At 33.1% G+C, this 72,089-nt stretch overlaps 4 protein-coding genes across 5 annotated transcripts in view; 1 reads left to right on the top strand and 3 right to left on the bottom strand.

Moving 5' to 3' along the window:
- The window catches only part of LOC114192607 (uridine kinase-like protein 1, chloroplastic), a 6,852-nt gene extending 5,606 nt beyond the window's left edge, over positions 1-1,246 (bottom strand). The window contains exons 1-3 of the mRNA XM_028082389.1: positions 1,041-1,246; positions 863-954; positions 61-130 (exon numbers count right to left, since the gene is read on the bottom strand). Coding sequence (XP_027938190.1) covers positions 61-130; positions 863-954; positions 1,041-1,206 — 328 coding nt within the window. The 5' untranslated portion in view covers positions 1,207-1,246. The remainder of the gene's footprint in view (positions 1-60; positions 131-862; positions 955-1,040) is intronic.
- A 20,538-nt stretch (positions 1,247-21,784) lies between these two features.
- LOC114184609 (protein RRP6-like 2) lies at positions 21,785-47,409 on the bottom strand. Its single transcript, XM_028071930.1, has 14 exons — positions 46,724-47,409; positions 42,654-42,812; positions 36,471-36,629; positions 36,310-36,393; positions 34,809-34,888; positions 34,616-34,666; positions 31,404-31,512; positions 29,276-29,358; positions 29,084-29,129; positions 24,293-24,380; positions 24,020-24,192; positions 23,019-23,309; positions 22,800-22,895; positions 21,785-22,462 (listed from the first exon to the last, which is right to left on the bottom strand). Exons 1-14 carry the CDS (start codon positions 47,189-47,191, stop codon positions 22,205-22,207), a joined length of 2,145 nt encoding a protein of 714 aa, XP_027927731.1. The 5' UTR covers positions 47,192-47,409; the 3' UTR covers positions 21,785-22,204.
- A 7,715-nt stretch (positions 47,410-55,124) lies between these two features.
- LOC114193019 (U5 small nuclear ribonucleoprotein 40 kDa protein) lies at positions 55,125-58,418 on the bottom strand. 2 transcript variants are annotated; one of them, XM_028082712.1, is made up of 2 exons: positions 58,194-58,418; positions 55,125-56,425 (listed from the first exon to the last, which is right to left on the bottom strand). In XM_028082712.1, the coding sequence occupies exon 2, from the start codon at positions 56,377-56,379 to the stop codon at positions 55,342-55,344; it is 1,038 nt and encodes a 345-aa protein (XP_027938513.1). In that variant the 5' UTR covers positions 56,380-56,425; positions 58,194-58,418; the 3' UTR covers positions 55,125-55,341. The 2 variants fall into 2 exon arrangements, with proteins under 2 accessions (XP_027938513.1, XP_027938520.1); XM_028082719.1 differs by lacking the exon at positions 58,194-58,418 and adding an exon at positions 57,895-58,166.
- Positions 58,419-69,454: 11,036 nt separating this feature from the next.
- The window catches only part of LOC114176699, a 4,742-nt gene continuing 2,107 nt past the window's right edge, over positions 69,455-72,089 (top strand). Inside the window, exons 1-5 of the mRNA XM_028061821.1 lie at positions 69,455-69,591; positions 70,065-70,293; positions 70,772-70,897; positions 71,200-71,369; positions 71,866-71,999. Coding sequence (XP_027917622.1) covers positions 69,530-69,591; positions 70,065-70,293; positions 70,772-70,897; positions 71,200-71,369; positions 71,866-71,999 — 721 coding nt within the window. The 5' untranslated portion in view covers positions 69,455-69,529. The remainder of the gene's footprint in view (positions 69,592-70,064; positions 70,294-70,771; positions 70,898-71,199; positions 71,370-71,865; positions 72,000-72,089) is intronic.

The following is a 72,089-nucleotide window of genomic DNA, read 5'->3' as shown; positions in this document are numbered from 1 at the left end:
AGTGAACTAAACTAAACTCGCTCAAGTCAACCAGTGAGTTTAAACGAAAATGAAAATTACCAGGGTGATCGAAATTGTACTCATGAACACGTTCCAACTCTTCAGGTCTCAGCCCACGATAAAACGAGTCCTATACACACAAACAAAAATAAGTAAATTATTTTAGTGCCCAAAATTGGAAAGCGTCTTGTACTAGTCTCTGAAATTAAAAAAAATGTCAAATAAATTCCTGAAATTGAAAATGCAGTACTTACCACTAAAATATAATGACAGTTCAGGAACTACTCTCATTCTATTCCAAAACTATAGTTATTTTAACTTAGAATAATCAGGAAAACCTTAACTACTACATTTGTAGACTAAAATACCAACCCCTATTTAATGGTTTTAATAAGGGTATAACTGGAAAAACATTACAAATATTACCTTACATTTGCAAAACTATAGTTTATGAACAGAACTAAATTGCTGAAATAGCTATTGTACAACACTGTTTTGAAACGGAGGAAGTACAACGAAAGTAAGCTGTATATCTTGAAAACTAAAATGATAGTAATACTGAATGCAAGGATATTAGGACAGTCTCTCACAGTTTCAGAAAAAATAAAAATAACAGTCCCTCTATTTCTTTGTCTTCATTTTTACATCATTTAAAATTTCTTGATAGTAGTGAAGTTTCCCAGCATCATGACAAAAATCAAAAGAAAGGTTTGACACATCTCTTTATCATTTGGCAACAAATATCATTTGTTATTTAATTGATACTCTATTGTTTACTCTACGGTTCTGAACAAAAGCATCAATTAAATAATTATTATTATTAATTTAAATTAAAAAAAATGGAAAGAGAATGAAAGTGTGCCTGATTGACTAGGACGACGCGGTGATCGTGAAGCTGCTGAATGATCATGTCGCAGACAGTGGTTTTCCCAGAGGCAGTACCTCCAGAAACTCCTACACACACGTGAATCGCATTCGCTTAAATTTGGAATTGAAACATTGAAAGAAGGAAAAGTGCGGAGAGAATGAAGAATAATAACCAATAACGAAAGGGCGATTCGGGTGGGAATCCGGGGCTAGGGTTGAATCGGGGGTGGCGGCGGCGGTGGCGGAGGAAGGTAGGAGGCCGTCGAGTCTGAGGCCGGAGAAGTGGGCCCCAGATGCGGCCTCCATGACGTAGTCAATCGATGTCGTTTCTTCAGGCATGGTGGGTTTTTCAGTGTAAGGTCACAGCTTCTGTTTCCTTTTTATGTTGCAGCCTTTGCCTGAAAGAGACTTTTATTTTTTAGGGTTAAATATGCTTTTGGTCCCTTAATTTTCAATAAATTTTGGAATTAGTCCATTTTGAAACTTTGGACCAATTTAGTCCTTCATCTTTCGAAATACGTGAATTTAGTCCTTTTAATTAAATTTTTTTAGGTTTATTTGATATTTTATACACATTTCAGCATTGTATTTGAGTTGTTTATACTTTTTGACACATTTTTTGTTTTAATGTTAAGTCAAATACTATTATGAAACGTGCTTGAAATGTCAAATAAACTTAACAAAATTTGATTAAAAGGACTAAATTCACGTATTTCAAAAGATGAAGGACTAAATTGGTCCAAAGTTTCGAAATGGACTAATTCCAAAATTCACTGAAAGTTAAGAGACCAAAAACATATTTAACCCTATTTTTTATTGTTCCAATTATCATTTGTTGAAGTTTTTAGGGTACCTTTAATCACTTTTATCTTAACGAAAACTAATGTTAAAGTTTTTAATATACTCGTTTTAATATTAAATAGACTTAAATATATATTTAGTTTCTATCTATTATTTTTTATTTAGTTTAGTTTTTTATTTTTGTTGTGTTTAATTAAATTTTTATTTTTATAAATTTTGTTCAATTTAATATTTTATTAACGATGTTTTTTATTATACGTGTCAATTTTTGATTTTATTTTTTAGATTCAATTATTAAATAGAATATAATTATGTAAAATATTATTAAATTATAATTATTAAATATTTAAAAAATATATATATTAACATATGTAAAATTGACATTTAAATTTAAAATATTTAGTATTTTTATTGTATTTTAGATATTAATTTAAAATCTAAAATGTTTTATATTTAATGTTAATTTTATAAATATTACTTTACTTTCCTAAAGTATTTTTAATATTTAAAACATTTTTAAATATCAATTTTAAAAACATAAGATAAATATTAGAAAAAAACATTAATATTTATTTTCTTATAATATTTAAAATAATTGTATTTTATTTAACAATTAAATATAAAAATTTTATTCAATTTATAATTGAATTTCAAAAATAATTAAGAAAAATGTCAATTTTAAAAATAAATTAGTATATTTTTTATAAAAGATATTAAATTTGGTGTCAATTTGAAAGGGATAAAATTGATTCATTTTAAATAAAATTAGGACGAAAATAAACAAAAATAATGAATATATAGACTAAATTGAACAAAAATAACAAATATAGGAACTAAATTGAACGAAAAAAATTAACACAACCACACACGTGACACATGACACTGACATTGACACGTGACACAATTATGACTTGGCACATGGATAATTTTTTAAAATTAAAAAAATTAAAAAAAAAATTAAAAAATAATTCGGAGTTGACACGTGACATGTACTGTTAAAAAATATTAACTATATAAACATCATCAGTTAAGCCTATTAAAAACTATAAAGATAAATTACTATTTAACTAGTAGTTTAGAATTTCCCTATATAAAAAAATTAAATTTAAATTAAATTCCAAATGTTTAAAAAGTAAAGTGAATCGAATATATGAGATACGATTAAGGTAGAAAAATTAGTGAAATTTATCTCTCACATTTTTATCTGTTTTAAATAATTTTTTTTGTTATATATTCATTTACTTTAATTCTAGTATTTTTAATTTATTTCTCTGCTCTTATTTTTAAATGTTAAAACTTGGTGGATTCTGTTTAAAACTTTGCTAATTTACTACTTACAAAAACTTGTAAAAGTATAAAAAAAGAATATGAAAGGCATCTAAAATGTGTTGGTTTGAGCTTGGGTTATCTTTTGTGTACATTATTATAGCTTATGTTCGACGCAAAGATAATTATCTAATAGTTTTTAATTCCTAAAAGCTGAAAACTATTCATTTTCTTCGTTTAACCATCTTTCTTGTGTAACTTATTTATATATTTTTATGTATAAACACTTATGTTTAGATCTCAACGTAGTGAAAACTTCAAGAGTGGCCTATACTTTTGTTTAAACCATCTATATATGATAACTTTAGGCAAAAAAATTATTTAATAAGTATTCTAGACAAAAAAAAAAAAGAATGCATTAAATAGATGTGTAAACCTCACCTAAAAACTATATGTAAGTATGTAATATCTTGTACAAATTAATTAAATTTCTCTCTTTTCCTAATTAGATCTTGTAACCTTCGTATAGAGATTTTTTGCATTGTTTTATTTGACAGTTGTAACGTCCCATTTAAATAATAACATAATTAAATAAAACATCACACTTAATAATAAAAAGGCATTGTCATGGAGTGGAGATGTCACTTCTTACACTTATACAAAACACTTGGAACAATTATCCAAAACACTTGGAATAGAAAGCTGAGGCACACTACGATGCCATTAACAAGACAAAATAATAGTTCAACAATATTCAAAATAAATGCTCAAAGAGCAAGGTAATACATGGGCCACAACCCTAAAAGAGAACTCGGAAATAAGAGGATCCGACCCAAGACAAGCTAAGCAGCGGAATGTCCATCACCCTGATGACCATGAGGAGTTCTCGCATCTGCTCACATCAATAAATTGATGATCATCACAAAAGGAGAAAAACCACACACAAACACACAAGTAAACATAAAGGGTAAGCTAGAGTGAAAAATGTTTATCATACAATTGAGCATGCAACTTAAAAGTCAAAGACACATAAATCAACCAAGCATATGATGACCACAAAGACACTCAATTATCCGGATACATATAATCAGTTGGATTCAATGGATGTTTGCACTTGTGGTGGCCTCTATTGCTTTGCAGAACCAATTGCCAATGGGTTTCACCCTACCACACACAAAGTTAGCCTTCAAACATCTAAGGTCATTATCCTGTCAAATACTAGGGTCTCCTGCTACTCTCACCACTTGAGTCAGTACGCTTTTTGTGAGAGTAACTGACTCTTTAGAGTGTCAGGATCAGTGACGGAACTTGACCAAAAATCCTAAGGGGGCCAAATTATATTTGTTATATATAAATTATTTTTTTAATTAAAAAAATTAATTTCTTTACATCATTTTTTTATTCAAAATAAGCACTCATGACAATAGAATCAAAACAATATAACAATAATATATATGAAAGAGTAACATAAAGTTTATCATCAACAATAATATATAAAAAAACAAAGTTACCTTTATTCAGAGTGCTCCTTTACGCTCTTTCAATGACTTAAAATCTTTAATAATTGAATCAGAGCTGAAACTAGTTGCAATATCCCTTTCAATATAGATTATCATAGTGCTTGCTAAAAATTCAGCCTCCATCTTATTTCTCAACTTGTTCTTGATTATTTTCATTGTAGAAAAAGATCTTTCAGTTGTAGTTGTAGAAACTGGAAGAGTCATGATAAGACAAAGTAATCTATTTATCAAGTAGTAAACTTCAGAATTTTTTGTTGTTGCCAAACATGTACATAACTCTTGCATTGTTGATAAATTCTTCAATATTTGGATTCTCGTGAAGTTTCTCAATTTTAGATGACGTAGATGCATTTTTTTCATTTTCATCACAAGCCTTCCTCTTGAAAAAAGAATCAATTCTTTTACTCTTTATCATAATTTTTCTAATATAAATTTTTCACCTCTCACCTATTTACAAAAAGATAAAATTATGAATACTTCAAATTAAATCTTAAAAGCAAGACTCAATATTTTAAGAAAACTAATAACTTCTAAATGATTAACTTCCTTTAACTTAGAGTAATTCCTAATCTTGTTCTTCCCTTACACAATTTCAAAGCTTAAAATAGCTCTATCTACACAAAGAAGAGTTTGATCAACAATTAAAGCATGATTTTATGATTTCTAACACATACATGTCTAGAGCGTAGAAAAGCCACATACAAGAGAGAAACATATTGCTTAAAAAATAAAAAGGAAAAGATGAATGTACTCAAAAGAAGAAATTGTTCAATCCAAAATGTTTCTTAACTCTTCAATTTTGTGGTAGTGCAATTTGATTTTGAAAATAATAAGAAATTGATGGTAAAAATTGAGATGAAAATAAAACGGGAGAAAGAGATGAAGGCACAGAAGAGAGAAACCAAATAAAAAAGTATAAGAAATTATAATAAAGAAAAAAAAGTGATTTTTAAATTTTAAAAAAGATTTTTCAAACTAAATTAATTTAAATAAGATAATAATATATAAATAAAGTAATAATATATAAATATATTTTTAAAAATATATAGAAAATAAAATAAAATAAAATTAATTAATATAAATAAAGTAATAATTTATAAATATTATTTTTTAAATATATAGTAAATAAAATTAAAAAAAAATGGTTGAGGGAGTCGTGGCTCCCCCTTGTCCCTTCATACTTCCGCCATTGATCAGGATGCAATCCTTACTTGAATCGTTACTAAATTATATAATGAGGCACCACCAGGAAACCTTCGTGAAATTACGTCCTAACCATGAAGCACCACCATGAGCTCCCACTAACAAGGGTCATGGAATTACGTCCTGACCATGAGGCACCACTACGAAACCATCATGGAATTACGTCTTGACCAATCAGGGACCATCATGTGATCTCACCTAGAAATTCATGGAATTACGTCCTAAACCGCACCAAAATCATGTATCACCAACCAGCATAAAATCATCATACATACCAATCTCATACCAATATATATAGCCAACCATCCCACAAAATTCATATAGACTTTCCATTTCATGTTCAACATAGCAACATCTCATCCCCATTTAATCTCATACAATCTACATGGCACCATACATCAAATATTATATGCATACTCACATACTTCATACTTTAAATAAGGCACTCCAACCAACCATGCAACCAACAACCAAAAACATGGAAAAGAACACAAATTTTAGCACCAGTCTCGCTCAAGCAACAAGTCCTCGCTTAGGCGAGACTGCCAACGGAACGCATAACAAGGTTTGCGAGTTCTTGCTTGGGCGAGATCTCCTTGCCTGAGCGACACTGCTCTTCACCCAAAGGTGAGGTCTCTCGCCTGAGCTACAACCAAGCGAACCACAACAGGACACCATGAGTTCTCACTTGAGCGAGATGCTTCCTCGCTCAAAACGAAAGCTTCCTGCCTGAGTGAGAGCTCGAGCAGCAACCTGGGTCAGTTTCTGCTATTCTCGCCTAGACGAGACAAGCTCGCTTGGACGAGAACATCAGATCTCGCTTTAGTTCAAGCACGCATCAACAGACCACTCAAACCAAATAGCATATAAATGCATTCCATACATTCACAATAGCACACAAGCCATACAAATATGAAACAGAGTTGAAAATAGACATATTTACGAAAAATATGATAGACCCTAGCTTCCTTTACCTGGACAGAGGCTAGTGAACAATGGTAAACACCCAACAATGAGCACCAAAGCTCCTGGAACAGCTTAATGAGCTGGAAAAATAATGGAATAGAAAGGAAACAAGATTATCAAAAGGAACCTTAGTTGGAACCAATATAACAGAGCTAGAAAAGAGGGAGGTACTGGATGAGGAACAACTTATGTGGAAGAGAAATGGGTTTCGAAATCCTATGGGCCAGCCTTAGGCCCAACAGATTAGGGCAGTCCTTAAACATTAGGACTGAATTTAAGTGGGCCTTACAGCAGCTTAGCATTGCATCCAAGTACCAACCTAGCATAATTGATTAGGTATGTGGTTGTGATGAATGAATCCTAAAATTGTTCCAATATGAAATTTGTTCTATATTGTTGATTGGGATTTATGCTGCTGAACTTGAACTTTGATTCTCTATTGTCATAGATAAAATTTTGCTGCCAATTGGTTTTTAAAGTGCTCATTTTATTCCAAAAAAAAAATCTACTATGGTTTTAGTAAATTTACTGCATTTGTAAACTAATTTGCCTTGTGTTGTTGTTTCCAAATCCAAAATTTTGCACTCATTCTGCATAAAAAAGTTTCCTGATTTCTAAGGTGAAATTGGTTGAGTAGTTGTTGTTACGTGCTGGCTTAATATGGCCACCTGGGTTCATGCTCATTGAATTGATCTTGCTGTTATTATGTGCTACTTTAATGCTGTCACATATATGTTTTAAGCTGGTTTGTTGTTGTTCTATTCTAGTTTAGTGCTCACATAATTCACATAATCTCATCCAAGTCAACATCATTTTCTTATTGCCATTCATTTATCTATCTTAGTCATTATACATTATAACAGTTGGCCATTGCTTTTCCAAAAATTCATTTTCCATTCATCTATCTGAACAAATTTGCATTGCATTCAGGTGCACAATTTAAATCTGGTTTTAACATGCACTTCTGCAATTTAAGTTCTGTTGCCAATAGGGATTCACGCACATCATCTTGGTCTTGTGTCAAGCTCATTTTACATTGCTCATGGTCTAATACAACAAGTGGTATCTGACATCTACACTGCATGCCTCATCTTTTAGGTTCATCTTCATTCCATTTTAGATTCCATTATAGGTTCCTTGTATCTCATGCATTGCATTCACTCATATCTTAATTTAATTTCATCATGTATTTAGATAGTTTAGTTTTTAATTGAATAAAAATCCAAAACTTTCTTTTAATTACTTTTATTTATTTCAATTTCTTTCCCTGTTTTGTTTTATTCTATTTTCTTTTTGGCGAGATTAAATTACGCAAATTAAACTTAACACGTATAATTTTCTTGGATTTGATCTTAAGTCATTTTCCCAATACTTCATTAGGAGGATAATTTAGGTTTTGTTTAACTAAAAAATGACTATGAAAAATTTAGTTAACAAGGTTCAAAAATGCACTAGGCGCAAGTGAATGGCGTTGGGTGGTGTTGCAACTCTTAAACTTAAGTCTGATGCTTATACCATTTTTCAAGAATTTAAATTTATGGTTGAACTTTAGTTGTTACCAAAATAAAAAGCCTTCAATCTGATTGGGATGGTGAATTTAGGTCTTTTAAATCCTTTATTGCAACTATCTCACACACTACACAATTTGTTCTCACACTTATCGTCGAAATTGTGTGGTGGAATGAAAACACCAACATATTACCGAATTGGGTTGGCCTTATTACATCATTCTTCTCTTCCCTTAAAATTATGAGATTTTTCCTTCCAAACTATTGTTTACTTGATTAATAGGTTACCAACTGCCTTATTGCAGTTTTAGGTTCCCTACATTGTCTTGTATAACAATTCTCCTAACTATGGCTTTTTCGAAGGTATTTGGTTTTGCTTCTTTTCCTTTTCTTCGTCCATATAACAACCATGACCCGGAAGAATTAAGTAAATAAATAAATATTTATTTAATAAATGTGAGGGAAAGAATCTATAAAGTAACTAATGCAGAGAATTATGATAAAGGAGTAGTGGTAATTCAAGTGGTTAGACACACTTAGTGCATTTGAGGGGGACTTGGGTCTTTTGCATGTCATTAATGTGATGTTTTAATTATTTAATTTATTGTGGACACATATATGAACACATGTTATGAGTATGAGTATGAGTATATGTGTGCATATTAGGAGGGAGTTGTCATTTTCCGTTTTAATTATATTATATGCAATTGTTTACAACTTTTCCCCTATATACGACACACTTATGATTATTATTATTATTTTTTTATTTTTATTTTTATTATTCTTATTATTATTAATTTCATTTTATTTTATTTTATAATTATAATTATTTTTAATATTATAATTATTTTATCATATTTATTATTATTGTTTTGTTTTATTGATGATTTTATTATCATTGATTTATTATTAATGTTTTATTTTATCAATATTATTATTGTTTTTCTCAATAGTATTACTATTTAATTATTATTATTATTTCATTTTATTTTATTTTTATTTTTATTTTTAAAATTTTATTTTATTGTTATTGTTATTATTATAATAATAATTATTTATATTATTATTATTATTTTATTTATAATTTTATTATCTTGTTTTATTATTACTATCTTATCTTATTAGTATTATTATTTAATTATTACTGTTTCATTTCATTTTATTATTATTATTATTTTTAAAATTTCATTTTATTATAATAATAATAATAATTATTATTTATATTATTATTATTTTCATTTCATTTTATTTTATTATTAATTCTATTATTATTATTATTATTTTATTTTACTATTATTTTATTATTATTGTTATTATTATCGTTGTTTAATTTTATTTATGATTTTATTATCATTATTATTGTTTTTATTATTATTGCTTATTTTATTATTATTATTATTATTTTATCTTATTATTTTGTTTTATTAGTATTATTGTTTCATTTTATTTTATTATTATTTTCCTTCAAATAAAAACAAATAGAAAGACAAATTTCAACCTTAGCTAATGACTCGCTTAGGTCAAAATTTATTCGTCCCTTAATCATGGGAGTACCATTTTTATTTATAGAAGACAAATTGGTTACAAATATACATAATCAGTTAATGCATGATAATAGCATTAAAGATAATCCAAAATATCCTCCTAAACAACAACTAGAATATTCCCTCAAATAATACTTGATATTATACATCTCATAACCGCCTAATATAATCTAAAATTCTATCTTTACGTGCTTTTGTTCATCCAAATACAACTTAATATTGATAAGTCGATCCACAGACGACACACGACACGTCACCAACATTTATCATGTTGTAATAACCTCGGTTATACAGAGACAACAGCTACTTCCCACTTTCTTCCTTCCCACACATCGGAGGCATTAGGTCAACCTTACGAAGAACTAATACTTCTTCAACATCAGGTCGACTCCATGGCGACCCCAATCTTCCTCTATGCTAATCGATTTTAAGACGACGTCAATCCTTTTCCTGGTGCACTTTCAGCATCTAACCAACTTTGAGATGATCTTAATCTGCTTCCCTAGAAAGCTTCATCCTTTGGTCGGTTTTTAGTCGATGCTAACCATCATGCACCCCTCGTCCTTCCAACGTCAGAAATCTTCATTATTGTTTCATTTTATTTTATTATTATTTTTATATTTATTGTTTCATTTCATTATTATTATTATTATTATTATTATTATTATTATTGTTGTTGTTATTGTTGTTGTTATTGTTATTATTATTATTATTATTATTATTATTACTATTTTATTGCTCGTGCGATATTTTGGGGTAATGGTTATGTGTTCTTCCTGGCTTTTATATTGTTTGGTTGTCCAGGATTGTGTGTTGGGTATAACACTTTGTTTTGATGGTTTTATGTGAATTTATTGTGATTCTCCATGATGTATGAAAGCAATGATATGATTGTGTTTTATGTATGACCATGTGATATTGTGTACTTGAGTTCAACTTAAAGATATGAAAGTGTATTACTTGTCATGGATGCATGTTTTGCGTGAATTGAGTATCTTGTGTAAATAGGTTCATTGGAACCTATTCTAGAGTGTCAAAAACCAGTAAATTACCAGTTACTGGTGTGGCATCTAGCGAAACAGTGTAAACCGCCAGGAGATAGACCATAAAGTGAATTTTGGAGCAAAACCCGAGAGCTGGCGCTTGGCGACGTAAGTGGTCCCGCTAGGCGGTGTGTCGTAGAACTGGGCCTGGACCAAAATCCAGTGGGCTGGCGCCCGATGCCAAGTGTCCTGCCAGGTGATGTTGAACCAGTTTTCGCCAGGCGATGCGAACGAGGCGCCAGGCGGTTCTAGGTGCTAAATTGGATTGCGAGGAGGATTCTACACAACTTTGGATGGAGGTTTTGATGCGATGCTTTGCTGGGGTCATGTTAGGAGTTCAACTTGTATTGGGGTAACACGTGGCCACTCGAGGTTGTAGCCTGGTGGTTTTGGAAGTCTAGTGGAGTGTGCGAAATCGTGGCTCGTACAAATGAGTTCCGGAAGATTGCCTTCCTCGGTGTTATTTGACAAGTTTGGTAGTCTTGGGATAAATATAATCTGCAGTTCGTATTGGGGAACTCTACTTGATGTTATGAATTGTGGCCGTGACAAATTTATTCCTGTGTGTGGACTATTAGGTGGTGGCCTGTAGTTGGAGGGGCGAGTAGACAATCGTGACAACAAGGATCGATCAATGTAATCATCAAAGGGTGTAGAATCAAGAGGCGTCTAGAGGAAGATTTGGAGGTCAAGGATTAAAGGTTGTGGCTTGTGAGTCTTAGGAAAAGCAACGCTCTTACCGGGTTTTGGTGAATATGTAAGGGTTGTGCTCTTGCTGGGTTTTGGTGAGCAGGCAAGGATGGTTGCTTGTAAGTCCTAAGAAAAGTAATGCTTTTACCGAGTTTTGGTGAACAGGTAAGGATTGTTGCTTGTTCTTCCCAAGATGCGTTGGGGCGTGGTAAAGGAAACTAGTTGGTTATGAGAGAATAATGTACTATGTGATGAGACTTTAGAGAATTAAAAGTGTTGGAATTGGAATATTGTATGGTTATTTATTATTTTGTGTAGTGCACGTTTATTCTGTTGAGCTCACCCTATCTGCTTGTGTTTGGCGATGATCGTGTAATGTGTTATACGGGAGCAAATGATGTTATAGGTGTTGCTGGTGAAGCATAGTTTCAGAGAGCGGCTAGCTTGAGGAAAAGCTTTTATGATGTTTTCTTGTTTTATGGATTTTAAAAATTTTGTAAACATTTATCTTACCAGACTTGAAATTTGTAATCGACAATTATAGTTTGTGGATTTTGGTTTATTGTGATATAATAAATGTTTTAAATTTTCTCGCGTTTTGGGAAAATGAATTATCATAAATGCGATTTTATACTTATTTCCTATTTTAATTATTTAAATTAGTAATATCCGACCGGGATGTTACATTTCTCGGGTATTCCAATTCTCACAAATTATTTGTATTTGTCCAAATCTAGTCGCATGTATACTTCAAATATGTTCTTTTCAACCAAATCAAATTTCCTTATTATGAACTTTTTCCAACATCTACTGATCCTGCCACTGTCCTTCCTCTCTCCTTGATATTTTAGTCTTCTCCTCTTGTCTCTACTCAGCCTCATATCCTCCTATTGAGTCTCCTCCTTCCAACAACAATCCTCCACTTCCTTCTCTTGTATCTCATCCTATGCAATCTTGTTCAAAAGTTACTGCCACTCACCGCAACGTTCATCCTTGACTATTACCAACCAATGTTGAACCTTATAGCTTTTCATAGACTCTTAAAAATCTTGATTGGGGTACAGCTATGTGTTCAAAATATGAAGCTCTTATTCAACAACATACCTAGGATTTGGTCTCTCTACCTTCTGGTTGAAAAGTAGTGGGTTGGAAATGGGTATTTCGTATTAAAGAGAATCTCGATGGTAGTGTTAACAAGTACAAAACTCGCTTGGTTGCTAAAGGATACAATCAAGTATGGGGATTTGATTTTAAAGAAACCTTTTCTCCAATTATTATCTTATGGATGGTTTTGAAACTGTTGACAAATCTTTAGTTTGCAAACTTAATAAAGCTCTCTATGGTCTCAAAGAGACTCCTAGACAATGGTTTGACAAGCTAAAATCTACTCTTTCTTGTCTTGGTTTCCAATCTACCAAATTTGATCCCTTAAACACAGTGGCAAAACTTAGTGTTCTTGTAGGGGGGCCATGCCCCCTCCTAGATTTTTTTTAAATATATATATATATATATAAATTAAATTAAGTAAATTTTTATTTATTTTATAAAATATTAGCATAAATATATATGTTGTTGCGCCTATGTGTATGAATTTTCTAAATATATATGATATTATATTAGTATGTGATGATATAGTAATATCACTAGGTTAATAAACAAAATAAATCTATATTTATTAAAAACAGAGGGGAATAAAGGGAGGAAAGAAAAGAAAATAACTCTTAATGAATATAAAAGAAGAAGAAAATAGTTGTAGAGAGAACATGTAGAAATAACTGTTAGTCTTTAAAAATAAATAGATAATTATATTGTAAATGGTAAATTAGGAATAAGTAATTGTGGACACAATAGTAATAAAACATAAAATTAAATATAATATATAATAAACAAATTTTTTGAGATATTTTTTACATTCTCTTTCGTTCTCGTTGAATTTCTCACGTATTCTCACTCTCACATGTTTTCTGTTGTTTTTGAATAAAAATATGAACTTAGACACAAACTCATTCTTTCTATTCTTGTTCCTCACATGTTATATTTCATTGTTGAAGATAAAAGGAATAACTCTTTATTTGTCCGTGAAATATTATCTATAACAATATATAAATAAGAGTCTTTCTTTTGTGTTCACATTTCAAAATACCAATTTTACCCTTTAAAATATAATTATTTATTAATTTTTTGAAAATTGACCGTTATTTTTACAAGTTTTTTATAAAATCATCTATCTCTGTTTCTTCTCTTCTTCTTTATTTATCAACGGTTGTTCTCTCATCTTTTTTTATATATTTTACTTTATTTTTAATAAATATAATTTTATTTTATAATAAATATAATTTTATTTTATAATAAATATAATTTTATTTTATATATTAACTTATAACATTACAATATCATCACCTACTAATATAATATCACACATATTTAAAAAATGCATACACATAGACGCGATAACGCCTGTGTTTATGCTAGTTTTATAAATAGTATTTTGAGTTTTGAGTTTTGTGTAGATTTAACTTTTTATGAATATATAAGAAAAACTATGTCTTATGTATTTTTTCATAACTTTTTTAATTGTGACTTGATTATCATAAATTTTTATTTTAATAATTAAGTCTGTCAATTTCTTATTAGATTTTAATAAAAAAATTTAAACTTAAAAAAAAATATATGGATAAAGAACAAAAGAATAGATTATTTTTTAAAGATGATAAAGCAAGATTTCATAAAGATGAAAACAAGACATATTTATTTGTTTACATATTTTGAATTCTTCACCTATTTTGAAGGATGATACTAAAAATTGAAGGATTTAATTAGAGAGGTCGTTTTTTAAGATCAAAGGTTTGAGATTACATTTTTGAAACGAATCTAAGTTTTGAATATATTATTTTGACTCTTCCAAAATTTATGATCAACATCCACCACTGGTTCAACATTTATTGTTTTATCATCATAATTCCCACCCTTTGTATATTTTGATTTATGTCGATGACATCAGATACACCTCTAATTCTCTCATTCAGCAGCTTACTTATACTCCACTTTTTCTCTCAAACAACTTGGTGAACCGGACTATTTCTTGGATATTGAAATCCAGAATCGTTCAGACAACTCAGTGGTTATGACACAGAGTAAATACATTCGTGATCTTTTGCACAAGACCCAAATGATTGAGGCTCACTCTGTTTTATCTCCGATGGCCTCTTCTTATAAGCTCTCCAAGTCTGGATCTGCTTCCTTCTCCGATCCCACTTTCTCATTTGTGATTGGTTCGTTACAATATGTTCAGGCTTTCATTCGTCCAAATCTCTCACCTTGAATAATGTTATATCTAAGTCATATTTTCTTTTTATTATTTAATTTTGTACTAGCAATGACCTTTCACCACTCTTCCGTTCTTTTTATTTTCAGTTGTTTTTAGTTATTAGGAGGTTACACTGTTTTATAACTGCCAATAACAGTTCTGTAACTGTTTTTCTTTTTCGTCTATTTGTAAACATATTTAATGAATGTAAAGTGTGATTTTCCTTTCCATTGACAAATATTATCCTATTCTTCTATGCATTCACTAGTCACGAGACTACATATTCATCTATTCAGATTATGTCTTCTATTTTTCTGATCAAACTCTAATATTTGTTAGTCTTGTGTACAAAGAATTCACATCGATTTGAACATATCAAGCTAAAATTCTCAAGAAACAACTTATTACCTCTAACAATAGTTAAATGTTTTTAAAAGATAGATCATAACAAACTCTACATTTTAGTGTCTACACTTAAAAATCATCCTTCTGATATTTATTATAGGGACTATAATGAATGTTTTTAAATATAAAAATAAGAAGTAAAGTTTGTACATGTACAAAAACTAATGAAGTAATTAAATTTTCAATTAAATGATTTTTACTCTGGTCTCTGTACAAATTTATTTATTTATTTTTAGTTTGTCTAAAATTGTAAACTATTGTTTTTAGTCTAAATAAAATGTATAAATTTTGGTTTTAGTTTCAGTAAAAAAAATATATATATATCCTTCAAAACTTTGAAATGATTTGTCTCTGAGATTCATTTCAAATAGATAAATATCGTATTTTATATGTCCTAAAAGATTTTTTTAAGTATTAATTGTCGATATTATACCATTCAAAATGGTTACTTAATTATACCATTCAAAATGATCACATCATTTTCCATTCAACATATAATTAATCATATTTAACCCTTAAAACATTTTATAAAAAAAATAAAAAAACAGCACATCGTTTTTATAAATATATAGTTTATATTAGTGTTAATATTTTATGTCGTGAACTTCAAGCTTAACTTCTCACAAAGTCTAACGACGTTTAGAATATGGTGAAAATGTGGCGGTGAATGGATACGCCCTTGATTCTAAGAATTCCACGTTGTGGCCGTGGAGACCTGGGCTCGAATCCCAGCAGCCACATTGTAGATTTTTTATTCTGTACGTTTATTTTAATAAACATAGATCTCCAACATTTGTTGTAAAGCACAATAAATTTGTATTCCCAATATGCTTTTTTATATGGAAAATGATATACTGACCCTTTATTTTGACTCCACACTTGACTCCCTGACGTGGCATGCACAGGTGGAATTTATTTTTGAAATTAAAAATAATTTTTTGAAGCATTTTACTTGAGACGTGGCAGGTTTTGGAAAGTGGGTTTGGACGTAAATATTGAGCGGGTTAGAAGCACGTTTTGGAGAGTGGGTTTGGGCGTCAAAATTGAAAGGGTTGGAAATTAGGTTTTCGTGTGGAGAGTGGGTTGCGCAGAGACAGCAAAAACGAAAAAAGGGAAAAGAAAGAAAGAAAGGAAAAACCCACTCGAAGGGAGAAAGGAAGAAAGGAGAATACGTGACTCCATACGAAGAGAGAAGACGAAGGGAGAAGACGTTCCTCCTAGAGTTAGGGTTTTTCTTCATCTCCATTGCTGGATTCAACTTCGTGGTTCGTAGGTATGTTTTATTTTTGTGCGTTTCTCCACTACGACAACATGTTTGTGGTATTTTTTTTCCGAAGTCGTCGTTGTGGGTTTTTTGGTTAAGGAACTGAGATTTTTTTTTTTGGTTTTCGCCGGCATAGTCGAGTCAGTTATTGTTTAAAGACAAATTTAACATCTATCTTATACAGGTGAATGACCACAACACTGTAATCGAAGACGAAGCTTGCGAAGTTAGGGTTTTTGGTGCTTTCAGTTGTTCGATTCAGGCGGTGGTTGGTAAGTTTGTGTTATTTTTCCTTTTCTGTGATTTTGGTGCTTTGATAGGTGCATGAATACTAGTTTTCTAACTAGGTTGATGAAATCTGTCTTATTTTATTGTGATGACCTGTTTGCTCACAAGTGATGATCTGTGCTGCATTTTGTGCAATAATGTGGTTTGACTCAATTTTGTGAATTCATACCAGTCAATAGTTGATTATGGGGTGATTAAGTATGGGTAATATGCGTTCATTTGTAGTTATTTCTTTGATGTGGTTTCATACCCAAGTGGGTTAAAGTTGTATGATTTATTGATGATGACTTGTGTGCATCCAAGTGATGAGTTGTGCTGCATTTTTTGCAATCATGTGGTTTGACTCAATCTTTTTGATCTTCCATACTACTTTATTCCATAATTGATTATTGGGTGATTCTGTTTGGATAATGTGAGTTAATTTGTAATTATTCCTAAGATTTGGTTTCATTTCCAACTTGATTACACTTGTGTGATGTATGAGTGATGACTTGTTTGGTCACAAGTGATTATCTGTGTTGAATTTTGTGGAAGCGTGTGGTATGACTGAATTTTTGTGATCTTTCATGTGATAGCACTCAATAGTTGATTATGGGGTGATTATGTATGGGTAATATGCAGGTGATGTAGTATGGGTAATATGCGTTCATTTGTAGTTATTTCTTTGATGTGGTTTCATACCCAAGTGGGTTAAAGTTGTATGATTTATTGATGATGACTTGTGGGCATCCAAGTGATGAGTTGTGCTGCATTTTTTGCAATCATGTGGTTTGACTCAATCTTTTTGATCTTCCATACTACTTTATTCCATAATTGATTATTGGGTGATTCTGTTTGGATAATGTGAGTTAATTTGTAATTATTCCTAAGATTTGGTTTCATTTCCAACTTGATTACACTTGTGTGATGTATGAGTGATGACCTGTTTGGTCACAAGTGATGATCTGTGTTGAATTTTGTGGAAGCGTGTGGTATGACTGAATTTTTGTGATCTTTCATGTGATAGCACTCAATAGTTGATTATGGGATGATTATGTATGGGTAATATGCAGGTGATGTAGTATGGGTAATATGCGTTCATTTGTAGTTATTTCTTTGATGTGGTTTCATACCCAAGTGGGTTAAAGTTGTATGATTTATTGATGATGACTTGTGTGCATCCAAGTGATGAGTTGTGCTGCATTTTTTGCAATCATGTGGTTTGAATCAATCTTTTTTATCTTTCATGTGATAGCACTCAATAGTTGATTATGGGGTGATTTAGTATGGATAATGTGATTTCATTTGAAATTATCTCTTTAATGTGGTTTCATTGCCAACTTGATTACACTTGTGTGATGTATGAGTGATGACCTGTTTGGTCACAAGTGATGATCTGTGTTGAATTTTCTAGAAGCATGTGGTATGACTGAATTTTTGTGATCTTTCATGTATTCAGGTCATAAATATGGCTGCAGTCCGTGAGGGAAGTGAATTCAATGTTGACCGCAAGGTATGATAAATTTTGGATTTCAATTTATTTTAAAATTTGTTATGATAAAAATGGCATACCTATTTTTTTTATTGTTCCAAATCTGTTTTAGGCATTCATGCCGGACAAAATTGATTGGTAGTTTGAATAGGAAGTTAACAGATGAGCAAAAATCATTTATCCGAGGAACACCATTTGGATGGATGGTCGAGTTGAAAGAGTCTGTTACCTATTTAGATGTATGTATTGGTCTAGGTTTGAGGGTGGTTGGTGAGAACATTGATTTAAACCAGGAAGGGTTAAATAGTGATTTAAGGAATTTATTTGGAGCTTCCAAAGTTGTTGAAATCGAAATGGTATATGATTACATCTTAAAACATATTAAAGTGCTTTGTTTAGAGGATTTTGGTAAGCTTTACGTTTTGTTAGCAATTTCTGAGTTTTTGTTGCCCAATCGTAGTGGAATAGTTTTTTTCTATTTTGTTCAACATTGTTGATGACCTTGGTAGTATTGGGAAATTTAATTGGGGTTGAGTGGTGTATGAGTTTTTGGTTGGCAGTATATGTGAAGCTAAATTGTTCTTGAAGGAGAAAGAAAGTACCAAACACTTCCATGTAGCTGGATGTGTTTATTTGTTACAGGTACTGTATGTTAAATTAATTTCAAACTTGTTTGATCTGTTTAAAATATTTGGTTGAGTTTTGACTGATTTTGATTACAATTGTGGCAGTTATGGTCTTTTGACCATTTTTTGATTCCGAATTTAAAGGATTGTCAGCGCACGACAAAATTTCCCAGAATCTTACATTGGATGGAAATGAAAGCAGGGGACAACGTAATTAAAAGGAATTTGACAAATAACACTATAAGTTGGGTATTTTGTTGTTTGATTTTTTTCCTAAATCTGTCATCTATATTGATTGAAGTTTGTAGTGAATTGTTTCAGGTTGTTGCAGATGTTGCTGCCTCTTCAGAAGAGCTAACCAATCCCTTCGGTAAAGAAGGTTTTGAGGTATATGGACGTCAAACTAAGAGTACTAAAATAGTTGACTTAATTAAAGCTGTTGAACAACAAGAAAGTGTGTTAGGGGAATTGCAAAAAGAACTTGAAGACTTGAATGTAATGATGATTGAGAGGAAGAACCAACGCCAGCATCAGCAAGGCAAAATGAAGTTTTCTGAGTTTGGTGAAGCAAGTGCTGGTCATTCGCAAACACCTAATTCGAACCACCCCACTGGCTGCATTGAATTTGGCAATTCTGGTGACAGGGGTCATGTGGAAGAAGTTCATTTTTCAAATCAGGAAGCACAAGAATCCGAACAAAGCAACATGTATGTGCGACGAAGGGAGGGTCCTCGGTTGCGTGTTAGGAGTGTGGCAATAAGAACTCCTTTTGCAACATTTAGTGGGAGGAAGCGCCATAAGTAGTTGATTTAGAGATTTTATGTTTGTTGTAATTTGGATTTCTATTGCTAAATTTGGTATTTTTTATGTTTAGAAATTGTGGTCGTGATTGATGACAATTTCCTTGTTTGGCTTAGTCATGGATTTATGGAATTGTGAGTGGTTTATGTTAAGTGATAGTTGGATGTTGTTCATCTTAATTTTGATTGAGTGCAACTAAATTTGTTAGCAGGTGAACAGCGAATACATATGTGGTCCAAAATTTAGTAATATTGGTTACCACACAGATGACAAATCAGTAATTATGTGCAAGATGTTGTTCACAGGTCAACACTTAATATATGATTGATCTACATTTAAAAATCTAAGAGTTATTATGTCCAATTTTTTGGACCAGGTCACTACTTAATTGTTCTTGAGTCATCATATAATTTTAATACAGATAACAAAAATATCATGTTGGAGTTGTGGATGAATTATGGCACACGTAGTTTGTTGTTGTTTAATATGTTTCATATACGCAATAAAGGTGTGATATTTCATTAAGTTTGGAGTAGTTATTATCAATTATCACACACCTATTTTGGTAAGGTTAACTTTTGTAGAATTTATGTTATCTCAGAGAGCACGAATTTGGAAGGTGTGCAAAATTTTTATTGTAGGTCAGCACTTAATACTTCATTGATAACCAATTATTATTGTTAGTGTTAGGCATGTATGTTAGGTTCCACTTGTACCACAATTTACCCATAGATTCATCATGGGCAGTAGCCTACATTAAATTTTACTCTATTTATGTGATTGATTGTAAGTGAGTTTCATACTATAACCTTTTTCATAGATCAGAAATTATGAAGGTGTGCCAAAACTTTGTCGCTGGTCAACAGTTAATTGTACATAGATGATCATATAATAAGTTAAACTGATAGTTACATGGATATCACAGTGATAAAAGAAGTTTAATATCATAGATGTAGTAGATCATTTCAACAGTGCCATGAAAATTAAAATTAACAACTGAACAATGGAGGAGATGCTTCGTCAGAACTCCCTTTCACTCCAAAAGCCGCTGCCGTTGCCGGTGACAATAGAACCTACAACTGCGACCACAACAGGGGGTGAAATGAGGACTCATACCAGTTAACGGGGGGAGAAACGAAAGAAAGATCAAATTTTCGACCAAAAAACCATTCCCGTCTACACTGCACACCTTGCCGGTGGGAAGAAAAACGGCGACTGTGCGGAGAGAATACGATTTTTGACTGAGTGCGCGGGAGAAGGAGAAAAGACAAACGGTTGAACTCCTCCACAGCAAACGCCCTCCCTGTCCGCAAACCCTAACCCTTTCAAGGTTTAGCCGCCACACAGATTTTGTTATCTTCCTTCGCCAGAATAACCACTCCAAAAACCGCTGCCCTAGCCGGTGAAAATAGAACCTACAACTGCGACTATAAAAGGGGGTGAAGTCAGAACTCATACCAATGAGCGCAGGGGAGAAAGGAAAGAATGTTAAAACTTTTGACCAATAAACCCTTCGCCATCTACAATGCACACCCTACCGGTGAGAAGAGAGATTTCGTGCGGCGACTGTGCGGAGACAAGAGAGTATGGGTAAGATTGAGTGCGCGGGAGAAGGAGAAAATAGAAACGCTTAAACTCCTCCGCTACAAGCCACTTCTGTAAAATGCTTCAAAAAAATTATTTTTAATTTCAAAAATAAATTCCACCTGTGCATGTCACGTCAGGGAGTCAAGTGTGGAGTCAAAATAAGGGGTCAGTATATCATTTTCCTTTTTATATTTTCGAGACACTTCAATTTTCTAACAATATCGTTTTAATATATATTTTTTTATTATTTGAAACACAAGTTTAGTATGCTAATGCTAATATTTAACTGTAGTGCTTAGAACTGATTTTGTTTTTAATTTCCTCTCTACAAAACTTACATAGCCATATAATAAGAGTTCACTCTATTATTGTCAGAACATATCAATTAGTAGTATGATAAATTATATTCTATTTTGAAGTGCGTTCAAAAGAAGATTACAATACGGACGATTCTTATAAATTAAATTTATATTTATTTTTGTGAAAATAGTTTTAATTCATCTTTTATGAAAGCAACTTCAAGTTTTAATACATTTTCTTTTGGTTAACAAAAATACATGAAAAGCGTCTGTATTTTAATAACTTGTTTTCTGTACAAGAAAATGTTATATCTATCTAAATTTGAACTGCAAAACGAAATAATCTGTTTTTCATATTTTTCAATTACTATTCAAAGATACTGATGATGGCAACATTAGTTTTTCTCTGTAAATGGAAGATAAGGATGCAACCAAATGCTGCCCTTCCATCCCAGAAGCTGAAAAGACCCAACATCTACCTGCAGCAATTACTTTGTCAAAAAATCACTGCTTCTTCCCCATGCTTTAGGGTTGAAGTTTTGAATTTGCTACTGAGTGACGTTGGCTCTGGCAAAATGCATTTTCTTTGTCTTTTCAAACAAAAACTTGTCTCCTTGCCACTCCAACATCAAAAGAAAGCTGCCAAAAAGCCACTGGATTCTTCTTCCGTTGTCTCCAGCTCCTCTCTAGTTAAGTTGTTTCTGAAAACAATGTCATAACAATTCAGACTGAGACCTTGACTCATCTTTTATCTTCTTTTCCTGGGCACAAGAGAATTTTTTCCTGGGTGGTTGTTGGAGTTCTTTAGCTGCAGTGTATCCTCCGAGTCTGAATCAGACATTACCGTTACAACCCCAACGGGGGAGGAGGAAGAAACTGAACCTGAAACAGGTTTCTTCTGTGGGTCTGATTTTTCAGATGCTACAACTAGTTTTGACTTCTTACTATTGTCCAAAGCAAAAAGGGATGGAAGATTGTCCGACGGTTTAATCTGTTCTAGCTTGACCTGAGAACCAACCCAAAAAGCAGACTTGAAAAAAGTTGTACAGAAATAGTGGTCGAAATATACATTTAGAAGGTACTGTAACCATGCATGCATCATTAAATAATTGAGTATAAGGCTCACCAAAATACACTGTACACGTTTAAATTAGTTTATTTAGCAGTAAAAAGAATCGTGGCTTGGCTATTTGTTGTTTTTCAAAAATAGTAGTAGTAATAATAATCATTTCTCAAACATAAGTACTTTCAAGAATGCTAAAATTGAAAATTACAGCCAAAAAGGAAAAGCATCACAACCTTATCGTAACAGATATCCTTTGAAATATTTGTGACAAGCTCACCTTTTTATTAGGACCGGCCTTCCATTCTGACATTGAATAGCCCAGAAGTGGCGCATCAATAGCTCCAGTAGGCAGTTTTAGCACCTCTCCATTGCCCTGTCGATCAATTAGCGAGGATTAGATTGATTGGAAAGACATTGAAATAGCTCTTTTTCACTTTAGTTTAGTTTTATCCATGTTAGAATAGCATTGAAGAGGTTGGATATTCTCTTTTACAACCTTAGCTGTAGAGAGTGCAATAACGTTTGCAGCATCTTGAGGCTTCTCTGGAATAGTGGGACTGGCACTTAGAAAATCTGAAGTGAGACAATTCGATATAACTTTTCCTTGTCCATCTTTATCTTCATGCTGAAAACATTCCTCCTCCAGGACAGAAGAAAACATACAATTCTCCGAGATATCAATACAGGTGTCATTTTCAACTCCAATGCTTTCCGTTGCTGCGCATCCAACCTTTAAGTTTGGTGTCTGAGGTACAGTTACATCCTTAACGGGTACCACATTTGACAACTGTATCATGATCATATACAATTTATCAACATGTAAAAAACCAGTAATTAAAACCAAATAATAAAGTCATAAAATACTACTTTGGAAGCTGGCAAGCCACTAAACAGTTAGGGTGTCTTATATAGGTTGAGGATGGTGAAGGCGGCTACAATATATGTACGAGGCAATTCTGCTTTCATATGTGACAATAGATGGTTGTTTCTACATGAATCAATTATTATTTAATGTCAGAAGAGTGTCTTTACTGTTTAAATTATGAGGCAGTTATTGATATCTTTATGCCAGACAGTTATGAGGCAGGTTGTTTATGAATTTGAAAGTGTGCTTAAGAGAACTCAGTTAGGGCTTAGGCCTGTATTTATGGAATTGTTCGTTAATTCTGGTTTTGCTCAGAATTATTATCAATAAAATTATCCCTATTTGTGTATGCAATCTCCTGAGTCTAACAATTTACATTTTCTTATTGGTACTATTTTTGTGCTACAGTAAGATAACAGTCAGCAGCATACAGCTTGATGTGGCAAGTCACATTATTCCAGTTCATCTTGATCACTTAATAATTAAGAATAAGGGCAAAGGATAAATTACCAAGAATAGAACGTTCAGATTTATTCAAAACAATGCAAATCACTATTAATTACCAACCAGACATGCTACAGAAAATTCTTGCATCATTCAGCAAGGTTTCAACCAATCAACATACTACTTACACTTGCTGCACGTTCTTCCTTCAAACGTAGTGCAGCCTCTTCAAAGGCAACAGCGTTTTGCATAGAATGTCTGACAATGTTAACAATAACATCAAGGCTGCGCTCAACATATGGGAGCTTTGACCTTCCTACTATTCTCCGTAAATTGCTTATAATGACAGGCATCTGCTTAGCTTTGAAATGGGAAAACAAAAACTGAATTGTTGTTTGCTGTGCAAAAGTACTACTTATTAAACAGAAGACAATAGAGAAGTCTACATAAATTTCATTTACCAATTTCAAGAATAATTCTATTTGGCAATACATAACCAGGCCCCTCATCATCTGCACGTGCAAGACCATCACGCCATTCCCAGAGCCCCTGTGAGACATGCAGTGCATATGAAATATAATGGTTGTGATTCATACAGTAATCTGACACAGAAGCAGCAATATCTTAGAATCTGGACTTTGGAACTAACTTTACCCTAATAAAAGTTAACTCACAAGGCAAAGACTGCTCAAGAAATATATGCTCCATTTAAACAATATTACTACACAAAGTACTTGAGAAAAATAAAAAGAGAATATATTTCAGAGTTTGTACAAGACTCTCTTAGGTTCTTACATTTATATATAGAACCTGCTAGATCAATCTGAAGGGATACAGTAAGACAAAGGATAGAAAAAATAAAGGCACCTCTAGACCCTAGGTACAGATAGGTACAACCAAAAACAGTTCTTTAAATAATGCCTATTTTTAAACTCCCCCTGAGAGTGAAACTGGAGCATACAAATAATATGTGCCAAGTTTGGTCCTAGAGTACTCACAATCCTCGTACCATTTTGAGAAATTCATTAAAAATAGCATTATTTGCCTGCGATATCATATGAAGTAGGATCCACAGTAGATGATTGTGAGGAAGGATCAGTTTGGACAACTACGGCAGATTGAGGGGGACGACCATAACACCTATCAATCTTGTAGCCTAGCTTGTGACAATGATCACACTTGTGATGCCCTTTTCTTGGCTCGCAAGAGCGATTGCAATCATCACGTTAAGATGCCAAAGCAGAGGAATCATCAACGAAAGTAGGTATCTCAATGATGTGTTTACTTGGCACATGCAAAAGGGTGGAACAAGTTGAAGTAAAACTGGACACAACAGGGGAACCCAAAACTTGATTGCGGACATGGCAATATTCATCAACAAGTCCATGTAATACCAACAACATAAAGAACTTTAACCGTTGCTCTAGTTCTTAGGCAGGAGTAGAGGCTGTAGGTAATAACTAATTAAAGTCATGAAGAAGAGCATGAATTTTACCCAAATATTCAGCCATTGCGCCATCACTTCAAGGAGAAAAAACAGTGAGAAGATCGTGACATAAACCATAAAGACGTCGAGTGCCATTGGTGTATAATAATTTTTCCTGTTCCCAAACTTCAAAACACGTTTTGTAGGCACGAAACCTATGTTTTAAAGAAGACTGAATGGTAGACTTGAGAATGATGCATAACTAAGCATCAATATTCATCCCACGGGAAACTTCACTAGCAACAATAGTAGTCACACTCTGAGTAAGATGATCAACATACCTCTAACTCTTAAGCTAAAGTTTAATGTTTGACGCCCAAATCGAATAATTAGTGTCATATAACTTATTAATAGACAAATGCACATTCACAAATTGGTGGTAGAAGAAGAAATATCGGAAGAGGCCACGGACAAAGCCATGGAGGAAGAGAGAAAAACCCTAAAAAAACCAAAGAGCTCTGATCAGATCAACAAGGTCATATCCAGAAAGAGGGAGGGTGATTACAACCGGAGAAGGCCAATCACGCATCGCCACTGGCGGCGGAAAGCTGTTGCTGGGTGAAACTTCAAACAGCGAGTGAGAGGGCGTGAGGACTCCGATTGCGGCAATTTGAACGACACATTGGGTGCCTAGCCAAGACGAGCAGAACGATGTGGTCATCGGTCTGAACTGTAACTCCAATGACAATGGCGTTTGCGAGAGCTCGGGTTACGGTGGCGGCTCTAGCAGCAACAACGACGAAAAAAGAAAAAAAAAAAACCAGATAACCTAAGCTCTAGATACCATGTTGAATATAGTGAAAACTAGGTATAGGGTTAATCTCCCTTGTGTAAAATACACATAGGGTAATATATTTTATAATGAAGAATAATACAAGGATATATGGCAAATAATACACATAAATGTGGTCAACATAAGATATTGTTAGATATTATGACTAACTATTTAACATATTTCATTGAGATGTCAAGCCAGACAAAAGTTCAGAGCAATGTTGTCAAACTTGAAGATTGTGAGGGGATCGGAAGGGGAATGAAAACTCGTAACTCAAGGATCGTAATTTGACTCGTAAGAGTTATGAGTAGAAAAAAAATTATATTCGTAAATAGGTGCATCATTTAAAATAATATAAATGATAAAACCAACTCATACATAATTCATAAAATGAGTTCATAACAATTAAAATAGTTTCATAAGTATGGTCAAGCATAAAACATCTAATAAATTGTTCAATGTTTAATACAAACTATCCAAGGAATGCTTTCATACAAAAAAGTAGGATAATCATCATTGTCCTCCACATCATCTTCATTTTCATCAATGTTCTCTCCTTTAGGACCTTCATCATTATCAACAATTGGACGAACCTCCAAATCATCAATAGGTCCTCCGAAATCAGATTAGTCTTTTCAACCTATGTCACCATGATCTCATCGTAGGATGGTGGCTAAAATCCAGCCAAATGTTTTGCAACCAACTCAAGCATCCTCGTAAACTTTTCACTCTTTGCCACATTAATTGGAATTGCATGTTGTAGAAAAATAAAGCAATTTCTTGACAGGCATCCTCTCTCTCACTTTTTTTAAAGATGGAATTGATAGTAGTTTGAGTATTCCTTCTTTTAAAAATATTTGATGACTCATCAGTACCTTCTTCACTTGGTCTTTTTCTAGCAGATTTTGATTCACTCATGCCACCATTCCCTTCAAATTCTTTGAATATTGATCTTTTAATCAGATTTTGCTTGCTACAACAAAGAAACCACACCCAACATTATTTTTTAACATTTTCTGAAATTACAATACATGCTCCAACATCCTTTGAAGTTCCTACTAAATGATGCTTGAGTCGATAAATTCCACTCGTCAATACCTTCTCACAATATTTACATTTCAAGTTTCTTGCTTTCCCATCAACAAAAATACAATGACTCCATGCAGGATCTGTCCTCAGTCCAACTCCACTCCCTCTTCCACTTGATGCCTTTTTTTTTCTTCAAACAGGAAATAAATGCAAGCAATGCAAGGGGGAAAAACGGAGCAGAAAAGCAGTGTGCAGAACAGTGGTAGAAGAAAAAAATGATGTGAGGGTGCAGAAGATGACACCTAGGGCGGCGACGACATCGACAAGGGAGGCGACAGCGACAGAGTGCGTCTGTGACGAGACAAGAGCAAAAATTGTTTTGCGCGAACTGTGACGTGAGTGAAGTTCGTGTGTATTTTCATTGGTAAGTCTTCTATTGAGGTGCAAAAGTTGACCTATTTAAAGGGGGAAAAAGCATTGAGTTTTGAGTTGGGCTAGATCAACTTTAGTAACTCATGGAGCAGGTCATTTTAATATTAGATGGGAAAGCCATCAGACCTAGCCACCCCATCACAACTCTCAGAACACTAAAACATCGCACAGGGAGGATCGATGCAAGATAGACTCGGGAACGATCCTTCGATCTGACAATCAAACTCAAAATATCACTCCGATCCAGCAAGCTTCCAATCTGACATCTGCATCAGCTCGCTTAGGGGGCCAAAACTCGCAGGATCATGCGAGTTTGCAATCTAGATCCCGATTTTGACAACATTAGTTTAGAGCATTCTTTCACCGACAACTTGTTAATTGACTTAAAGAAATAAGGTCTCAAAATGTCTAAGACCTCTTGCTCAACAAATTGCGATAAAATAGCACATAACTAAAAATCTAGTTTTTGCCACTAGGGTTTTTCTTCATCTAAAACACGGGAGACATCTTGTTCAAGATGATTATGATATCCTTGACCAAGAAACCATAACTCCACAAAAGCGGACCAAGATAAGTAATTTTTCAGTTCAATTTTGCAGTTGTAATGGTAGGAGTAGCAAGTAGAGAGAAGTCATTCCAATAGTAGAAGCCATTCCAAAGAACCTTAGCTTGAGAGGAAAACCCTAGGATTCCAAAAAACCCTAACTTGAGTGAAAACCCTAGGTGAAAGCTACAACCACTGAATCAAAAGGACAAGGACAAAAACACATCCAGGAGGCTCCGGGAAGACAAACGATGGCAATATAGTACATTTCAGCATTGGAAAGGCGACACGTGGAGAATACGCTCATGAAGCACGCTGGAAGAAGACAACATGTGTGGTGGCGGATTCAGAGGCGGGGGGCACCAAGGATGGCTTGCGCTCCTCAAGGTGCACCTTACCCTGACTTCGCCGGAGGAGATACGCCACCGACGGCGAATGGCGACGGCAAACGTTGGAAGAACGACGGAGGACAATGGTGGCGATGACAGACAATGAAGATGAACTAGAGAAGATGTTCTAGCTCTTGATACCAACTTGAAGAAATTTAATGAAGTAAAATACTGAATGTTTTCTTACACCGTTACAATTTTACTACGGTATGAGTACAAAGGGGCAGAATACAAAGGGTCAAGGAACTCCCTTAAACCCTAACCCTAAAGTTGGGTTCCCATTCATGAATAATGATAAAATAAAAACATTACATTTCAACCATGTTCTATATTTATATAACATACATTTCAGGGGTCTTACAATATCAACAGAAGAAACCGTTTTCAAGAGAAAAACATGCTAACATTTCTAGTTTGTGTAAAGACAGAAGAATAGGGGTCATATTGTGCTGAAACAGTGTATTTGAATGACACCATGAAGTATATGTACATAGGCTAATTACATTAATTACAAAAAATAGGAGGATACTCAATTTTCTCTAGATCAATACTCAATATACTCAATACTATATATCCCTAGATCAAAGAGAAACTTACTGAAACAACAGCAAGCTGTTGAGCATTAAAACCAGCCCCTCGCAACCTTCATAGAAAACAGTAATAAATTCAACAAAAATACTTCAAAAATTCACTTCACATAGAAGTGGCAGAATTGTAGTTTGAAAAACTTGCTACTAATAAGGAATGCTGAAGTAATTAAAGATTGACAATTGAGAAAAAGTAACAAACCCATATAAATGAAGGTACGAGTTTTCTGTAAGCAGGTCCTTCTCATATAACTGCATGCAGATATCATAACTGCGCTTGTAAACCTGTAAGTGAATGGAATTCTGGTTAAAAGGCTGAAAGATAAGATTTATTAAGTCAGCCATTCTGTAGTGTTGTTTTTCGTTTTGATTAAAGATCTATGTTGTTAATAAGTGATTAATTTTGGAAAGAATACTACTATAATTAGCACTAGTTAGGGGTCAGATTGATTGCAAAATCAGCTATTGGTACGGAAATTGAGATATTTTGACAGAGACTCAACCAGAGCTAGCATTTGTAAGTGTTGTAAGCCAACTCATAATGAACCAAAGGGCAAATCTACTGGGCAAGCTGTTGATAAAACTCTCCAGTACTTGAAATTCACATTATGGAGAGGCCTGTCATTAAAAAAGGTAGAAGTTTGACCATGAAAGCCTTAGACAGATGTTGACTATGCAGTTATCATCAATTTCAGGCTATTGCATGTATTTGGGAGAGACTCTTGTCACATGGAAAAGCAATAAAGCAAGATGCAAAGAACTGTCCAAATTTTCAGATGATGAGTGCCAAGTGTATTTGAGGCTTAAATCTGAAAAAATTCAACTATCAAGTAGAATCTTCTTTGGCACTAACTGTTTTTCAACAATGGATACTTGACTCAGGTGTCCCTGGTCATATTTCCAGTAATAGATCTTCATTCTCATTTATCTATTTTCCAAAAATTCCCATGGATACAATCTTAATTGTCTTGTACATTCCAATTGTCCTTACAATTTAGTCTCTTCAAACCAATTAACTAGCTCTTTAAATTGTTTTGTAACATTTGATGCTAATTCCTTTGTCATACAAAAACATGACACAGGTCGTCTAAATGGCAAAGGAACTTAGAGTAAGACTTTATACAGAGGAGTGAGAGAAAAGACAAAGACGGGAACCAAATTGATGTTAACATGTTAGGATAGCATTCCCCCAAAAATAGAGACGAAGATGATTGTGAGGAAGAAGCATCAAGTAGTTTCAATAAGATGTTTCTTTTTGTGTTGGCTACTCCATTTTGTTTAGTAGTGAGGACACAGTTTGTCACTATGTAAAACATGAATGAATATATCAAATCGTGTTTTTGATTTCATTAGAAAAAGTGTCAATCATAGAAAACACTTTTGATCAATTCTTCATTAACCAAATCCAAGAACACCCAAAGTAGTCATCAACAAAGCTAACAAACCAAATATTTGAGTGAACTAGACAAATAGAGACGAATATGTTTTCCTAACTAACATGACTCACAATTTAAGCTAGACAAATGTTTTAAACTTGATACTATCTACTACAATTTTGTCAACCCATAATGGAAAGCATTAGAGAAGAAAACTAGGGTTTAAATGCCTAAGGTCAGGTTGGGTCATGCTACCCAATGCTACCTCTTCTTCTTTCCAACTATGTGCGTGGGGTATAATGATTTCTGCCAGTGCCATTCTGAGCCACTATTTTACGACACCTAATGGAACAACTGTCCAACAAAAAATCTGCCACCAAATCCCGCCATGGCACCTCCATGGCTGTTTTTTGACAATACTAGTTGATAAGAAGTGTATATGTTCCCACTAGACATCAAATGGCAGTCATGTTAACTAAGGTCTGTCCACTGAATGATTAGCAAGGTGGGAATGACGAACATTCATTCACCGAGCAAGAGTCTTGTAAATATGAAGTTAATTTACGACCGGATATTTTTCTACCAATTAGCACTTATTTAGAACAGAGATGGAGTGTCTTTAATTACTCAGAGTTCTATTATTGAATATCAACAACCTATATAAGTAGATTCATGACTGTATTCCTAACCAAGCAATAATATTCAGATTATTCCTTTTTAATGCTCTCTTTCCAACTATCTAAGATTGAAATATTGACTAGTTTAGCTTGGATAATTCCCCTTTAATGCTTGCTTTTCAACTATCTATGATTGAAATAATGACTAGTTAGTTTAAGTAAGCTTGAAAGTTAAAATAGTTTGGACCAAATAGACCAAGGGAAAAAGGAGCATCTAATAATCAAATAAACTAATTGATAGATTACATGGTCAAATAGTTGGTTGGTATCAACTTACCTCCAGTAGAGGATTATCACAACCTTCAGACTCCTTAGACAATGTAAACAATTTGATCCTCATTAAATCATATATATAGAGCAGATAGTGTGTATCCTCTCTGCCATATCTATAATCAGAAAAATAGTTCATTAGATTGTAGTTATAAAAATCACAAGCTTAATATACAAGTCAATATGAGATAAGACCTTGGACTAATCAAATTAATATTTTCACACATAGATGGTGTTGTAAATATACAAGTCAATCATGATTAGCAGAAAAACTACAGATAGTGTTGTAAATAGGGAATTATTAGGATAAAAATATCCTACTATCTCCCAGTAATTAGGAAAATATCTCTATAATCTACATATTCATTCAGATTTCACTTCCTTTTTTTATATTTCTTTTTTAAAGAGAATATGATTGTCACAAATAGAGGTTGAGAATGTAATTAGCATGATTATATTTACTAAAATATTTCTTTATTCCCTCTCATTATTCAAGTTGGTATCAAAGCTCCAAATCTTAGGCTCTCTATTGTTGTCGCAGCCACCATCCTTGAAGACAGCGGTAGGATAAAAAGGCACTAGAGATCAAAATGTTGGTAGTTGTGTCACCCTAAAAAACATCACACGCCACATCAGTGTCAGCAGATGCAGCCCAAGCACCCTATTCCAACCACACCCACCGATCATCACTGCCACCACATATAGGCTTGCAGAGATCCCCTAAGTTCACTCCTTTTTCTGTTAGCAGTTTGCTTTTTTATTTTCTCAATGGCTGAGACTAAATTTACTCCTATGGATCCAAATGTAGTGGACTCTTACCAAGTTGACGCAAAAATTATTTGCAGTAGAGCAGGAACATTCAGAGGATTCTAAAAGGATGGTCAAGAATCTTGACTCAAGATCATACCAAATTGATGGTGGAGGACCGAGGTTAAATGAACCTAATTTTGAGATTTGCGCTAATGAAGATTCACTTATCATGACTTGAATGTGGCATTCAAGGGTTCCCAAGATAATTCAAAATTATATGCTTTATTCTTCTGCTAAAGAAATTTGGGGTGACTTAAATAACACCTTTTGGAAAAAGATTTTGCTGTCTGATATGACATTTAAAGCAAGGTGTTTGATACCAAACAAGGTTCTCTCTCAATCAAAATATCACGAAACTTTGAATGGGCTGTGGATAAAACTAGATCAGTACCAACATTTGAAGATAACAAAAACACATGCTGCCCCGCATGTTGAAGTTGTTGAAAGAGGAAGAATCTTTAAATTTTTACATGGTCTGAACCATGAATATGACCTAACCAAGACAGAAATCTTAGGGAGAGAAAACGTCTCCTCTAGCGGAAGTGTCAAAGGAAAAGAGACTCGGAGGGTTGTCATGCTTAATGGAGAAACCTCCAACACAATCTGTCATGACAACAACAAAAGGGATCATCAAGGGATCAACCACAGGAGGAAAACCTGCAGCAAAAAAGGTAACCATGGAGAAAAGTTATGTTACTAGCATAATATAGGGTAACTAAATGTTCTATAATTATGTTCTTTTCCCTATAAATTAAATAGCTTCAATGTGGTCTAAACACATGAAATTCATCATATGCCTTCTTGATTTGTCTCTTTTCAATGGTCACAAATAACCTTGGATGCCTTTCTCCATTTTAAACACTCAGCTTGTATCCTGTGTTTGATTTCATTAAATTTCCCATCATTCTTAATCTCCAAGATTTACATCCCAAGCTATTTTCCTCTTATTTCTTGCTATATTTGCAATGCATGTACTCTGTCTTATTCTTAACCACTCGAGTAAAAGCCTTTGTTTCTAATATGTCTCCAAAATGCAAGCCTAAACCTAACCCTTTCCCTTGAATCCTCAATCAAATTCAAAGCTATACCATCGGCATAAGTGATGCATTTAGGGATAATCTTTCATATATATCATTGTTAAGCACAACCAAAACATTGAAGTTAAAACTCAAGATTAAACCCCAATAGAAAATACATCTATAGAATTGTATATGCTCTGAATGTATTGTGTGTCTAATGCAGACCACACAATATGTATTTATATTACTGAATAGAATCAATTACAATAAAGACACCTAATAATTAGGAATCAATCATCCTAATTCTAAGATATGTAACGGTTGATTATATCCTAACAACATCCTTATAGTAAAGTCCATAGTCTCGCCTCAAAGAGCTCTCACACTAGTAGTTACCACATCTATACAAGTCTTGTACACAAGTCACGCAAACAAGTTCCCTTTCCAAAGACTTCCACAACACTTCTCTTGACAACTAACACTCAATACGAGTTTTTTAAAAAGCAGACCAGTTATTAAATCAGACAAGATACGGGGTTAACCAGTGAGTTAAGTTTAGTCAAATGAGCAGGTTTATATTAAATTAGAAAAAGTAAACATCAGTAAAATATATCTGCTTTAGTTGTCGATTGATATACTTCCAATAGCCAAGATTCATTTACCGGCTTGAGTTTTTAAAATCCAGTTTGAATTTTCCTCTAACATTCATTTTGTGACACTCTACTCTAGATGGAACAGCCTGTGCAGGTTGAACCGCCGATTTTGTCCTGGTTATTCTCTATAATCAAAGTCTTTTCTATTTATCTACGTTCAATCGCCTTTCCCATAATTTCATAGTATGGACAATGAGTTTTATCCCTTTATGATTACATAATTCTAAATATCTCCCTTGTCCATTTAATATATTTATAATCTTAATACACGTTTTCCACATCCCATTATTCCCTTGTTACTAAGCATCCAGGTATTTCTAAGGAAAATTCATTGGGAAAGTTTCTAGGAAGTGATTCCCATGTGCATGACACTTCTAGTCGCATCTTTTAAAAAAAGAAAGCTCAACAGTTAGCTCATTGGTGCTCTTGTCTGAGTCAATAGGCTCACTGAATCCTTGAGTTTTGTGGGTAGTAACTAGTGACTAAAAGCTTCATTATGAAACATATGTCAAAGTGATCATATAAATGCCAAACTCTCGGTCTAACGTCAACTACAGATAAACCCCAACTGAGTACAGAGAACAAGATAACTTATTAGACCTGTGTCCCCCGAAACCTGGATCACATACCATTTGTTTATTATTGGATAATAAATTAAACAAATACACATAAAAACCAGCAAAAACCTAAACCATGGGAAGAATCAACAATGTGATAAGTTTAAAACATGGTTGCACCTCAGCATCACATCAGGAAGAGGGCGTAATCTCCAATCTGCATTCTGGTATCTGCAAGGAGTTGACTAGTCAACCTTCTAGAGTGTTGGTAAGAATAAAAGGAATATTTATTCCACAGGAAATTATACAGCTTGTGTTAAGAGTTAAGTAAGACACTTAAAAAGGTTAATTCCAAAAAGTAAAGACAACATACTCCTTGTTTGCAGTAACCCCACAGAAGTGTTGCAAAAGATGTTGCAAACTGTATCTCTCCAACTTTAACACTCTAGAAGCCTGAGCAACAAAATTAAAAGATTCATTAGTCCTGTTTGACAAAAAGAAGAGAACATTATAGAATGAATTCCCACCATACGACCAATGAACTTGGGTTATGACAGGGATGATCAGAAGCAATAAAACTCGAAAGTTTGATTTGTCATTTCATGATGTCAAAGAATAGATCAACACATATAGATGCATGTCTCAGAACATTCATTAAACTGCCATTTCAAAAGAAACTCTATAATGAGGTGCAGAAACTCAGCCATTTGATCATACAAGCAAGAAAAAAGCTAAACAAAAGCAAAGCAGACATAGATCTCAAGGCAGGGCTTATTTCCAGTTTTTTTCTCCAAGGACACAGCAAAACAATCATCTTATTACTCTAAGGAAACAAACTCATCCAACATTAAACACAATTCGCAAGTATTATTAATGAAGCTAACCTTGTTGGGATGACAATTTCAAGAAATAAAAAAACAATTGAAGTGCTTTCACTTAACAACTTCCGCTTTTAGGATGGTTTGTGTTAGAAGTGAGTTTTAAGTCTAACTCAACTCCACAAAATCGGCTTATAAGGTGAGGTTTGCACCTCACTCATATATTGTGAATTGGCCTTATCTCTAGTCGATGTGGGACTTCCAACACACCCCCTCACTCCGAGGTATATTTATCTCGTGCGTGGGACAAGGAATTAGTGGATGGTCCGTTAGCGACCCGATATCGGGTGGAACAGAATGTCCAAGAAAGTTCGCTAGGATAAGCTCTAACTTGGCTCTGATAATACCATGTTAGAAGTGAAGTTTAAGGCCTAACTCAACCCCACAAAACCGGCTTGTAAGGTGAGGATGACACCCACTTATATATTGTGCATTGGCCTTATCTCTAGTCGATGTGGGACTTATATATTGGAAGTCCCACATCGACTAGAGATAAGGTTAATTCACAATATATAAGTGAGGTGCAAATCTAACCTTACAAGCCGGTTTTGTGGGGTTGAGTTAGGCTTTAAAGCCCACTTCTAACAGTTTGCAAAGCAACTGTTTACATGCCAAATTCACCAAGTAAAATTACTTCTGCAAATATTTCTTAAATGCCCCATACATGCAGAGCCAGCATCAAATAGCTAGAGAAATTATTTAATATAAGAAAATATGCGGCAACAATTATATAACTCAACATACAATTTCATTTCCTTAACTAAACAAGAAAAATAATTTTGTTGTTAGTTGGATATTAAATGCAATATTAAAAGTTGTTGGTAGGATATTAAATGTATCACTAGAAGTAGAAGATTCTAGAGATCTCTTGTAACTATTACTTTTGAGTTTGAGTTCTCTATATATAGAAGTTGATGTACGGTTTCAAATGAATTAACAAAATAAGAATCTTCTTTCAAGTAATTTCAATACTGAACATCCTTAGAACAAACAAACCTGGCCAGTATCAAACATGTTACAGACATAAATGCCAAAATCCCGTTGCAGCCACAAAATATCACGATCTGCTCCATGCAGGACCTATTTTAACCATAAATAAAGTCAACAAAAGAAGCAAGTTGGATGAATTAAAGAAACATCAGTCACGTGCATTTGACCTTCTTCTTGGTAGGGTCCTTGAAGACTTCCCTCAGGTATGGCCCAACGTTATTACGAACCTTCAAAGTGTCTATAACAAAATCTTCAGTCCTGGTTGAGATTTGCATTAAGCAAGTCAAACCTTGGAAAGACCGATAATGATTATGTTCCAAATCCACCTTAACATTCCAAGTCAAGATAAAAAAATCAAAAGAATATAATGAAACAAACGAACAAGAGAAGTATCCTACAGGAAGAATACAGACTATAATTAAATTGAATGCATTAAAAACAAAACGGTGTTCAGAATGCAATAACAAATTGCAATATAGATAAAAAGAAGATCAAAACATGATTTTCGAAAAAAAAACAGCTTAACCAAAACAAATAAATCACAAGGAGGGAAACATAAATGAAAGCAGAAAAAAAATAGTCATATAGGTTATACAGCTTGAGCACACACTAACTTAACCTTACAACCCAACATCTGCCATAAGGTAAACATCAGAAAAAAGGAAAAGGTAGATTATATTTTCCAAATATGGCATATGTTAGTAAGCTTGAAAGACTAGCTTAAGACTTGCTTGCTTTGAAGGTTTGTACACATTCCAAGACAAAAACAAGCAACTGATACATTGCGGTAAACAGTAACTTATTGCAATAAAAATATTCTCAATATCTCTGCAGTGATTAAGAGAAAATCTTAGAATCTTCCTCTTCATTTCAACATACCATTATTTCCTTATTTTAAAGGATTTAATTATTACAAATAGAGATGATGAGAATGTAATTGGAGTGATTGTTATCAACAAAAATATTTTTTTTATTTTCTTACATAGTCCAATTGGCATCAAAGCTCCCGATCTTGGGAGCCCTGTTGTTGTTTGCCACCTTCGTTGAGCTTAGTGGTATACCAAAACAGTGTACCACTCCAACTATCACAATGCCGAAAGTTTCCTTGTCAAGAGAATTGCCACACACTGCCACATGCCAACACCAATGTCAACGTGTGTAGACTATAACAAACAGGGTTGGCAGGACCTCCTGAGCCCATTCCAAGAGGTTGTGACATCTCATTTGGCTCTGATTTGAGTCGATCTAGAATTTCTTTTTCTTTTGCCAAATGGGTTCTCTTAGTTATGTCTTCATTTGGGGATTTCTTTTTCAAAGTTTAGTATGAAAGCTTATAAACAAGAACTTGATCATTTGAGAACAATGATTGAATCAAATGACCAAATCCTCTAGATTGCATAACCTATCCATGAAAGGTAAGAGTGCATTAAATATTATTGGCCCTTGGTCTCAAGGTTTTGGGAGATTCAAGAACAATCACATGACTCCATTTCTTAAGCTCTTTAATTTGTATGTCAAAATGATAGGAGAACAACTTATTATTCTCAAAAATGGTGAGTGTACCCATATGCAGATTCGATAATATAACTTTAGGATCATCTATTGTATTAAAAGATCTTTTCTATGTCCCACAACTGACTAATAGTCTTATTTCTATACAAAAACTTACAAAAGATTTGAATATTTTAGTAACTTCTTTTCTCTTTTTATTGCATATTCCAAGACCTTGCCATGAAGAAGACAATTTTAATTGCCAAGGAACAAAGTAAGTTGTATAAGTTGGCATCCAAACGCCAAAACAAAATAAAAGTCATAAGCTTGAACCTACATTAGAAACATGGGCAAGTTTCCAAATATGGCTTCAAAATAGAAGACTTGGACATCCCTCATTCAACCCTATCAAATCCTTGTTCTCTCGTTTGCTTACAAAAGAGTCTATTGAGTCTTTCAAATGTGATACTTGTCAATGGTCAAAGCATCACCATGCTTCCTATACCATCTCCGGTAAAATAAGTAATTACTCATTTGACTTAATTCACTCTAATATTCAGGGACCTGTTTTAGAATTTATTTTTTGGATCAAACCAGTTTGTCATTTTTATTAATGATCGTACTTGTAACACATGGACATACATTATGAAAATAAAATTTGAGATTTTTTAATCTTTGTTACATTTTTTTGTTCCAAAATCAATTTAGAAAAAAACATCAAAAGAATTAAGTATGATCATGGTATTGAATATGTGAATCATAAATTCTCCAAATTTGTATCATAATGGTATAGTTCATAAACTATTATGAGTTAACTCAACAAAAAAATGGGGTTGTAGAAAAGAAGAATCGTCACATTCTACAAGTAGTTAGAACCCTCCTTTCTAGATGTTTGTTCCTCAAAACTACAAGGGGGAAGTTGTGTTAACTTCCACATACCCATCAATAGGTTATCCACTTGTGTCTTAAATTGCATTAATCCTATTGAGTTTTTATTGTCATTTGTTCCTTCCACTCCCCTAGTGTCAAGTCCATCTTATCGAGTCTTTGTATGTGTTGTTTTTGCTAACTCTCATAATCCTAAACACAATAAACTAGATTCTGGAGCTTTAAATGTATATTCATTGGTTAATTGATTATTCTTCTAATAAAAAGGGGTACAAATGTTATCATCCTAAGAGTTGTCATGTCTTCATCACCATGGATCTCACCTTTCATGAAACAAAATATATTTTTGTCAACATTCCACTTCAAGGGGAGAAATCACTTGATGTGGAGGAGCTTTTCTTCCTGTCATTACCATAGCTTTCTTTGCACAATACTCAAGATCCAAGTGATGAAGCCACCACAAATGGAATCAAACCAAACCGCAATGAAGAAGACAAATTCTTTGGCAAAAAATATAAAAAAAAAAAAAACGAAACAACACACTTTGACTCCAAAACAAGAAGAGGTGGTAAGGATCCCTAAAGATAACAATGAGGAGGTAAGCATTATAAAGAATTTGCACATTTCATTGAGAAAGGGAAAAAGATTGCGTTAATTATCCTATTTCTCAATATGTTTGCACTAAAAATCTTTCCAATAAACACTAAAGCTTTATGTTGCCATTGATGCCACAAAAATTCCTACCCCAATCTAAGAAGACGTGAAAAGTAAACATTGGATTCAAGACAGGAGAGGAGAAGAATGCAATATAAAGAAACTCAACATGGGAAATTGTTGACCAACTAAAAGACAAAAGGACTGTAGGAGGCAAATGGATATTTTCAATGAAAAAATATAAGGCACGTAATATAAGGCTGGATTGGATGCAAAGGAATACACTCAAATTTATGGAATTGATTATGAGGAGACATTTTCTTCTATAACAAAGATGAATAGAGTTTGAGTTATTCTTACTCTGGTAACTCATTTTGGTTGACACTTAGACTGGTTGAATGTGAAGAATTTTTTTTTTCTTCATAAATTCCTCTAGCATTTAACAAGTGGAAGGAATAAGGTATGCCTCCTAATTAAGTCTTTATATAGTTTTAAGTCATCTTTAAGAGCATGGATTAGGAGATTTATGAAAGTAATGGTTTCCTTAAGATACAACCAAAGCCAAGAAGATCATACTTTATTCATAACTCACTACCATGGTTATCAAACTCACAAGTTAACTCGTTAACTCATCCGAGTTTACGTTTCCACTCACCCTGGGCGAGTTAACTCGGAAGCAAACTTGTTTTTGGAGCAAACTCGACAGACTCGTTGTGAACTCAGTTGAACTCGTGAGCCTGCAACCGAGTTGGCGAGTTAAGAAGGTTTTTCCTTTAATTCCAAAATGAATCCATTTTTACTTGTGTTAGGATTCATGTTCATGTTCTCCATGGTCACAAGTTGTTGGTTGCCATTGTGTTTGTGTGTGGTCGCCATCGTGGGTGCTCGCGTTTGTCTTGGGTTCGATGTCGTGGTGGCGTTTCTGGTCTACGAACTTCCTGTGTTGTCTTTGGCAACGGTGCTGGTGAGGGTGGGAGTCATGGAAGATGAAGTTTAAGTTAGCCAAGGTTTAGGGTTTCTGCTAGGCCTTTTAGGCCTCAAATCTTTAGATTTCAAAGTTCAGTCACTTTTGTGTTATATTAAATAAGTTCGGTGACTTTTGTATTATATTAAATATAGATATTAAATATTAAATATGATATGTATATTAATTAAATTCAATGTTAAAAAATAGTTGGGAAAATATAAAAATTATTTAAAAATATATAATATGATAAACTAATAATAATAATAATAATAAATTATTATATTATTTATAAATATTTTAAGTTTTTTTATCTAAAGTAAACTCTTAGAAGTTTAGAATTCGAGTTTACCCGGCTCCCATGAGATTACGTAAACTTTTGAGTTTAACAACCTTGCTCACTACACTTCTAGTATATGATTATAAGAGATGAAGAAACAAAGAAATTAGCTTTAAAGGAAAAACTAGCAACCCATTTGAAATGAAAAACTTGGGAAAACTCAACTATTTCCTTGGGATAAAGGTTGCTTATTCCAAAAGGGGGATATTCATCTTTCAAAGAAAATATGTACTTTATCTCCTCAGAGGAACCGGTAAACTAGGATGTAGAACTTCAAGAGTACCTATTGAACAAAATCATAATTTTGGAAGTGAAGAGAGTTTTCATGTAGAAAACACTCAATACCAGATACTGAAATGAGAACAGAGATTTAGAGTGAATATGAGAGAGTTCTTAAAACCCTCTCAAGACTTTCATATTTATAATATCTTCATATACATCAAATACAATGAACATAAGAGGATTCTAGAAGACATTTCTAGGAACTAGTATCAACACAAAGTACAAAGCACCTAATAATAAACCCCATTAAAGGTCATTTATTCTAACAGAAAACTTGTTTATTTGTCCCACACGATATTAGATATTGCTGATGCAATTAGTATGGTAAGCTAGTTTAAGCATGATGCAAGCAATTGACAAGAATTCTTCGATACTCAAAGTCAAGCCTAGGAGAGGGGTTGTTGAGAAAAAGGAAAAATTGACTTCAAGATATATATTGATTCAGATTATGCAAATTATGTTGCTAATAGAATATCTATCTCTAAGTATTGTATGTTTCTTGGAGAAAGCATGGTAAACTGAAGAAGCAAAACACAAGATAAAGCATCTCGTTCTAGTGTGAAAGATAAATTTCAAACCCTAGCTAAGGGTGTATGTGAAGGACTAGAGATGAAAACCATACTAGATAACCTTAAATGAAGATTGACATCTTTATAAAATTGTACTGTTATAACAAGATCGCTATGAGCATTGTCCATAATCCAGCAAAAACATGATAGGACCAAATATATTCAAATTGATAGGTACTTCATCAAAGATAATCTTTACAGGAGTCATGGGGTTACAACGCATGTCCCAACACGACTTCAAATAGTGGACATTTTCACTAAAAGCTTCCTTAAGACAAATTTCATGATCTTGTAAACAAGTCTAGAATGATTCATATTCATTACTAACTTGAGAAGGAGTGTTGCTAATAGCATATTATTAGGATAAAAATATTCTCAATATATCCAAAGTGATTAGGAAAAAATACCTTTAGAATCTTTCTATTCATTTAAACATTTATTATCTCCTTCTTTTAAAGGATTTGATTATTACAAATAGAGATGATGAGAATGTAATTGAAGTGATTATTATCAATAAAATAATCTATTTCCTTACATGCAATGTTCAAGTGATACAGCTAATACATGCAATTTATTGAGCATCACCACAACAATGACTACTACTCAACGTAATATCAAAAACAAACAACTTCAATAGCAGTTAGAGGAAAGGACAATTAACTTTGATATACTGCTGTCATTAACATATACTAAGCACAAAGAACATCCCTGAAAAAGAAGGGAAGGTACACACAGTAAATAATAATCAAACTAGTGATACTGCACGAGGAAGATCACAACTATTAGTACAATTTACATACAGATATCCAACGCATGTCAAGGGTGTTGATTTTGTTATTGCCTGTAAGGAACTGTTCAATACACAACATAATTGAAATTGGAACAAAAACAAAACAAAGGAATAAATATCCAAATACCAAGACATGTACTAACATTTGTGCAGCTTAATAACAAGATTTAAATGAATGCACAAACTATAAATTATGAACCATTGCAGCTGTACATATTATAGACAATAATTTGTTGTTATAACATGGTTTGGCTAATGAATAATGAACAAGCTTTAAAAGAAATGTACAATGAAGCCACAAAAACAAGAATCTAGTAGTACAAATGAAGGAAGCTTTATAGTAAAATATAATGAACAGCATTTATGGTATACCGCAAATTCATTAACTGCAGACAGCGTAGCAGCCAACTCCTTCAATCCTTTGACTTCCTCTACAAGCTTGAAAGGGGTGCATTCTATTGACAGAGGCTTTATTGGCACAAGATCCTCAATATTTTCTTTATCAACAAAATCCAACACAGAGAATTTCTCCTGAAACATGATTTAATTATTACAGAACATAATTAAGAAATAATAGATTAAAAAGAATTATATATATTATTAAGATTGTCACACAAATTGGGTACAAATCTAATTGACCTAATAAAAGTAAAGAGAGAAAAAAAAACATGGGTGGCTCTGTATCAGAAGATATGGAAATGTAATAAAATGGTTGAATGAGAAGCTTTCTACACGATTTATGAGTTGATTTTTAAGCAAAAGAGCATTACTCCAAAATTAAGAAATGTGGGGCATAGACACCCTATAATATCCACGTCTCTACCATAGTAACTACCCTTGGCAGCCTAAATCTAGGCGACTACGGTCTATTACACTTCACTAGCCTTCTTGGTCACTCTTTTGTAGGTTACTGTTTTCAAATCATAGGCAACTAGCTCTGATCCCAATTGATATGCTAGAAAATTGTGTTGCTCCATAATGTACCTCATAAAAATTTTCCAAACTCCACCACCTCTGCATATCCATTCTATTGGAGATTCCACATTGACTAAAAATATGCCTAAATTATAATATATAAGTAAGTGCGCTCCTCACCTTACATGTCAATTGATATGCAAGAAAATGTGTTGCTCCATACTGTACCTCCTTAAATTTTTCCAAACTCCACCACCTCTACATATCCATTCTTTTGGAGATTCCACATTGACTAAAAATATGGCTAAATTATAATATATAAGTAAGTGCGCTCCTCACCTTACATGCAAGTTTTGTGAGATTGATTTAAATTTAAAGTCCATTTTCTAAAATTATATCAGCACCCACCTTATCATGGTTTGTTAGGAATATAGTGTCACTCGCTATCAAATCACCAACAAATATCTAGTCCTACACTAAAGATGTTAAATCCTTGAAGTGAGAAGATGTGTTGACGATCTCATATTGACTAGAGAAATGATCAAAGTATAGTATATAAGTGAGTGCAAATCTCCACTTACAAGCTAATCTTGTGAGATTGAATTTGCATTAAAGTCTATTTTCTAAGACATTTGTTGTATCTCTTGTTCCATCATAGTTGCCAATTATCGTACTGCCTCTTTGTTATCTTGATTCTGACTCAAAGATTCCAATGTCTTATGCATATTTTCCCATCTTCCCTCCACATTCAACCCACCATTGCATTCCTCAACTCGATTTGCATCAATTACAAGTACCTACAACTCCAAGATTGATCCCCTAGTACAAATTGATTAGCACCATCTTAGAATTTAGGTCTAGATCTAATTCAACCCTACAAAACTTGCCTATACGATGAGGCTTGCACATCATTATATACTATATTTTAGTCATATCACTAGTTGATGTAAAACTAAACCACCACCCTTGAGGTTGCAATTATGGCAATCCCCAAAATAGCAACAAATAAGGTATGGGTGATCACAATTGAAGTGGCTTTTCAACACTCCCCCTCATGCGTGGGACTTCTAGCATGAAATGCAGCAAATGCAAGTGACCCAATAATGGATCTAAGATACACTTTGATACTATCTTAGAATTTGGTTTTCAATCTAACTTAACCAACACAAAACTAATTTGAGCAATGGGATTGATGTTAGAATTGTTAAGGGAGAACCAATGAGCTTTCATGAGTTTCTAAAGTTGGGTTTTGTGACCAAAATGTGAGAAAAGACATTTTTGTGGAACTTAAGCCCCTTAAAAGCTTTCTTCCCTTCACAAGACTGCAATGACCCTTCTCTCTCGTTAGATTTGACATCAAAAAATACACAACCGATAATTTAGAACTTGCGATCCCTAAATTCATCTCTCTATCCATAAGAATTGCTCAACCACCGGTTTTCAATTTTCTTTAAGTCTTTTAAGCCACAAGTTAAGCTGCTTTAGGGGCTTCATCTAAATTTGGACGTTATTAATCATGTGTGGTAACACCACATTCACATTGACCCCAACACTCCTCCAAGGGAAATCAAATCACACCTAGCTATTGAGGGCAAAGCAATTGCACTTCACAACCAACAATAGCTAGAGTGGACACTACAAGAAAATATCAAGAGTCCAGTTCAATAAATCCTATGAATTTTGTATTCATTCTTAGTCACTCTCCGTTGTGTTTATTTTAACCTAGCTACTATAGCCTCTTCCACTATAAAGCAACTTATGCTCCTCACTACTCCTTTGTCTAACTTGATTATGTTTTTGCCTAGTTCTAGATGTCGTCCATTGACTCCTCACCAACAAGTTCAAAACCCATCTCTTTGTTATATGTTCGATTATTCACTATGAATATTATTTAACTTTAGGTATTATTCTTTATTTTTCAGTATATATACATAGTATAATATAAATTTATTTAGGGTTCAAATTGCAGACAGCTATTCAATGTTACGTTCCCTGTTACCTTTTTTTCTCACTCCATAATCAATATCAAATATATAATAAATTGATGTGTTAATAAATAATAAATATCTTTCTTCAATTTTAGTGCATGGTATTATTAGGTGTAGTACTTAAATAGTTAACTATATCCTTATATTTATTTTTTAAAAATATTTTTTTATAATTTTTGGTAGGATCTTACAATCCACATTATGATTTATGAATTACAGTCCTTAACGCCCTTTTCTAATACTAGGCAAAATCTCAATTACGACACTCTTCCTAAGAATACCCCATTCAAGTGGCATAGTTATCTCCTCTCAGTTGAGAAGGTTATTTCGAGCATTACAATGAAAGGGGAGCAGTCGAATCAAACTAATGTCATTCTCAAATGTGATGCCCGATATTCTAGCTAAAACAAGAGCTTCTTCTGTCATTGGTTATTTTACTACATGGTGTATGCAGAACTCAAAAAAATAACCAAATCATTGTCAAAAAACAGAAACACTTAACATCGTACAATAGCAGCACTAAAGAGATGGCGTGTTGTGGACTGGTGGACTGCTACAGAAGAAGATTAACAAGGTTCTCACAGCCATAATTGTGGTGGAAACTGCCATTGCCACACAAACAGTGACACAACCCTAAAAAGGAATAAAAAAAAAACATTTGGGGCTGTTTTTTTGGGGGAGCAATTTTGGTTCAGAAACTTGTTCTGTCCATGTAACAAAAAACATTTACAGGCGTTTTTTCATAAGGAGGGAGGCGGGGAATCTGGAGATTTCCACCCTTCACAGTGGTTAATGAAAAAAATAAAAGCTTTCTTTTGCATCATCGCGTGATGCTGAGTCTAGACAAACCACAACTGCGCCCATTCTCCAGCAGCATTTCCAATGTTTGCCAGCCAATTTTGTTAATTCCCAGCAAGCCTGTTGATCTCAACAATCCTCCTTGGGTGTTCTGATCTCTGTTCTGTCTCGGTGTCTCTAGGCTGTTCCTTTCTTTTTAATACCAAACTCCACTGAGTACAGGTGTTTCACCATTATGTGTTGTGCCTTTAGCTTCAATTTTTTTACCTCCGATCATTTATTATGTATAAGTACTTACTTTTAGGTATTTTTTATTTGTCAGCACCTATACTTATGTGATATGAAGTACTTATCACAAGTTTAAAACCGCGTTTACAACCAAAAAGAAAATGGTTCAATCGAAAGGTAGTGACACTGTAACTTTCACACCACGGTTCTTAACATGGGCGACCTAGACTCATCAAACATTCAAGCACTAATAGCATATCGTGAAATAACATCACAGATAAACACAACGGCCTGCGCACCTTTGAGTCCATTCTTTTAACCATCAAATACGAGAGAAACCATTTTAATAATAATTCATAACCCCGTAGCTAATTTGAACCAGACCCATATTTCCATTTCCAATTTAAACATTAATTAAGCTCAAATCCATAATTATTTTCGAATTGCAAAACAGCAAAAGTACTAAAACTATGACAGAGGCAAAATAATTTAAATTCGATGCAATGAACGAACCAGTGGATGAATAAACCGCTGACCATCTTCACTCTTCTCCAACAAAACATGCTCAAAAGGCTGGTTTGCGTTATCAACAACAATATTATACGCATACTGAGGCTTCTTGATCGTCGGTATATGGAACGGCACTTTCGTCTTCTCCTCCAAGTCGTTCTCAAAATCCACTCCCTCCTCCTTCATAATCCTCCGCAACTCGTCCACCAACTCATCAACCAGCTCGAAAACGTCGTCGTTCGCAGTCACAAGCCACTCGTACGCGTCGTCCACGTCAGCGGGAAATACCGAGCCTCTGCCCCAAATATTCTCCGCGGAACCAATTCTGTTGAGCATCGACTGTGTCCTCCGCGCGATTTCTTCTATCGGGCGTCGGAACTCCGTGAATTTGTAGTAGAAATGGAAGTCCTCGCCAGAGGGAATGCATGGCGAAGAAGCGGAAAGCTCCGTTAATTGGTGATCGAAGTCCATGGCTCGTGAAGAGGACGGTAGAATTTGTTAGAAGGGGTTTTAGGATTAGGGTTTCAGGGTTTTCGCCATTGTCGTCGGAAACTCACTACTGAATGCTTACGTTTGCGTCAGTATCAGTTTCGAAACAGTGCGTGTGAGAAGAGCTTCCTTACCAGTGCAGGCTTCATATACGTTTATGTCACGTGGCACGGTCCACGTGGGAAGTGAGTACTTATGTTTATACATGCGAAATTCGACTTTGACTTGCTTTCAATGAAAAAACGTTGTTGGAAAATCTTTTGTCCATATGTTGTGTTTCAAATCCGCGTATATAAATAAATGGAAAAAAGTGTCGTGGGTCTTAATCTGATGACCACGAACAGAATTCGTAAGTTGCGAAATAAAAAGAAAAAATGTATAACACATGATATAGAAATTAATTATTTTAATTCATAATCTTAAATTCAATTCTTAGTTATAAAATTGCATTAATAGTATGAGAAAAGGATGTATGTGATCTTCTTAAAAAATCTGTGATTCTCATTCATATATATATATATATATATATATATATATATATATATATATATATATATATATATATATATATATATATATATATATATATATAAATAATATAAAAATATAATAATGTTATGATTCCATTTTTTTTTTTTTATTTTTATTTTATTATATAATTTAATGTAGACCATTGAAATGTATCATTATTATTTTTTTAAGATAATTAATGACTCACGTTAAATTACATTAAAAAATAGAATGATATTATAATTTTTCTTATGAAAATATTATTATCTCCCTCTCATTTTATTAATGCGTGTTTATTAAATGTTATCTTGTTCAGATATGCGATGCGAAGTGAAATGAAATAAATGATGAAATGGAACAAAATATTTTATAATAAAACGAAAAAAAAATTATTAAATCCTATCTTTCACTACATCTTCTCAATTGATATAAATAAAGTCAAACCAATTAAGTTAAAAAGATAACATATCTTGTTTTTATTCATATATCTTAAACTCAATTTTATTATTTAAATAAAAAATGTAACACAACATAGTAAAATTTAGTGTTTTATATTGAATAGAGATAGAGTAAATTTTTAATATATAAATGAATACAAATTTGACATTACAAACCAATTTGATAAGATTAAATTAAATTTAAAATATTTTTTAAGATTGTGTTAGAGTTATTTAAAAGAAAGTTCATCATATTAAAATTTGTTGTTTATTGAATTTATCGTATCAATTATTATTAAACTAGTATCAAAACATTCATAAATATCTATTTAATAAGTTTGAAATGTATTTTGTTCCTACTGAATATAGATATACCCGTGAACACAAGTTATGTAGGGTTTCGGTGCGTTGTGGTTGAGAGGTAACTTGGGTTTTACTGGGACGTGGTTGCTCCCCTTCGCCCTCTTCGTTGTTACCTTCTAGTTTTCGTTTGATACTAGCATTTTTGGCTCGGCGCTCTGCCAGCTCCTGTTGTATAGCTCACATGATCGCCATCTGATTGCTTTTTGTTGCTTGTGCCTCATGTCCGTTGCTTGTCATGTTTCTCATGGACACCATATGCATCAACTTTCTTCGGCCCCACGATGGGCGCCAAATGTTCCTACCGAATACAGATTTACCCGTGAACATAAGTTATGTAAGGACCAATGAACTTAGTAAATGCACACGTCCAACTTCTTTGTAAGACCTGGGAAAAATTAATTTATTAATTAATTAATTAATTAATAAATGCGGGTAGAAAGCGCCTTTATGGCATTAATTATTGGTTTATGTGATGTGGAAAATTACTAGCTCAAGTGGTTGAGAGTACTTAATTGTGTGAGAGGACTTGGGTTCGAGTCTTATGTATGCCAATTATGTATTGTTGATTTATGATTTATTTTTAATAATATGTAAGGGTATGGAATTTGAAATGTAAACTTATGTTGATTGTGTATATCACCAAATGTGAATTGGCATAGTGGTTGTGCTTTGGCCTTATGAGTGGAAGGTCATGAGTTCAAACCTTGGTAGACAGAACTTAACCTTTATTTTTATTAAATTTGGTTTGGAGTGAAGGTGGAAAGGTAGAGAACCTTGGAGGCAGCCAAGAGGGTGGGAAGTTTTAAAATCCATCTTAAAGGCACCTATAAAAGCCAAAGGGAAGGGTTTTGGTAGTGTGGTGGGATCAAACTTTTTATGCAATTGTATGGTAATGAATGAGAGTTTTGGTAACGAATGGGGGTGAATAATTGGGTTTTGCATTTTGTGTGGATTGAAAGAGTATAAAACCTGCTTCTGGAGTTGTCGTGCCATTTGATTGCATTGCTCGTGTTTTAAAAGTTGTTTGGTATTGGTTTTGGTGACTTGAGAGTGTGTACAGAGGCAAGACCCTGCAATTCTCGCCCAAGCGAGTCCATCTCGCCTAAGCGAGAATTGTAGAGCGACGTTTCTGGTTTAGAGGCTTTGTAGCTCGTCCAGGAGAGCTATTTTTAGTATTGAGTGAGTGATACCCTCGCTTAGGCGAGGGTGGCTCGCCTAAGCGAGATGGCGACGAGTTCAAGTATGATTGAGCGCGATTTTCCGCCCAGGCGAGGGAGTTTGGAGGTTTGAGCGAACTAGGGTCTCGCTCAGGCGATAAGGTCTCGCCTAAGCGAGATATCGGGATCAGTTGTGATGTTTTTGTTGAAACCTCGTCTAGGCGAGGTCTATGTGTTGTTTTGGGCGAAGGTGTGACTCGCCCAGGCGAGAGGATCTCACCTAAGCGAGATAACGTGGTGTGGTCATTGTTTTAAGCTCGCTCAGACGAGGTGGGTTAGCCTAGGCGAGGCTGAGGGCTTAGCTCGGGCGAGAAGTCCCTAGCTTAAGCAAGTTTATGCATGTTATTGTGTTTCTACATGCTTGTAAGTGTGTTTTGGCTACTTATATGAAAGTTAGGATGTATATGCATGTGGTGTGGTGTTTGGGCTTGAAGGACTAAGTCCAATAGGGGTCTGAGATGTGCTTGGTGGTTGGACACATGATGGGCAAGGAACTGGTTAAGTTCCTGTCGGCTACTAATGGGCGAGGAGTCCTTAGTATGGTGATTGCATGTGTCGGGCGCACGATGGGCAAGGAACTGTTATGTTCCCGTCGGCTACTATTGGGCGAGGAGTCCATAGTATGGTGATTGCGTGCGTGCCAGGGTCCAAGTTATGAGACTTGGATGTTTTTACTACAGACGAGGAGTCTGTAGGGCAGGACTATGAGCGGGATAGGCTCATAGGGTTGGACCACAAATGAGTTAGTTTCGTGGAAGCACAATGAAGTCCCAAGATCTAGTTCATGCATATGACTCATGAAGGACTATGAGGTCATGGTTGGATGATTTGGAGAGTATAAGAAATTTGATTATGTTATTTTGGGTTTGGAAGCATATTTATTTCTTATATCTGTTTATATTTTTCTTGTGCATAGCTCACCCTATCTGTGTGTGTATGGCGATGATCGGATAAATTATTATCCGGGAGCAGATGATGTGACAGGTGAGCCAGGTGATGCGTAGACTCGAAGTAAGGGCTAGCAGGGGATAATTTTTGTATATACATATGTTTATTACTTTCGTTTTGAGGATATTATGTAATCCTGGCGGGAGCCATAGACTTTTATTCAGTTTCATGAATTTTTGGACTCCTGGATTTAATGATTTTAACTTTTAAAGTTTTATATTTCCCGTGTTTTGGGAAATAGTGTATATTATAAATGCAGTATTTATTTTCGAATTTTTAATTGCTTAATATCAGTAATATTCCTTAGGGATGTTACATTCTTCACCTCAGTTCCAAAGTTCAGGAGCCTAAGTATCTCCTTCCAAGTGCTTGAGTATCTCCTTCTGAGTGCCTGAGTATCTCCTTCCGAGTGCCTGAGTATCTCCTTCCGATGAAGAGTGCGCTGGTGGGGGCCTACAATGCCACTCTGACGTTCAAGTCAGTGTCAGAGCAATAAATGACAGTAATAGTAAAAATAGCATAGCATCTTTACCTCGTGAATAGTGCCTTTTATACTACTTTAATGGGCCAAACCCTATGGGCCTAGGGTTTACATTGCTTAATTGGTTTTATGTTTCATTAGCTGTGCTTAATTAATCTAATTCCTTTCATACCGCTCTATCTCTTCCGCACAGGCTCAGTATATATTATAACTTACTTTGTCGAGGTATCCTCTGCTCTTATGCCAAAGACATTAAGACTTATTCCTTAGTTAACCATCACGACTTCCTCTCTTACCTTCAGATTACCTATCTGCCTTGATAAGCTTGTGTACTACGAAACTTCCTAGGATGGAGTATGTTCGGATTACCACATTGGTGCTCGCCAGGATTGATTACCAGGCTGGAGTATACTCGGCCCTTCAGGCTTTAGGATGTAGTATATTCGGATTAGCACATTGGTGCGTGCCTGGATTGATTATCAGGCTGGAGTATATTCGGCCCTTCAGGTTGTAGTCATCTCAGTGGGTCCATGTGACCCTTTCCCCAATATGTACATATTTATCTTGACATAAAAGAATATTTTGGATCGACTAGAGATAAGTTAATAAATTTGTAATGTATAAGTGAGTGCAAATCTAAGTATAATTGAATTTTATTTAATTTGTAATTATACCATTCCTTTATATTTCACTTAATTCTATTTTTTCTCATTAATCCAAATTAATAGTTAACAAAGGGTATAAATTATATGAAAATAAGAGAAAACACAAATGCCAAAAGTTCCTCATATTCTAGAACCCCATTGTTCACTAATAGAGATCAAAATTGTAGCTTTGAAAATATATGCATGGTCTCGGTCATTCTTGTGAAACTAGGAACACTGCCCCACAGAAGAAAAAAAAAGGCAATTGAATTGGGGTGAATAAATTAATATGTTTTGTACCGTATCACCTATCAACACCCCAGTCAGGCCTTGGCAAGGCGGACAATCCAGTGGGTTGTTGATGTGACAATTTCTCCAGAATGATTTTAGGGAGCTCACAACCGAATGGCTTGAGGAAAAGCGGTCGATCGGCCATATGTAATTGAAAATCACATTGAGACTCTTCTTAATGTGAGCATTGACGAACATCAACCATGATTTGTCATTCTCGTCAAACTATTTGGATGCAAGAACATGGTCGATCGGTTTGTAAGATGCCTAGCCGCGTCAGCCGGGCGGACCAAGAGGTAAAACCTGAAAATTAAAGTAAAACAAGTCAGTAATCAAGTTTAAAAAGCAATTTGGCGATGATTAAGAAAACCCTAATCATAGGCCCATATAAAAAAACTATAAATAGGAGCCTAAGATAAATTGGTAAAGACTTTTACTTCGTATTTATTACAGCATTAATTGTTTTCACCCGAACGCACTTGAATTGACTTAAGCATCAGAGCCTTATCAACAGGTACCCGATCGTCTCTGGACAACCGAATGGGAGAGATAAAAAGGAGACTGAGTGAAAAAAGTTACAAAGAAGAGAGAGTCAAGATAAATTAAGTGTTTTAGATAGGTATAGGTCCCTATATCCAAACATGTTTTTTTAATATATATATATATATATATATATATATATATATATATATATATATATATATATATTAAATTTGTTATAGAGATGGATTGTTCAATCATTATTTAGAAATTTATATTGTTATTACGAAAAGAAAATTTGAATATTATTTTTTAATTTAATGGTATTTTAATATTTAAACTATGAGATCATGCGGTTCAAATCTTTTTTATTATTTTATATATTAATTATTATCATATAAAATTTTAAATTTGGTTAAGTTTGTAAAATTATGTTTTATATATATATATATATATATATATATATATATATATATATATATAATATTTTTGTTCATATTGGATGAATTTGGGTAAAGTATATAGAAGGATTTAAGGGAATAGAGAGAATTATGGTATTATTTACTTTAAGAATTGAAAGGTGAGATTGAATGAATTTGAAATGACAGTTAGGAAAATATTATAATAGATTAAAAAAATAGATAAAATTATAAGATTATATATTTGTCCTTATAGTTAAAAATAATATAAAACAAAGAATGATTGAACTAAAATTAGTTTAAAAGAAAATGTTGATGATTTGTATTTAAATTAAAAATTAATGCATGTAATATTGGTATTAAAAAAATACTTTACCATTTTACTTTAAAAAATTCAAATTAAAATAAAAAAAATTTAACAATTATTTTTGTAATTAAAAAAAATAAATATAGTTAATTTCGAAGACAATGAAATTGGTTGAATGGATAATTATAATTATATATATTTCGAAGAAAATGAACAAAAAAATTTCATATGCGTAGTCACACTATGCTTTGTGACCACAAAGCACCATCTACCACATATAAATGAACACTAAACTCAATCTCAAATAAATTCAAATAAGTAGGTTGGTCGAGTGGTCAACATTTGTCAAAAATATTCTTACTGAAAATTACTTAATTAAAATAAATAAATAATAATTAAAAATCAAACGTTATATTTATTATTCTCAAATGTGGAAAAATTTAAAATTTATCCATCACGCTTAAAATTAAAATAAACTCGTTCACTAATGTATTATAAGTTCAAAAACACCAACTATATTAAAACAATTATAATCAAAATCTCTAGCCAAGGGTCCCATGCTATCCCTCTCTCCGTCCTTATGCATCAACAATATCACCTAGAATATCATCTGCTCCCATGTGACACATCACACGATCATCACCAAACACAAACAGAAAGGGTATATAATGCTCTCACTAACCTATCTATTTGTGGTCTTGCCTCTACGAACCTCCCTGCTCGTAGTCCAACACATGTGATCCATCAACTACGAACATCCCCGCTCGCAGCATCTCTCAAGTGTGAGCACGAAACATACGAACCTCCCTGCTCAAACCATCACGTGTTTACCACCATTCATGAACCTACCCGCTTATGGCACAACATCTCTTGATCCAAGTCTTACATCATTAAATGATAACAGAAGCAAGAAAGAGTTCCTGGTTGCGCGTTATCACATGTCGCTGCCTAAGCGCCGCAAGCGAAAATCCTGCACAAATCACCTAGCAAAACACACTCGTCGCCAGGCGCTAGGCTGTAAACAAACACACTGTCTCAGGGTCTATCGCTTGGCGGTACGCACCTCGCCGCCAGGCGCCGCGTACCCAAGGATGTGCATGGTGATCCTATCGCTTGGCAAATACCCATAGGCCACCAGGCGCCACACCAATAGCGCAATTCTACTGGTTTTGGCACCCAAATTAGGTCGTTCTTTAATCCAGATAACTGCCAAAGGCAATAATGCACCCTCACATATCAGGACCTGATGCTAATTACCTAGCCACACCACACATGGTTCAATTACCTATAACTCATATTCACATATTCATGTATTCAAGATATGTGATTCACCAAGTTAACGGAGATGAATAATTTGAACTTTTTAAAATAATTGAAAAGCTAAATTGAACGAACCAATAATAAGGAGACAAAATTGAATCAAACCAAAAAATTAGAGAACTAAATTAATAATTATACCTAAATTTTTTACATTATCTAATAAATTAAATTTTTTAGTAATTTAAAATTAAGACTTACATGAAGACAAATATAAATATAAAGATGGAAGATATATGTAACTAAATATTATCTATGTCCAATCAATATGAAAATTCACCACTAAAATAAAAATGAATTTGAATAATAACCACGAAAACAAGTTCATTCATTTGTAAATCAAGAATATGACAAATAATTTAACAAGATCTACGTGAAATATACCTAATTAGCAATAATTCTTTAAAAAAAATACATATACCAAGGATGAATTACAAACATTTCTCATTTGAAAAGTTAATCAAATTCTTCGGGAATAAAGCTTTCAGAAAAACCCTCCTACGCAAAATGAAACGAATTACCAACGTTAAATCTCAAATCACATCAATTAGTAAAGAACATAGATATAATGCTTTTAGCGGAACATTATACAGTCACTGAATTCATGCATCAGGAAACAACAGAAGGAATTCAGGATTTCTAAAGTTTAGCATTCCCTAAAGTTTGTCAAAAGCACTAGCATGCTCATTTCATTTGGCAAGTTCCTAAACGTTGGGCTTCATATCTCCCCCAGATAAATCTGCTTGTCACTGCTGCAAGATCCAATAATAGGCTCATTGGGATGAAAAACACACTCATTAACAGACCCATTGTGACCAGGAAGCTTATACAAGATGCGACGAGAAGTGGTATCCCAGATGTAAACCATTCGATCAGAACTACCAGCTGTTACCTTGCTTCCATCAGGAGACCAACCACACTTCAACAAGTTCTTCTCAAAGTTGTGTTGGTGCCCTTCCAACACCTTCACACAGCGATTTTGTGGAGCATATGGGCGCATGTCCCAAATGCAAAGCTTGCAATCCATGCCGTTTGTAAGAAGGTATGACCCATCAGGACTCAACTGCATACCAGTAATCATATCTTGATGACCTTGCAATGTCATGGTAACTTCACCTTTACGCAAATCCCAAATCTTGACATCATTATCAATACCACCGGTGAAGATCTTATCTGATGCATCAGAGAACCCAACAGCAGTAATCTGGTATTTATCCGGGAATGTTTGGATGGAACCCCTTTGACGCATATCCCATAATTTAGCAGTTCCATCATCGGAGCCACTAACAACAAGAGGTGGTCCCCTTCGAGAAGGACAACATGAATTAACGTATGAGAGATGTTCTACCATTTTCTTTATTTGTTTTCCTGTTTCCACATCCCATGCCCTCACTGTTTTATCAGGGCTGGCAGAAATTATCTGTGTCCCATCAGTAGTCCAGTGAAGATCTAAAACTGCATTCTTGTGACCTTTCAGAACCATGAAGTTCTTGCAATCCCCATGCACATTCCAGAGGAAAATTTCCCTGTCATGAGATCCAGATGCAACAACTGATCCTGCTGGATTGAACTTCATGGTATATATAGCACTCTGGTGACCTGACAGCAACATGATTGGTGATTCCAAACTTGAGGTCCGCTGCTTTCCATTTGGCCCAGGAGCTTGAGGGGCATTATATGGAACAGTAGACCATTCCATTGGCCTTGGACCAACAACTGACAGAGCACTTTCACCTTCACTTGGAAAAACTTGCATGTTGAACTTCGCTCAGAATTGAAAGGGTTAAATTTCCAAAACCTCACTGAAACAGAAAAATAAGAATCAGATTAAGATCCCAAAAAGAGTTACATTAAAGTTAGTCAATGACTTTTAAATTAATTCCACAGGTCTTCATCTACAGTTGCAATTAAAAGCATGATGATAAATAAATCTTCAAGAGTCTTCCCCAACCCTCAAAAAAACGAAAACACCAAAAACAAATGTGAAAGGTAAAAATTATAAGGCAACATTTGTTAAAGCAAAATAATCCACTAAAAACGAAATTTTCTCCCACTAAGTATACAATAAATTCTGATAATCAGATGTCAATTTACACAGAGCACAGCTAAGGGGTGACTTACCTTTCAGTTGATTACTTGATCTTAAATATAAATACGAAGTATAAGAAAAATGTTCTTCATAGAAGAGTAGGTAATTGTCTGCCTTGATAAACGAAAGTAAACTTCTCTTTTGGAGGAAATTGTATATCAAAGAACAGTGGTAGTGGGGGTTGGGGGGGTGTTGAGAGTATGTATGCTTTAGCTAGCGGCTAAATCAAGCTGCAAATATGACCAAACAATAATTGTCGTTGTCTTGCAAGGAAAAAAACGAATTGTGTGAAGGGATTTGCTTAGTTCAGTTAAGTGTACTTTACAATCAAACTCGCATCACAATTGTTTAACCATAGCTTTATGACAGACTCTGTTTTCCTTTCATATGTTTATTTCTCTTCCACCTCTTGAACAGAACTGATGTTATAATATAACAGTTATAGCAGATTAGAAACTGAAACCGCATCATCTAAATCTTGAGTTAAAGCTTCTCTATCTTAATTCAAACCCTTGAACTCCTACAGCCCGCTATGACTCGCCACAGATTCCAGTTACGAAAAATATCAAATCCACTTTCAGCTTGGTTTCGTGAAGGTACCAATTTAAGAAAAGAATAAAAACCATTAGCCAATTCGTAAACAGGAAGAATGCAATTGGGGAACAAACCCAAAGATTAAGAGAAAGTTGAAACAGGCTATTGTAGGTTGTGTACTACAATCATTGGTGCTTTAGCACAACCACTTAAGGGAAGATTAAAAGTTACAACTTTTCAAACTTCTCCTAACAAACAGTTCAGTTTGGTTACTGGAAGAAAAAAATCATTGAATTGCACACGTAACAAACAAACAAACAGCTGCAAATGTTGAACATAGAAGCAACTGATTATAAGTAGTATGATTATATGCAGTTCAAATCCAAGGTTTTGTTCGGATCACAGAACCTTTTTCCCATTCATATCAAATAGAACAAATCAATAACTTATTGACAATAAGCAGTAACTTCCAAAGCAAATATTCCTAAATAACACTACATAACTGATAGTAATATCAACCTCCAAACAGCACACAGATTCTGATAGTACACGCAAAAATAAAATAAATCCAGAGCATGAGCACAAATCAAATAAGATACAAAATTTTATTGAAAAATTGTCAAAGCTGGAAAAATAATGGATACATACAATCCAATGTCAAACCAAACAGCAGCGTGTGCAAACTAAACAACGAGGAAATCTGAAAGCAACAGCAACTTGTTGAAGTATATAGTTGGCAGTACAAAAAGGTTTATGCAATTGAGTAACTAGGGTTTACCAGGTGAGCGGTGTGGGGAAAAAAGCGCGAAAACTATTTTGCAAAGAAAGAGAAAAGGGATTTGAACGGGGCAGAGGCTAATTGCGAAGGATAAAGTGCAGACAGTGAGTGGAAATGAATGGAATTAAGGTGCAGGAGAGGAAACAAGGAAGAAAAAGGAGAAAAAAACCTGAGATTGAGACTCAGAATTGGTTCGTTGGAACGGTGTGGAACAGGGTTCGGAGAAGGCCCACACGCGCCGCTGCTCGAAACACTCGTTTGGTTCTCCTGTAAATGTATAAACAGATCAATTTACAACCCTCCTCCAATCGAGTTGGATGAAAGGGGGTTTCATCACTGATTTAGGTCTGTACTCCCGGAGCATTTTTTTTTCTTTTTATTAGTTTTTTTAATTAAAAATTACAATTTTTACATGTCGTTAATTAATGTTGTGATACAATATTAGGTTATATGTGTATATTTTTTAAAAGTGACGGTTAATTTTTAAAAATTTAATAAATAATTATATTTTAAAGGGTAAAATTGATATTTTAAAATATGGACACAAAAGAAGAATCATCTTTATATATTGTTATAGATGTTACTTAAATAATCATTTAAATTTTAGAAAATAAAAATAAAAGAAAAATAGTCTATGTAGACTAAACGAAAAATCATACATTCTATAAAAATTAAAAATGATCATTTTAAATTTTATATAAATAAAACTTTTATACAAGTTTTTATCTATCTCAAAATACTTAAATAATATTTTGATAGTTACCATTATTAAAGTTGAATATAGTAATTATATATAATATATATATATATATATATATATATATATATATATTGGCAGAACTTGGACAAAAATTGGACAAAAATTGTAGGAGTGCCAAATTGGATTTGTTATATATAATTTGTTTTTAGTTAGAGAAAAAAGCTCTTCATCTTTTCTCTTCATTTCCTCTACTTAAAACAAGTACACATAATAGTAAAATTCAAAAAAAAAATATTATTATCATTCGCTATTATATCATGATACCAAACCATAAATACCATTTTAGATAAGTTTTTTGTACTTCATCAATTTGATTTGGTGGTATTGTCAAATTTGAGACCGTTTTTTCCGGATTGTGTTCTAATGAATTTTTAAATTCATTATATGTAACTCTAAGAACTTTAGAGATTTGTCTTATATTGTCTTGAATTCTTGGTTTTCATGAAATTTCTCAAGTTTAGTTATTTTTTTTCATCTTTATCACAAACCTTCCTCTTTAAATTTTTTTTTTTTTACTTTTTACTGTAATCTTTCTAATGTAAATTTATCACCTCTCGCCTATATAGAAAAAATAAAATTTATATTCACAAATCACAATTATCACAGTACAAAACATAACAAAACTCATACCACTTTAATTAAATAAGCAACATTGTATAAATTCAAAACTTAAAAAAAAAAGATACCATAGGCACCGAAGAACACAAAATCCCTAAATTTCATAATTAAGGGTTATAATAATTTGGGAAAAATTATAATGAGGGTTCATACCAATTTCATAAAAGAATCCTTAAAATCATAATTAGGGTTTATATTAATTTGAGATAAACATAATTTGGGAGAAACTGTAAGACCCTAGAAAATGGCGTTTTAAAAGTAATAGTGGTTTAAAAATAGTGAGACTCGATTATTTTAATATTAAAAGGTTTTAGTATAAATAGAATTGTTATAAACGAGTTTCATTATTTTAAAACACACCATCTCTCTAGAAACCACTTTTCTAGAGTTCTCTGACTTCTCTCTAGAGGTTCTGTCTCTCTGGTCATCTGATTGAAGAACCGAGACCGTAGGATTGATCCTCTCGGCAAGCTCTTCAAATTGGACATCAGTTTCTCCGTTCGCGTAAGTTGAGTTTCCGCTATCTTTTTAGTCTTTTTCTGTTTTCTGTTGCATGCAAGCCCTCTTCCGCTTGCATGCGACGTTTTAATCATCAGTATGAGTCTCTGTTGATCAGTGATCATAACGGTATGTCCTGATCGTTCTTGTGATGTTTCTATGTGTAGATAGAGCATCCTGTGGAGTTAGAGGTGTTGACGTTTTTAAGGCGTTGACGTTTATAAAGCTGTCTAAACATGATAACAGGTAAGGGAAGCTAACCACTCTTTAGCCTGAGCGAAAACACCAGGAGACGCACTTCTGTTCCTGCGCGAAGTCTCGCCTAGACGAGCTGGGGTCGCCTGAGCGAGAGACGGTCTCGCATAGGCGAACCAGCCTAGCCTGAGCGAGAGTTCGCCCAGGTTTTCTCTTTTTGCCACTGTTAGTGTCTCGCCTAGGCGAGACTGGCTCGCCTGAGCGAGATGACCTATCGCCTAGGCTAGACTTTTTAGCCTGAGCGAGAGCTAATGTAGTAATAGTGCTCTAATTCTGTTTTCTTTGGTGGAAATGTATGTTTTTATGTATCCTTGTGCAACTTAGGCCCTGTATGGTTGGAATGCTACCATTAATGTATCGTATGATTAAATTGGATGAATACAAATTATGAGAAGATGTGGTTGAATTAGGATTTCAAGGGAAATTCTAAGAGGAATGTTTTAGCGTATGTAAGGACATAAGGACTCCGTATGGGTTGGTATCCTGAAACTCCAATAATCATTCAAGCTCATATAGAGCAGAATGGATTATGTCGTGAGGAGTAGCAGGAGGTCCTAGTCTTTGGACTTGATCAAGTCTTAGACGCGAAGGGGACTTACCCTGTGAGCGGTCGGGTGATAACTCCTTGTGTCCAACTCTGCAGAGTTTGGGAACCGTCACAGGTGCAAGCCACCCAGAGATCCAATGTCGCTTACATAATCCGGATATCGAGTCTAGAGTAATATATCTGCATTGTGGTTGTGGTGGTCTATGTGATTCTAGTGAAAATGACAAAGATTGCATGATTTCTGTTTATAATTGAACTGTATGATTCTTTTAATCAGATTAGCTTACCCTTGCTTGTTGTGTGTCTGTCTCGTGTTGTATGTTTTCCCTTTTGCGATGATCACCTATTCGGTGGGAGTAGATGTGGTTGCAGTGTCAAAGGCACTTCTGGAGGATAAAGAGCCATCGTGTTAGTGTTGAAGAGGAGGTTTCCAGTGGGAGCTTTAGCAGTGGTCAGTAGTACAGAGTTTATTAGTTTAGTTTAAGTGTATAAGTGATATATTTTTATAGTCATACCTTTTGTAAGACTATATTAATATATTGTGTACACTGGATTATCTGTTGTGGAACTAGGATGAAACTTCCTATTTTTATTAGTTTTAAGCTGCTAAAATTGGGATGTTACAGAAACATCCTAAAAAGAATCATGAATTTAATATACATAAATCATAATAAGATATTAACTTTGATATGTAAGATCATGCAATAATGTATACTGCAATCTCAATTTATGTGTTTCTCAATCTCTATTGTATTTATTTCTTTTCACACACTTTCATGATAATTTAAACGGTGGAAAGATCTTATAACCAGAAAAAAAACCCTAATCTCTTTTATAAATCAATGTCTCCATTAAAATTTTTTATTTTATCTTTTATTATAATTTTTCATAATATAAACTTAATATAAATAATATATAAATATAATTTAAAAAAATATAAATATATATAAAAAAAATTAGAAAAAAAATAATTTGGAGGAGCTGTGACTCCCCTATGTCACCATATAGATCCGCCCATATACATATACATATACATATACATATACATATACATATACATATACATATACATACATACATATATATATATATATATATATATATTTTAACTCGAACGTCAAATTAAGAATTAATAATTAAGTATTTATTCATAAGTAAGTATATTTTATGTTATTTTTTTATATAGAAGTTCATAAACCTATAAATACACAAAATATTAAAGGAAGAATTCACCCTATTATCAAGATTTATTATTATTATCATTCTAATATGTTTATTGTATTAGATAATCTTCTTCTGGTGGATTTTCATTCAGTCCCTAACACTTTAGTCAAAGCTTGTTATTAAGGAGTCCATGAACTTAAAAATGAGATCTCAATTGAGCTTTGTCTTTTGGTAGGAACTTTTAGCATCTACTGTGGGTTCGAGTAAATATTTTTTTGAAGCACATATTTATTGTACTAGAATTCAATTTATCATCTCTTCTTCCTCAAACAGTAAGATGGGTCATTATTTAGTAGTAAACAAATTGGATGCACTGTGGAGTGCCTTTTTCAAAATGAATGGTGAAACAATGACATGATCACAATTATGTAACAACAAATCACATAGAACATTTAAATTCAAGTACAACTCACCAAAGATTTGGAACTTGTTTGACAACAACATCAAACTGAACTGCAAGATATGTGTAACCAAATAAACATATAGGTGCGTGCTCAACAAACACGAAACTCAAAGATGATCAATAGAAGTAGGATTTTCAACCAACTTGATAAGTTATTGAGTCACATGCCCTAAAAGATCATGCCTAAATATCTTCACAAGTGCTTTGTTGAGGTGAACTTGAAGTAGCCTTAGCCTCTTAGTTGAATAATTTTATAAAGAAAATCATCAACAAATATCATTTGTTCACCCTCAGATCATGTTGTCAGCCTTTCACCCAAGTGAAAATGCCCCAACAATAACAAATAGATTCGACCCAAATGGACATTTAAAAGCCTATATGATTCAAGTCAATCCACTCTCTGATGACCTTTTCCATTGAAAAATCATCACTTATATAGAGAACTTTCAAACAAATGGTTAAACACATTTAAGAAATCACGTCATCCTAAACGAGGATAAAAAAAAAGCTTAAACATGCAAAAATTTTATGGGCCAATGAGATGTCAAGTGTCTTTTGGAACGATAATTGTACTTTTTAATCTTTCACCAAGAAGACCTCATTCTGACTTACTTACGGATCAAACACCATGATTTATGTTTAATTAGGAGAAACATTTTGGACGAAAACAATTCTTTGATAAAAATAATAATAATGATAATTTAAGATTAAAACTCAAACTAATACATTAAATTTGATAAGAGACAAAGATAAAAGAAGAAGTCACTAAAAGTATAGCAACTTAAGAGTACAACACAAACAACTAAGGACAAACTTTCCATAAAGGTGGTCTAGTGTGGTGAAAAGGTGATAAAACTCGAGAACATCTAACAAAAGAAAAATATAATACAAAATTGGATTCATTTGTATCAAATTTTACATTCCCTAACAAATATAGCATACAAGTTAGCATGACTAGTAAACTTATTTCAAGAACTTGAAATGCAACACATTTAGAAAATTATTATAATTAAGCTATTATTCCATTGTTATTGAATGATGTACAAATTTATCTTAAATTGTATCAGATATAAGGTTCTCTTAACAAGGTTTTAACAAAACACATTTATAAAATAATGATTTCTATTAGATATTTTATTAACAATGATTAATTAGAAGTATTCACATATTTTCTATTTTGATTTAAAACATTAACATATTGTTGTATTACTTGTGCTTAACAAAGGTTATAAAGTTTGATAAACAATTTTTACTAAAGTGTATAGCTTGGTAAATTTTTTTGTTGAACTGTTAACTTGAATAATTCTTTTTTACTGATTTTCTGTTAAATTACTATGTTAAATTTTATGAAGTTGGTTGGATAAACATTTTCAATCAAATTTTAAAGTTGAATATAAATATTTTGATAAATTATTAAGCTAAAGTTCTTGAAAGTTGGATAAGGCGTAATAAATATGTTTTCAAAAGTACTGAGTTAAACTTCATGAAAGTCAAACAAGCATTTTCAATCAAATTTAAGTTGGATAGTTTTTTTTTACTATATTTAAAATTTTTGGTGTCTTCAACTAAAGTTTCATGCCATTTTTTACTAAGTTATCAATTTTAATTATGTCAAATAAATATTTTTTATCCTAATGGATAATATATTTTACTAATAATTATAATAAACTCAGGTAGAAATATATACTCACAATATAAGTTAAATATTTTGACAAAAATATTTATATAACAGTTCTTACATTTATCAAGCTACAAAGTCTAAGAAAGAGGTGTCATGTCAACTAACTCATTATCATCAACCTTCATAGTCAAACTAAAGGGAACAACCTCTAAATGATCTAAATGATGACTATGTCCAATCGATGAATCTATGTTATGTTAGAATAATGATTATTCAAATAATACTAATAATAATAAAAATATGAAATAATATGATAATTATTAGAGCAATAATAACACTAAAACATATATATAAATCAATGAATATTAATAAGAGATCAACAATTATAATAACAATAAGAGATAAAAAGTAGATGAGGAAAGTAATAGGAATAGTCTGGATTGAGGCATGCACAACGCTATCCTTAGAAAGAAAACGTCCCTATTGCACAGAACTAAACAAATACACAATCATATATGTTTCAAATTATATACGATTCTCTCCCAAGATACAACAATCTGTCAGATCGATCGAGTGTAGCAAAAGATCTCCGAACCTTATGAACACCATGTTTTAAGAGATAGTATAGAGAAGAAAAGAATAACACTCTTGAGAAAACTCTAATGTTTTTGTTGTCTCTGTTGTTGTATTTTTTTCCCATGCACCTATGTGATATTTATAGGTAGAAAAGGGAGACAAAAAAGTAAATTGTATTAAGAACATAGCCGTTGGCCATAAAAAACATTAACCCATAAAAGGTCTATAAAAACATGAGTAACAGTAAATTTTTTATTTTAATTATTTATTTTTTAAATTATATTAAAAATATTTCTAACATATTAGTCTGAAACAAATGCTTGCAGAATAAAGTTCACTTGATTATTGATTTCAGAAATTATTAATTTACTTTCATGTGTTAAATAGGTGTAAATAATAATTTTTTATCAATAAAGTTGCTGCCCATTCAATTCTTGACCAAGATAGCAAAGTTAAACAAAGAAATGACACGAAAGCTATGCATAACAAGTGTGAACGAAGCGTGAAAAACCTAATCCTAACATTAATTAAGTAAGATTTCCTTTGATTTTATTTTGAATTTTGAAATTCAAAATTTTCTCCTTTAAGTCACTTTAAATTTTAAGCCAAAGCTTTTAGGTTTCTAGATTTGAATTTGCATTTTATTCCGAGGGACATTTGAGTTGCATTTAAGCTTAGAAATTTAGAGGCCAAGGTAACTCTTCCCTTCATAGATTTTTTTTTTTTTTTTTTTGTATACTGAATTGATTGAAAGAATTTTGAGAGTCCTTCGAAAGAGAGGGCATGAAAACATTTATTCTCTCGTAAGTTTTTCCTCTCTATTTTCTCTCTGCTTTACTTTTACAATTACTCTAAGTGTTCATGTTTCCAATACTGTATTAATTCCTTCATTTATTTTTAGTTTATCAATCTTATATGTTTTGAATTGTCTGTTAATATTTACTTTTCTCTTGAAAGTAAACATTCATACTTATATATGGTAATATGAGTTTGGGTCTGGCTCATTGGGCCGTATAAATAACGTAGACAGATCAGGATAGTGAACTCATAGGCACGCAATAGCTCAATTTGCAGAAGTTCACAACCCGTGCGGGCTGGTCCACAAGCTTGTATAAAAAAAATTTGCACTTGTATATATTAGTTACTCTTTTTTTCTATGCTCTTGCACTAACATTCCAAAAAATTCTTGTATGACTGGAAAATATAAGTATTATGTATTTTTTAATGTGCTAAATTTTGAAGAATACATCGTGTATGTCAAAATACGAATATGAATATGATGAAAATGTTGAATTATTAATTTATCATCCAACTCCCCAAAGTCTTTGCTTAATTTTGTGAACTTCTTAAATTTTTCCAATTTTTTGAACATTGAAAATTTTATCATAAGAATTAAAAAAAATGGGTTGGCACGTAGGCCCACGGGCCCGCACTTATGCAAGGTGGGCCAGACTTTTCAGTCCGCATTAAAAATACAAGGCTGGATGGGTCGACCCGTGTTGTAAGGGCCAAGTGTGAGCCGGGTCTAAACGGGTTGAGTCGTTGTTCTATCTTTTTCATTGTGTTAATATTATTCTTATCTTGTGTTCATATTCTTGTTCTGCTGTTAGATATTGTACCTAATCGACACTGTTTTAGTATGGAACCAGACAATCTCAAGAATCCTCTGTGTTGATCCTCCCGCCGTTCCTCTCTGGACTCTCCCTGGATTTGCTTTCTGCGTGAACTCTGAAGGGTGGGGTACCTATAGGCACTCCGACGCTTAAGTCAAGTAGTGATTCAATATGAGGCGTATGTAGCAAAGTGAGAAAAACATACCTCTTTGTAGTCACTAGACCCTAATTTATATTAATCTCTTAGTATACATGTTATTATTATTTGCGGGCCGTTCGCATTCGATGATCAACTCTTTCCTTTTTGACTAAGATTGTATGCGTCAATTCTTTCCTTATTGACTGAGATTGTTCATCTGTGCCTCGTAAAGGATCAACTCTTTCTTTTTTTGAGATTTGTTCGTATATACCTTGTCAAAGATTAACTCTTTCCTTATTTAATGAGATTACGTGCTACTCCTCTGCACCTTTGCAAATAAATCCTTTTTTCCATCCATAGCATTATTGGGTCGGGATATACACGGTCAAATGGGCCAAGATATACCCGACCTTCTTGCCTTGCCCCTATGGTGCTTTGTGTTTTGTTGGGCTGCAAAGCGGACACCCTTCATCGGTCGAGATGTGGTCGGTCCTTACCTGGCCGGGATGATCCCGACTATCTGCGCATCTTTGTTGGGCTAGGATGTTACCGGCCTACACCTACAAATATAAAATTCAACACTTATATAATCACATGGATTAAATTTTCTTATAGTGTTCTTAAATCCTTAAAAAGATAAAACAAATCAAGTTCCTACCCCAATCATGCTAAATCATAAGACTTTTATCCAGAAGGCAACTTGGTCATGGTTTTATCCAAAAGGTATTATGACACATGACCTTTTTAAACCAAGTTTGGTCTTGATAGTTGTCTCAACATTGTTTATCTCTTCTAAGGCCACTTAAGAATGATGTATAAATGGTGAAGAGAGACCATACCGGACATTATTTATAGATACTTAACCAACTTTAGAGTCATATTTAATTAGATAAAAATACATAAATTTGTTCATGGTAGAGTTGAACTAAATTTATTTACAAAGAATTTGGAAGAATTTTATAAAAATCAATATTCATATGAAATATCACTACTAAAAATATTTATATTTCCTGCCAATTTTGTTTTGAAATTTTTTTTAGGAAATACTTACAAATTTTGTTGTGAAAAAGAAAATTGCAAGAAATTGCTACCAATTTTCTTACAAAATATTTTGTATAAAGTAATATTCGCAATAAATTTTGTAAGAAATGTTTACGAATTTTATAATTTTGTAAAAAATATTACATACGAAGGAATTACTTGCAAATTAAAAATTTTGAAAAAAATTTAAAAAAAATATTTTCTTGAATTTTTTTTAACAAATTTATAAGAAAAATCTGTGATATAATATAAGAATTTATAATAATGTATAAAAAAATGGATAAAAGGAAAAATACATCTAATTCCTTAACGAACTATTTGTACACTGAAGTAAAATCCTCGGTATGTCAGTTATCAATATTTTGTCATGACTTTAAAGTTCTTACCGACTTTAATGTTATGCAAGTGAACCTCCTCTAATTATCGTCAAAGTTTAAAAAAGAAATTTCACTCTTTTTGTTCACCTGATTCAATAATGTTCTATTTTCAATAAGAACAACAAAAATAAAAATTGAAATTCATTCTAATTTTATATAATAACAAATGTATTTATTGTCTGTAATTTATAATTATTAATGAAAGAAATTTGTTGAAAGTCAAAATGTATAATGTACTTGAAGTCAAAATAGTAATATCCTTTTACAACTCTAATTATATAAAGATGAATAAAATTTGTATTCTAGAATGAATAGACACTCATTTATACTCAGACTAAAAAAATTATAATATTTGTAAATGATTAAAATTGTAAATTGCAATAGAAATGGTTAAAAATGATATTTTTTATACTTAAAATAATATATATAATATAAGTTATGAAAAATATATTTTAACTGTTATTATTTTCAGAAAACATTATATCTGTTTAAAACCGTCAGAAAACATATTTTTATTTTATTTATTGTATTTCGATACTTAAAAATGATTATTTATACCAGTTAAAATACATGTGTTTATTGTATGTGTCTTTATTTATTTTATGATAATAAAAATAATAAAATTATAATTATAAAAATAAACATAAATAATTGTTATAATTTTGTAGATATCTTTATTTATTTAATTTTAAAAAATTGTTAAAGTAAAATAAATAAATAAATAACGGTTAAATTTTAAAAAATATGATCATAATCTATAATGAAGGAGATTTCTCTTTTTTATCTACATTTCATAATACTTGTTTTACCTTTAATCATTTCAAAAATTAATTATTTTATAAATAATTTACTTTTAATCATTTTTTTTACCCTTAATTATTTTAAAATCTCTTTTGTCTTAAATTATTATTTAAATTTTTTTTACATATATTTTTTTTTAATTTTATATTTAATGACTATTTTAAAAATTATATATTTGTTATTGATTTTAAATTTTTTAAAAATTAAAAAATCGAATACTTTGTGTTCGCTAGTAAGTTTAAAGAAAATTAAAAAAAAAATCTTTTATATATATATATATATATATAGATATAGGTATAGATGTTATATTCTGTTATTATTTAACAATTATAGAAGTTTTGAAACACGGTGACTTATTGTTTAAATAAATTTTTTGAATTATTTCGTTAACTTTTTTTGCAAGTCCAAAATTTATTTATTAATTACTTTTAAATTGAACTGATGAGTTGAACCATCTAACTTCATTTCATTCGTTAAACCAACCATTTTATCTAATATAAACTAATCATCCAAATGAATCTCCATCGGCAGTTCCGACATGTCTTTAATGTCTTGCTTTACTACATTTTTTGTGAAAAAATAAAGTAAACTTGTTTGTATATAAAATTTTTCATGTTTTATAGTTCTTATAAGTAAAACAAATCTAGTTTTAAAGACCTCATAAACAACTTTCAAGCATGTTCTTAAGAAAATATTTTAATAACCACCCTATTGCATCTTTATGTTTTGTTGTGAAACCAATTTTTTTTTCTTCCATGGATTCATGAAAAGCTTTGTCTATCTCTATTATTATGTATATCTTTATGAGTCTGTTGTGTAGCACCGTTACACACGAGAAGGAAGAAGGATAATGACGCACCGCAAGAAGCAAGTGTTGCATGGTCAATACAATGTGGCAACTAATGACCCTGTCCACGTATCACCCTCTTTTCTATTACTATCAGATCAAACCTTTCCATTTTTTGTGCCTCTTTGCATTCATTTTATTTTACTCACTCAGAGACGTTATAGGCAAAAACCGTGACTTAGGTTATGGCGATGAAACTCAAGTATGTGTCTTCCATTGCGGAGGATGTCATCCGTAGATGTGCACAGTAATATCTCTCTACTCTTACACCTCTTGTGTACCATTTGCTAATCATAGTAATAATCTTATACCAGGTTGTTAGAATCATAACATAATTATTTAACGTGTTCTTTTACTTTCTCCATGTTGAGTAGTTTTTAGTTGTTTTCCGAGAGATTAAAGTGGACCCAATTAATTCCATGTTCTAGTTTTGTGGTAGATTATCATGAAATGTCGTCAACGTTGGTTATTACGGTGGTTCAGAATCTTGATCATACTACTTATAAACCTGTCTACATTCTCACATAGAGTACAGACAGATCTGTAACAGTGTAAATTAATGATTTCAACAAAACATTGGTTTTTGAAATGAATGATGTTGGATGTTTTGTACTGAGTGCAGTCACACAGACAAGTTGTGTTAATCATTGCCATGGTTATCAAGAAAAGATCATCATGAAATGCTAACTAGTAAATTAACTTTGCCTTTTTGGTGCTTAGGAAATTGGATACTTCGGTAGAGAGTTTGGTGGATGATTTTGAAAGAGGATGGAAGCCTGAAATGGGAGACTACTGCAAAAACTTAATCGAATTTTGCAGTGGGAAGGCTGTGAATGAAATGTGCCCCAACATAAAGGAAAACATCTATGATGGCTCCTTTAGCAGGTTGACATATGACATGATGCTTGCGTGGGAGAGACCTAGCTACTTCGATGATCAAGAGCTTTCGGTGTGCATATTTATTTCTCTCTATGACAAACTTTAATTTTGTATACAAAACTAACATCATAATACAAACAAATAATAGTTCTTTTTACTGTGTTTTGTTATAATGTACATGTAGAATTAACAAGCTATTAAAATGGACCAAATTTAGGTGTTTGATAAATATATTTGGGACCAAGATTATCTTGCAGTGGTTGATTGTGGTTTCATGCTTCAGTTTTTTTAGTAATGAAGTTTGTATGCATTGGCTATCAGTTCCAGAATCTATTGCTACTTACCAAATTCTCTTGATATAAGGCATGTGAGATTACATTTACTAACTCAAGAAGATTCTTCAAGACTACATGGCTTCAATTTATGGGTCATTGGATCTGGTGTCCTGTTTGATCTGAACTTTAATATGAAACAAATTTTCATCTAAGGGGTTTTGTTCTTGTTTCTACTCATGTTATTCAATCCCATGAGGCTTTTGAGGTTTGCAGGAGCCTACAGCCAAGGAGAAAGAAGAAACGAAAGAAGAAAAGAAAGAAGAAAAGAAGATAACTAAGAAAACCACTGAAGAACAGGATGATATCCCTCTCTTCTATTCAGATATCATGCCCCTCCTTGTAAGAGAATCCTTTCTCCTTGTACTTATTATAGTGATGAAAAGAGATGATGGATTCAAGAATCAGTTTGAATTCAAGGCTTCTGCAGGCCTTGTCCTCTGAATGCATGAAACTGAAATTTGTCTATAAATAATGTACATGAAAAAGGATGTATACATACTGTTTCTTGCATTTTAACCAAGCCAGTTTGATAGAAATAAACAAAGTATTTATGGTTTTAGGTGTTTATATAGTTTCATCTGTAACCTTTCACCCTTTGTAAATTCTGTTTTGGTATCATAATTCATAAACCATGTTGCCAGGTTAATGATGAGCCCAATGTTGGAGAAGATTCATTTGTATGGTTGGGATCATTAGTACCATTAGTTGCAGATGTAGCAAGTGGAAGATTTACTTTTGAAACTCTAACAGCATCGACAGGCTACAGGCTGCATTTTCCAGCATACGACAAGTTCTTGAAAGAAATGGACAAGTAATGCACCCATCTGACAAATGTTGTTTTTTTAACTTGTCCATTTGCAAGCATTTGCAGTTCATTAGTATAATAGCTAGGAAAATCCTCTGATGCTTTTTAGGCTTCGTTTGGAGTACTGTTTAGCAATATATCTGATGTAGAATTTGATACTTATTGTTGGAAGTCCCACGTCGACTAGAAATAAGGCCAATTCACAATTTATAAGTTGGTGCAATTTTCACCTTACAAGCCGGTTTGTGGGGCTTGAGTTAGGCTTAAATCTCATTCTTTAACATATTAGAGTACTTAGAGTCTCTATATTTAGAGTGTGCAAACATTTAAAGTATATATATGTGTGGTTGCAAACCTACCTCACCTTCCAAGTCGGTTTTGTGAGATCTTTTTAGACTTAAAACTCACTTCTACCACCTATCTTAGATTATTTGATAGATGAACATATAAGAAAGTTCAACTTCTTATTATCATTTATTTTTTGTAACTCATGATTCCACAGGTGCATACGGCATTTGAAGAAACAGGCAAAACCAAATGGGGTGGAACTGGCTGAGGATGAATATATATTACATGTAGATGGAACAGTGGTGAGTCAGAGAGTAGTTCGGCACATTGGGACACAAAGTTGGCCTGGTCAGCAGCTTGGTCTATCGAATCATTAATCCAATAATGTTTTAGAATTTGTCAAAAACATTCGTAAAAAATGTAAAATGTTGCTTTGGT

Source organism: Vigna unguiculata, chromosome 1 (assembly GCF_004118075.2).
Source record: "Vigna unguiculata cultivar IT97K-499-35 chromosome 1, ASM411807v1, whole genome shotgun sequence".
Classification (NCBI taxonomy): domain Eukaryota; kingdom Viridiplantae; phylum Streptophyta; class Magnoliopsida; order Fabales; family Fabaceae; genus Vigna; species Vigna unguiculata.
This window is presented reverse-complemented; position numbering and strand designations above follow the sequence as displayed.

Bases quoted from the DNA above. Each gene is read 5' to 3' on its own strand.
- LOC114184609 (XM_028071930.1), bottom strand. From the start codon at position 47,191: ATGGACTTCGATCACCAATTAACGGAGCTTTCCGCTTCTTCGCCATGC. The intron at 36,394-36,470 runs GTCAAATGCACG...TGGTTAAAATAG, and splicing joins AGGACCCTACCAAGAAGAAG to GTCCTGCATGGAGCAGATCG. The intron at 24,381-29,083 runs GTAAGTTTCTCT...CATGTCTCACAG, and splicing joins AACAGCTTGCTGTTGTTTCA to GGGCTCTGGGAATGGCGTGA.
- LOC114193019 (XM_028082712.1), bottom strand. From the start codon at position 56,379: ATGCAAGTTTTTCCAAGTGAAGGTGAAAGTGCTCTGTCAGTTGTTGGT.